This window comes from Chrysemys picta, chromosome 2 (genome assembly GCF_011386835.1).
Source record: "Chrysemys picta bellii isolate R12L10 chromosome 2, ASM1138683v2, whole genome shotgun sequence".
Lineage (NCBI taxonomy): Eukaryota > Metazoa > Chordata > Testudines > Emydidae > Chrysemys > Chrysemys picta.
In genome coordinates, this window is record NC_088792.1 from 247,957,856 (window position 1) to 248,029,944 (window position 72,089).

Here is a 72,089-nt window from a genome sequence, read left to right on the forward strand (position 1 = left end):
CTGCTGCAATGCAATTGCCATTGACATCAGTGGAGCCAGGATTTCACCTGGGGTTTGCCTTTCATCCTCAGTTCTGTAGGATCCATGGTATTCTTAGCTCCTGTGTTAGAGCTTTTCATAGCTGTGGACCAGGGTCTGAGAAAGCTGCTATGAGTGCGAACCATGCTGATGACAGTTCCATTGTCCCTGATGAGTGCAGTTTTGATAGTTCGGATCTTGGAGTGAGAGGCCATCTTTGAGGTAGCTTACAAAGAGGTACTAGAAAACAAGTATAGCAACTCTATGCCACTCCCATCCCTTGCTGCCCGACCCCTGGCATAAGGGGAAAAATGGTGTGTGGGGAAGGGGAATACACACAACCAGTGTGGCATAGTGGTCAGGCAGGGTGCAGCAGGTTGTGTTCCTCCTTGACATCCACCTTTTTTACTATAGATCCATGCTATGGTGGTCTGTCTCTTTTTGGTGAGTCAGCCCACTGGCCAGGTCACCCATTCCAGTCCAGCCCTTTCAAGATACATACAAAAAAAGTCCACAAATGGGGAAGTGTTCAGATCAGCGCTTTCTCCTTAGGCTGGCGACTTGGGATCTGGACCTTTGTGTGTTCAGGGCTTTCCCCAACACGGTTCTGTGCTGAGGGATAGGGTCCTATTGTTGTCCCTCTTTAGGGGCTAGTGTGGGAGCCAGTGCCCCTCCTTCCACTGAGCTATGATGCAAGGCCCAATGGTGGGCACCTAAGTCTTGCATCTTAGGGTGCTATGCAGCTGCCTCCCTGGTCCGCTTCCTACAGAGTTCCCTTTTCCCCCCAGGGTAAATTAAAGAATAAAGTGTCTGCCCTCTGAAACAATCACCAGTCCCTCCTTTGCAGGCGCGGTCAAGTCACTATTGGCGGGCCTCAGGCAACAAGAGCTCCTTCCCCAGAGCTGCAGGTCTACTCCCGTCCACTGTCTGCCCCCTGCTGAGCTGCTCTGCTTCCCTTTTATAGTTCTGCCTCCAACTTATGCAGGGTTTGCAGGTGTGGCAGGGCCACCTGGGCCTAGAGCTGCTCCTTAACTCCTTCTTCTCCAGTGTGGGGTTTGTACACCCAATCATATGTGGTCAGGGTACCCTGGCACTCAAATTATCCTCAGCTCCCCAAGTAGCTCCTTGTGGCCATAAACAGCAGGGTATAACTTAAGGCAGTCCTGAGGCTGCAGTAAATTGCACTGAAATCTGAACTGGTCCTTGACGCGTCCCAGGATTTGCAAGAAACCAAGGTGATTTAATGCCAGCTTTGCCCCTCCTTCTGCCCCAGTTCTGCATGGAGCACAGCTCAGCCCAACCAGAGGATCCAGCCCATTATGGTCTGTTTGCAGTTTTACATCTGATTGCTATGAAAATGGTGCAAAACCACCAACAGAACCTCACAATTTCAAGTCCAGCATATGGGGTACCAGACTGAGGGTCAGGAGCTCTGCAGCTATTGTTGACTGTGCCACTGATTTGCTGTGTGAACCTGGGAAAGACACTTTCCCTCTCAGTGCCTTAGTTTGTAAAAAAGGGATAATGATACTTTTCTCATTGAAGCTGCTGGGCGAAATCCTGCCCTCACTGAAGTCAATAGCAAAACCCCCAATATTTCACCCACTGTTTCTAAATAAAATGCTTTTCTAAATTGTCTATACATTTTCTTTAAAAGCCCATAGTCTATTGAAGCTTTTAGACACTTTCATTTTTCTCCCCAGACTGTGATTGAATGGGGATACGAGTTTGCAAAGCGAACATGCTTTCCTGCCCGTGTCCGTTCCCATGGTAGCACCGTGACAGCAGCACTCACTGGCTGCTGCTACAATGTGGCTCCGTACATTCATGTGCCAACTGGGTCTGTCTGTTTCCAGCTGCCTCCCCAACCTCCACCCTGCAGCTGTCTGCTGTGCTGAGGAGGGAACACCGCATTACACTCTCAACTGCCTGCCAAATTGAGGAGAGACAGGTTCCCCGTTCCATAGCTGCTTCTACAATTGGGGTGAAAATCCCTCATTCCTTTTAGGCGCCAGAATAGTTGAAGGAAGGGAGATGCCTTTCTACACCACCTTCCTGTCTTTTTGGAGGGTGAAAATGCAGCCCCTAACCAGGGCTTGCTAGGTGGGAATGGTCACAGGCATAAAGGGACCGGTCAGCATGCTGGCTGAGTATGACACCAGCTGAACTGCTAGTCTCCTGCCTGGTTCAGTGGTCTTGGTTGACTCTATTTGCAGTAAAGCCATGTTGAGCAGCACCAGCTGCCAACATCTGTTCTCAGAGATGGGTAATTTTGCTAGTGTCAACAGAGCTTTCGAATGTAAGCTCCTCTGGGGCAGGAGCTCTCTTCTTGTCTGTGTTTGTACAGTGCCTAGGAGAACGGGAGCCTCTGGATGCTATTGCATTATAAATGGTAAATACTAATAGCAGCAAGTGATGCTGTCAGAGAACCGCAATGCAAATAGCCACTTCTAACTCTGCTTTTTAAAATGGTAAGTATTAGCAGAGTCAGAAACTGTTCAACACCGATATGGGGAGTCTCAAAAATCTCTGCAGTAAAGGCCTGAGTTTCAAATATATATTTTAAGAAGTGAAGTTAGTGGATGACAATTGCTTACAGTAGCCAACAGATGGCGCTGTGTTGCTGCTAGCTAAGATACCTTCAGCAGGGATTGAAGGCAAATAATTTGCCTTGAAACATCTCCTTTGCAGTCTGCAATCACGTAATACATAACGTGGAACTTTACTCCCTATGGCAAGGCTGTGACGCAAGCCAACGAGCACAGATATTAGTAGTTGGCACTGATATCATAAAGTCGTTCTGCTGCAGCACAAAAAGCATACGTGGTCCTTGGCTGAGCTGAGAATACTGCTATCCAGTCACACAAGGCAAAGTCCTTTCCTCTCCTTCCTTTCAAAGGCTGGTGTGTGTCTGCCAGACAGTTTGAATAACTATTTATTGAAAACAGTTATTTGGCATGGTTGGAAACTGTTTTTCCAGTGAAACCAGTTTTCTCTCCCTCGCTGCTGGCTCATCGCTGGGTTCCTCCCACCAAATAACTTGGAGTTCAGAGATTGGGTCCCAGGTCATCTCAGGAGAGGCACAGAATCTGGTCAATGGTGCTATGTGATCCATACCTACCTCTATACTACGAGCTAGGAGTGTGTTTTCCAGCTCACATACATGTTCTCACGCCGGCTCAATGACAGCTAGCGTGAGTATAACAATAGTGTAGCCACGATGGCAGGGGCAGTGGGGGCATGGCTTACCCATGCTGAGTACAAACCCACCAGCATCCTGTGGGTACATACTCAGCACAGCTAAGGTGTGCCTCTGCGGTCACTGTTCAGTGATACTGCGGCTACACTGCTAGCACAAGGATGTGCAAGATGCGAACCACACCCTTAGCTCATAGTGTAGACATAATGACCAGAACCATCTGCAGCACTCTGGGGATCAGAACAGGGAAAGGCAGACCCAGGGTGGCACATGATCAACCAGCTGGAGGCAGCAGCTGGAACCTACCTGCAGACGACAGGCTAGGGAGCAGGAAAATAGACATTATTTGCTCAGCAGCTGATTTTACTGAAGGAGGTTGTGACACACAGTACCAATAGTGCCAACTGCCAAAGGGGTCCCCACTCTCTGTGTAGGTAACGCCTATCTGACTTGACAAATTCACTACACCTAACACACCACTTCCATGGTATTTATCCCTAAATATTGTCTTGCAAGGTATCGTATGAAAGCCAGGGACACACAGGCCATTAATATAGTTGAGAAATGTATGTACTGACACTATATAAGGAGTTATGTGTATATGTACTGAAAATATACTTGAGAGTCTGTGACCCAGGCAGGGATGACAAATAGGTTTTTCCAAAAAAAGGGAAAAGCAAGTTTCTTCCAGTTAGGAGGCAAGATAATTATCCCTGTCTCTGGTGTAGGTCACGTATCACCAGGGGTGAAAGTAATAATAAATTTTTACTGGTATTGGGGACGGAGCTGCTCCCCCCTCCCCGGAAAGAGTGGGGCCTCAAGCGGAAGGGGTGGGGCTGGAGGGGTCAGTTTGTGTAGAATTCATGGCTAATAGTATTTACAAAGTAATAATGCCGAATATGCTCTGGGCTGGAGTATGAACATAAGAACATAAAAATGGCCCTACTGGGACAGACCAAAGGTCCATCTAGCCCAGTATCCTGTCTTCCACCAGTGGCCAGTGCCAGGTGCCCCAGAGGGAATGAACAGAACAGGTAATCATCAAGTGATCCATCCCCTGTCGCTCATTCCCAGCTTCTGGCAAACACAGGCTAGGGACACCATCCCTGCCCATTCTGGCTAATAGCCATTGATGGACCTATCCTCCATGAATTTATCTAGTTCTTTTTTGAACCCTGTTCTGGTCTTGGCCTTCACAACATCCTCTTGCAAGGAGTTCCACAGGTTGACTGTGTGTTATGTGAAGAAATACTTCCTTTTATTTGTTTTAAACCTGCTGCCTATTAATTTCATTTGGTGACCCTTAGTTCTTGTATTAGAAGTAGTAAACAACACTTCCTTATCTACTTTCTCTACACCAGTCATGATTTTATAGACCTTCAATCATATTTCCCCGTAGCCGTCTCTTTTCCAAGCTGGAAAGTCCCAGTCTTATTAATCTCTCCTCATACGGAAGCCGTTCCATACCCCAATCATTTTTGTTGCCCTTTCCTGAACCTTTTCCAATTCCAATATATCTTTTTTGAGATGGATGACCACATCTGCACACAGTATTCAGGATGTGGGCGTACCATGGATTTATGCATTTGCACTAAGTGCTGGGTAGGTGGCAGTGTGCAGCAGCACTGCCCAAAGTGTGGAAGATTGTGTGGAAGATTGTGTCTGGGGCAGCTTGGTAGCATATGGGGAGGGAGTGCACTGTGCCCCATGGCACTTAGTTTGTAAGCTCTTTGGGGCAGAGATTGTATTTTTTCTTTGTTTGTACAGTGCCTAGCACAAGGGGTTTTGGTGCATGACTAAGGGTCCTAGGTACTCTAGTAGTACAAATAAATAATAAACATGATTAATAGAAGGCTGGGTACTGAAAATAATTTAGAAGGTGAGACAGTAAGTGAAATCTCTGAGCACAGACCTCATGTTCTCATTTGTTATCTGGGTTGCTAATTAAAGGGGTTAGTTAGTAGAAAGGCAGATTACGAAGTACACCACCTTTTGATATTCCTATGAACTTTATTTAATCTTTTTAGGTTATGCAATTCCCTATTTCTTGATGATAGCGAGAGTTAGTTTATATTAGGAGACAAAAAGCTTCAGTTTGCTTTGATAACCCTAATGAGAAATGAGTAGGCTAGTCCAGAATCTTTTTATTCTGATGCTAGTAATTCCAATCTGAAGATTTTTCTTGATAGCATACTAATAAAGTAGGACTCTCTGAAAATCCATACTCTAGGTGGGGATGCATGGTTCATGGCATTGGTAAAAATGGCAGAGTCTTTCATTTTTAGATCGTCAGTCAAATTTAGCCCATGTCAGTAATAAATAATAACTAAATATTATTGCTATCTGTTGGCTGCTTTGTGGAGTAATGCAACATCTGTGAATGTGGGCCTTAGTCCAGTTCTAGTGGACAAGTGCTCCCATGACATTTGCTACCAGTTCACATCTTTGTTAAGGGTCTAGGCAGAGAAGATAATGTTAAATGGGCCTGGACACCAAACTGTCTTCTTACTGCTTCCCACTTACAACAGTTATATCAAAAACATAGTGAGAACTGAATAGGACCCTATGTTAGTTGTGAGCTCATCCTCCGATTCTGTGGTTGCTACTTCTCTAAACTGAACTATTGCTTAAATTGTTTCATCTTTTTTTCTCTTTTCCATCTCTGCACTGTAAAGGGCTTCCAGGTTACTACGAGATGCTATGCAGGATTCCCCTCTCCTGTCTTCCAGAGATAGTTCTCTTCAGGGCCATCCCTACAGTCAACCCTTCTGGGCTGGATTGTCAGGCTCTTCTGCATGATATCTTACTAGCTGCACAGATGAGTAGATCCACCAAAGGAATAGCTTGCAGCTCACTGACTATTCCTTTTTCATAATTTTATTTTATTCTCGATAAGTTCTCATATTGCCCTCATCACCATAGTACTAACTGCTGTCCAGCAGTGCAGTAAGTGATGCAACTAACATCGGTCTCATGCAGTTTGTTCTTTCCCTCATCCTCACCTCAGGAGGAGAATTGTGTGTGCAGTGGAATGTTTTTTATCGGTAGGGCTGGTTTTTTGGTTGATTGGTTGGGTGGCTGGCTTTTTAAAATGTTCATGTTGCTATGTGTTTGTTAGAAAAGGCATGGCTGAAGAAATGTGCCTTGCACTTGGAGTGGAGGGTAGTGAGGTTTCTGATGGTCCTTAGTTCCTGGGGGAGTTCATCCCAGTCTCAGACTGACCCCCAAGAAAGCTCTGTTTCCAGCACAGATGAGCTTTTCCCTTGCAGCAGAGAGTTCTATTGTGCTTGAGGAGCAGAGCTGTTGACCACAGTCTTCATCCTTGCGCTTCAGGTGTTCTTTTAGACAGCCTGAGCCCTGGCCATGGAGTGCTTTGCGGATAAGGACTGAGACCTTGAATGTGACTCAATAGTTCATGGAAAGCCAGTGTAGGGAACAGAGGACAGATCTGATGTGCTTGCAGAAGTCCAGGTTGTTGAGGAGATATTGGAGTTTCCTAAGAGCTAATGGCTTCATGCCCATGAATGGTATCCCCTTCCCTTGTCCCATGCATACTGCATTCTCACACTGATACTCAATGTATAGTAATTCCAATGTATAGTAAATTATTGGCCCCAACATTTTTTTCACATTTACTGCAGTTGGATTCTACCATTAGTGTTCCCCCTCCCATCTCCCACTGAGTCGAGAGCTTTGCCATTAATTAAAAGTGGAGCAAGATTATGCCTTCAGTCATTATTTAAGCTCCCATTACCCTTCCCAGAGACTTCGGTGTATTTATTTTTTACTGGAATTTTTCTGGAAGTCTGTTTTTAAACTGTTTGTTGATTGCAAACACAGTGTCCAGAGTGGCTCGCAGCTGTGGATGCCAATCTCAGGTCAGGCTATCAGAAAATAGGGCAGACATCCCTAACTGGTGGATATTCTATTATTAGATTTAACCAAACCAGCAACAAATGTGCACTCCTGGATCACTACATTAGCTTTACCATGGAGCTGTAGACAGTCCCCCTTAGGCTCTCCAGCCTCTACTTTACCACCCAGACAAACTGGATTTTATGATAAGAGGTTATTAAAACCCAAATCACCACACATTAGGTTCTAACAGTCCCAAAGGACCAGTCACTTATCCTAGGTCAAGGTATACTCCAGATCTCACCAAAGACAATGGGGAAGCCAATTTTTCTAATAAACTAAACTAAAGATTTATTAGCTAAGAAAAAGAAATGAGAGTTATTGAGAGGTTAAAGAAGGCAATATATATAACAGTAGGAGGGAACGTAGACACCAACTTGCCCGGGCACGTCTCCTGAACCCTACATGTGAAAACTAGGGCTGTCGATTAATCACAGTTAATTCACATGATTAACTCGAAAAAATTAATCATGATTTAAATATTAAGTGCAATTAATCGGTTTTAATCGTACTGTTAAGCAATAGAATGCCAATTGAAATTTATTAAATATTTCTGAATGTTTTTCTACATTTTCAAATACATTGATTTCAATTACAACACAGAATACAAAGTGCACAGTGCTCACTTTATATTATTTTTATTAGAAATATTTGCACTGTAAAAATGATAAACACAAGAGACAGTATTTTTCAGTTTACCTCATACAAGTACTGTAGTGCAATCTCTTTATCGTGAAAGTGAAACTTGCAAATGTAGATATTTTTCTGTTTCATAACTGCACTCAAAAACAAAACAATGCAAAACTTTGGAGCCTATAAGTCCACTCAGTCCTACTTCTCGTTCAGCCAATCGCTAAGACAAACAAGTTTGTTTACATTTATGGGAGATAATGCTGCCCACTTCTTATTTACAATGTCACTAGAAAGTGAGAACAGGCATTGACATGGGACTTTTGTAGCCAGCATTGCAAGGTATTTATGTGCCAGATATGCTAAACATTCGTATGCCCCTTCCTGCTTCGGCCACCATTCCAGAGGACATGCTTCCACGATGATGACACTCATTAAAAAAATAATGCATTAATTACATTTGTGATTGAACTCCTTGGGTGAGAATTGTATGTCTTCAGCTCCATTTTACCCACATTCTGCCATATATTTCATGTTATAGTAGTCTCGGATGATGACTCAGCACATGTTGTTCGTTTTAAGAACACTTGCACAGCAGATTTGACAAAACGCAAAGAAGGTACCAATGTGAGATTTCTAAAGATAGCTACAGGACTTTACCCAAGGTTTAAGAATCTGAAGTGCCTTCCAAAATCTGAGAAGGATGAGGTGTGGAGCATGCTTTCAGAAGTCTTAAAAGAGCACCAATCTGATGCGGAAACTACAGAACCCGAATCACCAAAAAAAGAAAATCAGTCCTCTGTTGGTGGCATCTGACTCAGATGACGAAAATGAACATACATTGGTCCGCACTGTTTTGGATCGTTATCGAGCCGAACCTAGGGTGACCAGACAGCAAGTGTGAAAAATCGGGACAGGGCTGGGGGGTAATAGGAGCCTATATAAAAAAAGACCCAAAAATCGTGATTGTCCCTATAAAATCGGGACATCTGGTCACCCTAGCCGAACCTGTCATCAGCATGGATGCATGTCCCCTAGAATGGTGGTTGAAGCATGAAGGGACATATGAATCTTTAGCGCATCTGGCACGTAAATATCTTGCGACGCTGGCTACCACAGTGCCATGAGAACACCTGTTCTCACTTTCAGTTGACATTGTAAACAAGAAGCAGGCAGAATTATCTCCTGAAAATTTAAACAAACTTGTTTGTCTGAGTGATTGGCTGAACAAGAAATAGGACTGAGTGGATCTGTAGGCGCTAAAGTTTTACATTGTTTTATTTTTGAGTGCAGTTATTTTTTGTACATAATTCTACATTTGTAAGTTCAACTTTCATGATAAAGAGATTGCACTACAGTACTTGTATTAGGTGAATTGAAAAATATTATTTCTTTAGTTTTTTACAGTGCAAATATTTGTAATCAGAAATAAATATAAAGTGAGCACTGTACACTTTGTATTCTGTGTTATAATTGAAATCAATATATTTGAAAAATCCAAAAATATTTAACTAAATGGTTTTCTATTATTGTTTAACAGTGCAATTAATTGTGATTAATTTTTTTAATTGCGCGATTAATCACGATAAATTTTTTTTAATCGCATGATTCATTGCAATTAATTTTTTTAATTGCTTGACAGCCCTAGTGGAAACTGATTTCCACTCGTAGTCATATTCAAATACGAGTGACAGACATTATATATAACACGAGTCAAAGTTTGTAAGTCCAAAATGATAGCAGCAATGTTATAATCTGCTAGTTTTCCATAAGTCTCTCAGGGCTTCCCACAATTGGCTTTGGGGACCTCTGTCCAATCACTTAGGGTTCCCCCTGTCAGAATCCAAGCAGTCCAGAGATGTAGGATCATTCCCTTAAACCAGTATTTATAGAACTTGCCCACAGCAAACAAGCTGACAGGTGTCTCCACTCACATGGGTTTTGATGAGCAGCAACTGCCGATTGAGCGGTGAATACCCATTGTTGAACATGAAAAGACCCTTGCTTTGAGGTTAACATTCTACTTCCTATGCATACACAAATAACCCAGTTACAGTGATTTACATAATATAATTATTGGCAATTCATTACAATAGGGATGGATAAGTGGGAACAATACAAGTATCCTTACTTATTGCTCATGAAGTTCTGAACACTAAGTAAATTCTCATCCTCATCCTCATCCTAACATACCCTTTGATCTAGGGTTATTTACCACAGAGCAGACATAATAGCAAATAAACAACAGGATCTAGCCAACCTTAACAATACAGTTACATCTTACATGTGAATTGGTTTGAACACACCCTGACCTTTTAACGTTCCTTTGATTTCTGTTAGCTTGCGAGTGAATTAGCCTGCTGGCAACCTGTGAAACAGTATCACACAAGCCCAGAGTATGACAGGCCCAAGTGTATCACTGAGGTAAGCCAATCAAAGTCAGTGGGCTTGCATCAGGTGTGAACTGGCCTAATATCACCATCCATCCTTTCCTATCATTTCTCTCTAGCTGTCTACCTGTTTATGGTTGCCAGCTATTCTTGCCTGAATCTCACCAAATTGAGTCAAAAGAATAAAATGAAAAAATATTCTGTTCATTTTCAATTATCAAAATACTTAAATACTGCGGTGAAAGACAGCAGTATAAAACCAATAGATAGATGGTCTCATTGAGGGGACTACTTGTATGAGTAAGAATTTGTAGGACTGAGCCTTGTATCATAATTTACTAAAGCAATCAAATTCAAGGAACACCATTCATTTTGTCTGTCTCAAAGGTGCCACAGGACCCTCTGTTGCTTTTTACAGATTCAGACTAACACGGCTACCCCTCTGATACTTGACACCATTCATTTTGGCTATCATCATAGCTTCAACTTCAGCAAACTTCATTTCTTTGATATCATATGGACCATGCTGACAGAAAGCATGAGCTCAGAGACCCCACTGCTATTTTCCTAGCATATTACAAGTATGTTTGTTTTCTCATCCAATTTTAATTACAACAGTCCACTCTGAATGACTTGACCAATTCAGGAACACATTTTAACAAGCTCCCTTTATTTGTTTTTCCATGGAAACTTTCGTTGGTATACTCATGAAAAAAAAAAGTAACATTATACAAACATCCTCCTCAAAAATAAAAGCTGCCTATGTTACTTTGTGAAGCAAACAGAACAATTGGTCTCATTCAGGGAAATGCTGTATTTTCAAAATGGAACACGGGAGTTACAGGTGGAAACCTCCTAACTAGTATGTGTGTAAATTAATAATTGTAGTGCAGTCACTTGTAACAGCTATTTCTGTAGCACAAGAAATAATATCTCCCACAAAATCATACTCTGTGTGTTCAGTGATTTTAGTACAAGAGGAGTATTGTGGCTCCCTGCATCAGGGTGCACAATAGGGAAATACACAATAGGGAAATACACTCCTCCTCAGAGGGAAGTCAGAGTCAAGGGCTGGTACTAGGGGTGCCCACATTGCACTGTATTAAATGGTCTAGCAGGTGCCGCACTTGCATGTATTCTCCCAGGGGAGTTCTGTGTCTATTTCTGCAGGTAGAACGTCATCACCCACTGCCCAACATAGCAGTGGTTTTAAAAGCCAGAACTTTCATCCATCTGCCCTTCTAAAGTGCCCATAACTGATATATATAGATGCTTTCCAGTTGGTTTAAAATAGTGGGAATTGCTCAGATGTGACCATGCTATTAGGGGTAGTCATTGGCATCTATTTCAAAGTGTGCTATCAGATAGTCTTCTGCTTTCATTCTTTGGGGAATGCTTTTTTGCAGAGAAAGCTTTTACATCATGATCTGAAGGGGGTGAAGATAGGACTCTTCCTGGTCTCCTTTGGGAGCATATATGACCCAGAAATGGGATGATTGAATTCCACATGACTGGACCACAGGCCTGTTTCATATTGCTTTGAGATGGCATCCTTTGCTATTATTAATTAATGCAGCAAAGTTCTGCTCCAGAACAATTTCCCCCTGGTGTGTCTGTCATGCCTCTCCCTAGTTAATTCTCATGCTAGACTGGTTCAATACACCAATGTCTTTCATCTCCAAATCATTCTTATTCTCCAAAAACTATCCCATGTGCACTCCCTCGATGCTGGCTGCTGAAATGAAGCATTGTGCTGCAAGCTCACTTCCTAGTTGGTGGTTGTTGTTTTGCTATTGTGGAATTGTTAGAGTGCCTTCAGCTTCCAAGCGTGACTGCTGCAGAAATGTCCACTTGGCAGATTTTTGGAGAAAGGGAGAAAACTCACCTTTTGCCCAGTGCAGGTGTGTGAACTCTGAGGTAAGCAAAAAGAGTATGATAGCAAAATCTATTTAATTTTTATGATTTTGCTGCAAGCCCTACCCGTGTGACACTAGGCCTAACTGACTTCCCAGCAAAGTTGCAGACTTTGTCCAAGTTTGTAGAATATTGTTAACTCTTGCACTACGTGAATCATAATTTAGGAAGTACACACACACAGCTCCTCCTGTTGTGTTATGAGATTGTACATTTCACCAAATTTATCCCGTGTTTACAATTGGTACACATCTAATACAGAAATGCTTTTCTTTAGACTACGTATCAACCTCTGAAACACGTTTGAGAGGGATTCCTCTTCTGTGTCATAAGGTTGCCAAGTATCCAGCGTGGAACCTTTAACTGTGTTACATTTTGGTCTCAAGGGAATTTTGGAGGGGCAGATTGTGATCCAAAAGACTCACATTGAGTCAAAGGACTTTGGATCAGACCCTGTGTGAAGGTATTTTATAGATCCCACCTACCCCTTAGCACCCTAATAATGCCCACAGATCTTCTGACTCACTAGGGTATGTTGTGACATTCACAGTAGAGTCCTTTTTGCTACTTCAGGTCTTCTGCAATGACTCGGATGAAATATAACACTCTGCCTCCCTGTGAGTATGAAGCAGGAAGAAAGGTAGGAAGGACTGGTTCAGGTACCATCATCCATCTCCTGACTGAAGAAGTTTTGCTTGCATGTTTATAATTTCTCTGGAATGTTTTGTAATTGATTTTTTAAAGTGAGAGAAGTTTGTAACTGTATGATGTGGAATACGATGCCTTTAGAATTTGCATGAGTTTTAATTTGTCACAGATGGATCTTTTTGCACCTTTGAATGGCACAGGGCCCAATTTTGTGAGAGGCTGGACGGTGGTAGGTTCCCTTGCTTCCCTCTGAAGTTAGTAGGAGTTGAGGGAGCTCCTCATCAGCAGAATTGGGTCCTTACTTTTCAAGCATGAGAGCAATTAATATTTCTCTTTCAGAAAGATCTGTTTCTATAATTAGAGCAAATAGAAGTTTTATACTTTATGTAAGGACTGAATTTAACTGTCAGTTACACATGTAAATCCTACATTGACTTCAATAGAGTTACTCCAGATTTACATCAGTGTGTCTGAAAGCACAGTTTGGCCCTTAATGTTATATATTCTTTAGATAAAATATTGGGGGTATTTTCCCTTTTATTCTTTGGGTTGCCTTGTCTGAAGTAGCACTGGGCTGCTTGAAGTTGTGTTTGTTGAACACTCATGTTTAATTTTTCTACAAATATCAGACCACAAATGCATCAGATATATTTTAATTTTGTTTAGTAACTTCAAAAAGAGGCCATCTCAATGCTGCTAAAGAGGGCACAATGCTCCATTGCATGCTGGGTTCAGTTTTCCATTATGCTATGGGCAGCAGCCTCTTAGTGTTGTTCTGGTCACTCTATCAACAGGGTGTTCTCCAGCCTGTCCAGAGCTGATGTCATGGCTCTATGCAGTCCATTTTGTCCCCAGATAAGGGGTGGACTAGGGGAGGAAAAGGGCAGGTTAGGGCATGGCTGGAGCAGTGTGTCTGGCTATTTTGTTCCAGTGTGATGGCTCAGAGAAGGCTATTAAAGCTACATAATTTAGAGCAAACCTGAGGTGCAAGAATTAGGAAGGAACAAGAAGAATGGAAGATCTTGGCCCAGTGTCTACTTCAAAGGTGCTGGAATGTTGTCCTTGTACATGCTTTGAGTAGTCAAATATTTCTCAAGGAGGCAAATTGGGAGTCATTAACTGGTGTTACAGAAACTACTCTAGTATGTTGGCAGGATTTTCTCCTATCAAAGCTCCATAAGGTAGGCGAAAAGGACTCTTTAGAAAGAAGTCCTCACCCTCCAAGAACTACTTGGCATCAACAAATGAATTCAAAGTGTGTTTACATTGACCTGTCACAAGGGAAATTTGGATGTGTTACCATTGCTTATCCTGCTGAAGTATGGGTTTGATTTGTGAATGCTTAGTGTTTACAGCAGGGAAAGTAATCTGTGTTAAACAAAAGGAGGGAGTTATTCTTTGTCAGCTAAGTATCTCTAAAAAGAAAGATAATATGCAAGTCTTAGTAAGGCAGCTTGGGTAATAGCCTAATTTAGAGGATCTGTTGTTTTCATTGTAATGATAGATTATATTTTTCTGCACAATGGGAGCATTTTATTATAACATTTCAAATATAAACTAAAGCCAAAGTAGCAATTGGTTTTTTCCATGCTGATGTAAAGGCGGGTTTGGTATTTTATAGAATGAGAGCGTGGGGGCACAGTGGGGTGGTCCATTATGTGGATGCACTGATCTCTACTCCTCAGTAGTGATGGTGCAAGGCCTCAGGTGACACTGCAGCCTCAAAGGCTGTAGAAATAGCAGCAGAGCAAGTGCACAGTTGCTCTGCACTTAGTTGCTGGGCTGACTGGGAGGATTCTTTCCCTCAACTCCTCTGAGATCCATTGTGCATACCCATCTACTCTGGCTTTGTGCGCAGTGGGAGGCAGGCATTATCTGGCAGTTAGGCAATAGGAGTGAAATGCACTTTTTAAAATTTAAAACTTTTGCAACATCTCTCTCCATTTTGGAATGTTGATTTTTTCCCCCCCTCACGTTCTGCAAACACATACAGCATCCCGAGCAACCAGCAGAAAACTACATATGAGATTAGTCGAAGCACATGGGGCCTTTTGTAGTGCAGAGATCGATATACCGGTACATTGAAAAGGAAAAAACAGGTGCACTGTGCCCATCACTAAATTAAAAATGGAGTGCCATGAGTGTTTACAGCTTGTAAAAGAAAAACCATGTTGAATATGCTTGAAGTTCTCGGAACAACCTAAACAATTGCTGTAAAACAAACACATGGCATGCAGCCAGAAACCTGCCAAATCAAAACACCCAAATGAGTGCTCTGCTCTCTTCTTGCAGGGGGTTCTGTGCATGAGGAACACATAACAGCAACAGATGGACTATTGCATAAGACAGCCAGCCCTGTTCAGATTTCCAGTTTATAGCACTAAGTAAGCCAAACACTATAAGTAAATTTCTCTCCAGTGCATGCCATTTTACCCAGGTTTCTCTGTTTCCCCTTTAACATGTGGTTCCATTTATTTCTTATGTATTAAAATGGTTGGTAGGGATAGGGAAAGATGAGAACATACACAATTATAAGAACAGAAAAAAGCCATCTGGCCCAGCATTTATGGTCAATCTTAATCTCACCATGATGGTTTTTTTCATGCTCCTTAACCCTTTCCTTCTCCAGAAACAATCTATGTGATCCTGTATCGCCTTCCCAGTAACTTATTCCAGATGGTCAGATTTGTGCAAAATAGTTCTCTTTTAGCTTTCTATTTATTCCTAGTTTCCTCATTTTTACATTATGTCCCCTAGTTTTTGAACCCCTCTTCCCTATCATCTTTCTTACTCTCTGAAACTATTTGTGTCACAAAGAAAACTCTTTCAAATCCGCAATTCCAGCCATACAAAGCTAACGAGGCTTCCTCTTTTTTAAATAGAAATAGGAGATATAGGTTGGGGTGGGGGTTCAGAGACAGTTTGATGTGTGGCCAATGGGTGTGAATTCAGCATTATTGCTAACAGAAGTTCTCAGGATGCTGTTTTTATTGTTAGCGACAAAAGAGAAAATAGAATGTTTGAAGTAAAATGTTTCAGGTATCCCATATGTGGATTCATTTTTCACTAACCTCCTAGAATGTTCTGGACCTTTGTAGAATCTCGTGGAACCTTCCAGACTTTCAGAGAACTACATTTTCCTCGAACCTCCTAGAACGTTGTCAGCCATTCCCTCACAAATATATGAGAGGTGTCACAATACAGTCAATGAGATATAAGAATGAAGTGAAGTAAAGTGAGAGCCCAACTGCGATATTGTGAGCCTTATTTGGATTGACCTTATGGCAAGGAAGGCTTGGCAAAGCTAAGTACTGTGCTGTGATAATGGACTGCACTCCCGACATTAGTTACAGTGTAAAGAAGTCATTTACAGTAAGATTTGTTTAGATATAGCCATACTCAGATATATCTAAGTAAAGGAACACTTTACCTGTTTCTGGTCTGTGTATGACTACTGGAAAAGGCCTAACAGAACTGCTTATGAACACTTTTAATCAGAATAAAATAAAACTTCAGGACTATCGTGGCCACAACTATGACAACGGGGTGAACATGAAGGGAAGAAACAGTGGTGTCCAAGCAAGGATCCTTGCACTGAATCCAGGCACTGAATTTGTGCCTTGTGGCTGCCATTCCCTCAACCTGGTTGTGTCAGATGTAGTATCATCTTCTTTAGATTCAGTATCTCTCTTCGGAGTACTGCAAAGGATATATGTCCTGTTTTCAGCATCAACTATCAGGTGGAAGATCCTCACGGACAATGTTACAAATCTGACTGTGAAGCCACTAAGTGACGCTCACTGGGAGAGCCGCATTGACAGCATAAGGCCAGTGAGTTACCAAGTGACTGAGGTTTCCGACGCCCTGATGGAACAGGTGTAGTTGAATAAAGCTGAGGCTGGAATCTGACATGCGGCACAAATCCTAGAAAACCAGATCACTGACTTCAAATTTCTGGTCTCAATTGCGGTTTGGCACAATATCCTGTTCCAAGCAAATGTTGTAAGCAAGATATTACAAACTCAGTCAATGGACATCGCGACCGCTATTACTTTGATTAGAAGCTGCCTTGATTTCGTTGTGGCCTAGAGAGACAACAGATTTGAAGGTGCCATCACTGCTGCCAAAGAAATGGCAGAAAACTTAGGAGTTAAGCCTCTTTTCAAGGAAATTCATATTCATCGCAAGAAGATGCAGTTTGGTTACAAGGCCAGAGATGAGGTGATGGAAAGCTCGGAAGAAAAATTCAAGAGGGAGTTTATTTGCTCACTCATTGATATTGCTCAAGTGTCCTTCAAATAAAGGCTTGGACAAATGAAGCGCCACGAAAAGATCTGGGGCTTTTGTATGACCTTGGTAAACTGCCAGCAGACAGGAAAACATTCTTGAATAATTGTATGGACCTTTACTGACACACGGGGAATGTTCAGATGTCAATGATAAAGACCTCTGTCAAATTGGACAATATCTGTCACATTTTGCCACATGGGAAGCACTCTCCACTCCAAGTTCTCCAGTTCATTAATGAGGCAGAGCTGAAGGACATTCTTCCTAATGTGTGGATAGTTTTGAGGATTCTGCTCATGCTGCCAGTCACAGTTGTGAGTGGAGAGCACAGCTTTTTGAAGCTCAGACTCATTAAAACATATTTTCGATCAACGATGGCCGATGAGAGATGGCCAATGAGAGATTTTATCGCTTGAAAATGCCATTGGCCAGTCTTTGGATCTTTCTGATGTTGTGCTTCAGTTCATGACAGCAAAGATGAGAAAAGCAACCTTTTGAACTAAAGGACTAGGGTTAACATTCTAAGGCTGTGACTTACTGTAACACCATTTAACGTGGGTCCAGCCAATGTCTGTGCACAGTTCAATTTCTTGATGTTAGTACATTTCAGTTATTCTTAAAATTAAAAAGTTTATAGAAGCTTAGAGGAAACATTTTTTTTAAATGTGCTTATACATGGCATGAATAGGATTTACAGATCCTAATGTGGAAATTTATCATCTTATATGACAGGGATAAATCATTCATGCAAATTGTGCATCAAAGTCATGAAATGGGATACAAATGCAATACAAAAATAAAATATTCAAAAGTTTAACAAATGGAGGGGTGGAGGCACTGAAGACGCTCCTTTCCTGGGGTGCCATTTGCTCTAGGGCAGGGGTCGGCAACCTACGGCACGCGTGCCAAACATGGCACGCAAGCTGATTTTAAGTGGCACGCAGCTCCTTGCCGCGGTCCCGGCCCCCAGCCCCACTCAGCGCCCCTGCCCACCGCTCTCCCCTGTGGGGGCAGGAGGCAGAAGCTTGGTTCTGTGGCAGCCAAGCTTCCCCCCTCCCGCACTTCTTCCCCCAGTGTGGTGCTTTCCTGCCCCTTCTCCTCTCCTTCCCTGCGCCAATCAGCTGATGGCCCTAATGAGGGGGAGGGAGAAGAGCGGCAGCGTGCACACAGCTCCGTAGAGGACGCAGAGAGAAGTAGGGACGGAGCCTGGGGGAAGGGGGTGGAACAGGGCATATCCCTTCCAGCCCCCTGCCATGAGCCGCTCAGGGCAGAGGGCTGAGAGCACCCCCATGAGCTGAGCACCCCAGCCTTCTTCCCTGCACCCCCCACCCCTCTGCCCTGAACCCCCCCACCCTAACACACACCCATCCCTCTGCCCTGCACCCCCACAGCCCCATCCCTCTGCCCTGAACCCCCCCCACACACTCAGCTTTCTGCCCTGCACCCCCACTCCCCCAGCTTTTTCCCTGACCCCCCACACCCCAACACACACCCAGCCTTATGCCCTGCACCCCCCACAGCCCCAACCCTCTACCCTGATCTCTGAACCCCCCCCCACACACCCCAGCCTTCTGCCCTGAACCACCTGCCCCAGACCTCTGCCCTGACCCCTGAAACACCCCCCCCCCAGGTCTGGGGTCCCAGCCGCAGGCCCTGATCAGCCCTCTGCCGGCCTAGGTGAACAGAACCCCAGGCTGGCAGCGAGCTGAGCAGGCTGATGGCGTAAGATCAGCATTTTAATTTAATTTTAAATGACGCTTCTTAGACATTTTGAAAACCTTGTTTACTTTACATACAATAGTTTAGTTATATAACATAGACTTATAGAAAGAGACCTAAAAACGTTAAAATGTATTACCGGCACGCAAAACTTTAAATTAGAGTGAATAAATGAAGACTCAGCACACTACTTCTGAAAGGTTGCCGACCCCTGCTCTAGGGCCAGTCCTGGCAAAATGTATTTACAAAGGAATGTTAAGGTTTTTAAGTAAAGATTAAATATGATTCTTTAATTTTAAGATTAAATCTCTCCTCCCACACATTATTTTATATAAATTAAAAATGATTTATAGTAAAATGTTGGATAGTATACTGCATGCTATGTACAGTTCAAAATGAATAAGCTCTTTAAAAAGGGAAAACATATTAACCACAACAGTGCATTTTGCAAACCTCTTATCTTTTAGGGCTATTTTAGAAATTGGATTTTATTTTTCCAGTCTGTTTTCCCCTTATCTCTCTATTTACATTGCCCATAGTTTATGGCTACATTACTGCTTTCTGTCCCTATACCGAGCAGATCATGCTGATAACAATTTAAGCAAAAGGTATGCTTGGAATTTCAGGGATCATACGACTTAGAGTAACTCTTAGATTTTAAACACCCAGTGTTTGAAACATATGCTGTTGGGTCTGACAAGCTCAAATTCTAAGAGATACTATTAATGAGGCCACAAATGTCCCTGGTTTGACTTAGCAAAATATCCCTTTCAGATGTGGGAGAGTTTTTTATGCACTGAAGGATACAATGGGGATGATGAAAGCTGAGCAGTAGGACGTTTACTTTTTGAACACTTCACTAGCCAGTCAGAATGCTCTCTTAGTTCTAGTGTTTTTAACATATACATTAAACTGATGTGGAGTTTGTGACAGTCAGTGCCCCACATAAGGCTTTATGGAAATATGCTTATGTATGGGTATATATATATATATATATATATATATATATATATATATATATATATATATATATAACATAACTAGAGTGTGTTTTATGCTACATATGCCATGTAACATATCTCTGTAAAGGTTATGATCTACTGAATCTATTAATCCTATTTGTATGCATGCATCATTTTTGTATTCGGTGTTATGAATATTGGCTGCATACTTGTTTGATTCTAAGTAGGCTGTAGTGAAGCAGTTGGTCAGCTTCCTGAGAAAAGACTATTCTCAGTAAGTGCCCAGTAAAGAAACACTTAAGCCAACAATGAACTTGGAGACACCAATCCACATCTGGACTTTCCCAGGAATGTGGCTTGGCTGGTAAGGAACTCAGTCATGCATGGACTTGTGACTTGCCTAGGTGACTCCAAAACTCCATTTTGTAGCTGGACTTTACATAGGAGAGAGGAGGGGGTCTCCACCCACAAGAGAAAGTCTATTTAAGCCCGTGGGAGACCCCTCCATTTTGTCTTCAACTGGTTATAGAGAGGGCCTCTCCACTCCCAAAGATACCTGAAAGAAACTGGAACAATGGACAGTGACTGCAAGGGGTGTGAGTGATTGCTGGACCCAGACTAAAAGGAGATTAGTCTGTAAAAGGAAGCATTCTGGAACTGGTGAGGATCTTATCTGTATTCAGTTTCTTACTGTATTAGACATAGACTTGCGTGTTCTATTTTATTTTACTTGATAGTTCACTTTGTTCTGTCTGTTACTACTTGTAACCACTTAAATCCTACTTTCTGTATTTAATAAAATCACTTTTTACTTATTAATTAACCCAGAGTATGTATTCATACCTGGGGAGGGGGGCAAACAGCTGTGCATATCTCTCTATCAGTGTTATAGAGGGCGAACAATTTATGAGTTTACCCTGTATAAGCTTTTTACAGGTAAATCTGAATGTTAGAGACAAGAACACTTCTGTAAGCTGCTTTCAGTTAAGTCTGCAGCTGTGGGGCACGTGGTTCAGACCCTAGGTCTGAGTTGGAGCAGACAGGCATGTCTGACTCAGCAAGACAGGGTGCTGGAGTCCCGAGCTGGCAGGGGAAGCAGGGGCAGAAGTAGTCTTGGCACATCACTTGGCAGTTCCCAAAGGGGTTTCTGTGATCCAACCCATCACAACAGACAAAGCGGTTATTGGTTTGTTATTTTCTGTTTGCTTATTTCGGAAAAGGGAAGTAGGGACAGAAAAGGAAGCAAAATAAATAAGATTGAAGATCAGAAGAAGCTAGAACTATACAAATTGCCCAGAAAAGCTGAACATCCAACCCGTCACAGAGTTGTAACAGTTACTTCTGTATATCTTTTCCTAAGGAAAAAATATATATTTTTCTTTTTTATCTGCCAGCCAGGTTGAAGAGGTATAAATATTTGCTAGCTGTTCAAGCAGGGCCGGCTCCTGCCACCCCAAGCAAAAAAAAAAAAAAAAAAAAAAAAGCAACGATCGGCGGCGGCAGTTCAGCGGCAGGTCCTTCGCTCCTACAGGGAGTGAGGGACCTGCCGCCCCCGAATTGCCGCAGGTGCCACTCCTCTCCCTTGGTCCCCCCAAGCACCTGCCTGTTAAGCTGGTGCCTGGAGCCGGCCCTGTGTTCAAGACTCGGAATTTCAATTCTGGAGGTCAATGACAATGCAGCAATTAAGTAAAATGGCTAAGAAACTGTTACGTAAGTCTTCTGGCAGTAACACTTGGTGGAAAAAAACAAAACTTGAACTGAATCTTGTTTAGATTATGTGTTAAGAATCCCAAGAAAAATAGGAAAACATCCTCTGCAAGTGTTTGAGTGTTGTTATTACATTGTTTTATCATCTTTTCTATTGTTTTAGCTCACAGTGGTTTTAAGGAATTCACAAATGCAGACTCTGGAGAAGAGAACCTTATGAAAGCCAGCTAGTTTCTGTGAAAATTTCATGGTTTGATGAAACTGTGACACTGAAGGTAGTTCATTTTTCCTCTAACTTCTTTTATACATTCCCTTTTCAGTTTCTCCTCCATTCCTTCTATACCACTTTTCCTCTTTTCCCTTTCCCTTCCTGCCTTCTGTTCTTTCTCACCAAATCCCTCCTCTTCTCCCTCACACTCCCCTTTTTTAGGACTTGCCTTCTCAGAAGGCTATAGACTGGTGGTATTAGAAAGCAACATAATCAACTCACTTGTGCATGTTTGAATTTCCATGCTTTAGAAGGCAGTGTTTATAAGCTTACACACAAATGCGTGCAAGCAAGTCATTATATCAGAGCTGTGTGTGATGGCCAGTATTTTTCCACAATGTTTTTCATGGATATTTTTACCATTTCTGGTGAGTTCATGTCTGTCAAATTTAATTTATCCCCAAAACTTAATGAAATGGTCATTTTGCTTATCACACGAAATTTTGAACTTCAAATACTGAAGCCACTCTTCAATCAAAAATGTCCTCTTTTTCAGTAGAAAATGAGCTATTTACTGACTGAAAGAGGACTTAGACATTTGAAGCTAAAAATGTCATATGTGTACATATATAATATGTGGGGGCGGGGACACGAAGATAAAATAAGTGGCATTTCGCCCAGTGTTATCTTTTATAGAGAACAATTAGGAGCATTTTATAAACACTCCAGCAAAGGGATAGATTTTTCAGTAAAGCATGGATTACCTTAAAGAAGAAGGATGTTATTTAAAATCCATAGGATTTCAGATGGCAATAATTTTAAGGTAGATCAAACACTAAACCTACAGAAAATTACTTGACAGTGTCCTTAGAAGTTTATTCTATGTTTCAAGATCTTATGCTTTATGTCATTGGGTGTTATGAGATACATTTAAATGCGTAAGTCATGTATCAGAGGATTATTGAATATATGCAACATCTATATCTAACTCAGTCATTTTTTTAAGCAAATGCTTTCATTTAAAGGAAGATAAGGTTGTTGCTCTATTTGAAAATAATGGAAAATTTCAGAAAATCACGTTTTTTCCTTCTTTGCTTTTAAAATGTTTGTTTAAAATCAGCAAGGATTTCACTGTTAAGCCAAGTGGGTCGCCTGCCATATTTACTATTCTTTCTACACATTGGGATGGTTTGTTCCTGCAACCTCAATAAGGATTCTTTAAAATACAGCCAGCTCTCATGGACTCCTTTCCCCCCTCATGTTATTCTCCCAGGGGATCCTACCCATCAGTTCCCAGAGGGAGTCAAAGTCTGCTTTTCTAAAGTTCAGGGTCCGTATTCTGCTGCTCTCCTTTCTTCCTTGTGTCAGGATCCTGAACTCGACCATCTCATGGTCACTGCCTCCCAGGTTCCCATCCACTTTTGCTTCCCCTACTAATTCTTCCCGGTTTGTGAGCAGCACATCAAGAAGAGCTCTGCCCAGTTGGTTCCTCCAGCACTTGCACCAGGAAATTGTCCCCTACACTTTCCAAAAACTTCCTGGATAGTCTGTGTACTGCTGTATTGCTCTCCCAGCAGATATTGGGATGATTGAAGTCCCCCATGAGAACCAGGGCCGGTGATCTAGTAACTTCTGTTAGTTGCCTGAAGAAAGCCTCATCCACCTCATCCCCCTGGTCTGGTGGTCTATAGCAGACTCCCACCACGATATCACCCTTGTTGCTCAGATTTCTAAATTTAATCCAGAGACTCTCAAGTTTTTCTGCAGTTTCATACTGGAGCTCTGAGCAGTCATACTGCTCTCTTACATACAATGCAACTCCCCCATCTTTTCTGCCCTGTCTGTCCTTCCTGAACAGTTTATATCCATCCATGACAGTACTCCAGTTATGTGAGTTATCCCACTAAGTTTCTGTTATTCCAATCACATTATAATTCCTTGACTGTGCCAGGACTTGGGTTCCTCAGGCTCCAATTCTTTTCCATGGGCCAGACTTCCTGGCTAGACTACAATCTCCTAATATTAAGGGTGACCATACATCCCCCTCCCCAAACCCCCAAATACCATCCCAGTACACACACACACCTTCAGCTCCTCCACCAAATAGCCCCTCACAGTACACCCACACCCCTCCAGCACTTCCCAAAATAAATACCTCTTCCAACAGCCCCCAACTGTACCCCCTTACAGATTCCCTCCCCCCAGCAGTGTCCTCTATTTGGAAACTTGAAATATGGTAACTCTATCCATGATGCAGCATGGTCTCCCCTTTTGCTGAGCCACTGTAGTGTGTCATTGGAGTCCCTGGCCATAAAGCATCATGAGAGATGTAGTCTGAGAGAGGAACCAAGCCCAAAGAAGAAAATGAGGGCACGGTGCAGCTGAACTACAATCCCCATGAGGCATTGTGGCAGTATTTACAAACCAAAAGTTTTTGGTTTTCAGTCAAAACATTAAGTTTTCAGGTTTTGGTTCTTTGTTTGTTTGGGGGGAGGGGAGTTTACAAAAAGAGAAAATCTTCCACAGAAAGCAAGCTCTTTTGTGAAAAAGTTTGTTTAGTCTAAAACCCAATTTTTTATCTAAAAACAGTTTTGATGGAAAATTCCCAGCCAGCCTCCATAAGCATGTTATACTTGTCTATAGTCCATATTAGCTGCCCATTGATTTCTGGGTGAAGTTAAGGGTGCAGTGGCATAACAAGGTCCCAGAGGGTCTTGGTGCAAGAATAGATAGGGGGCCCTGTCACGATTCCAAAATCCTCCCCCCTCTCACTCCCTGACAGCCCCAATCCAGCCTCCCTGTCTCCTAGTTCCTCTCCGGCCCCCTCACAGAATACATCTGGGCAGTTGTTCATCAGGGAAAAAAATCCATCCTGGCCCTTGCAGGTGACCTGCTGCAGCCCTAAAGTATGGAATTTGATTATAGTCATTGTCATAATGCAGAGCTCAGGTATTATGAGCCTGTTGAGAGCAATGCAGAGCTGCAGGTATTATGAGCCTGTTGAGAGCAATGCAGAGCTTCTTGTTCTCTCTGTGGCCCATGAAGGAAGGGAATTAAGAGGGAAATTCAGAAATTTACATATTCACAGAAAGAAGGGACTACCATAACTATCCATCCTGACCCCACATACACACAGGCCAGGGAATTTCTCCCAGAAGCCGGATTAAAGCCTATTCTTTAGAACGCTGTGATATCTTATCTTGGTGTGCAACGGCATTTTATCTCATTTTAAAGACTCCCAGCAATGGTGAGTCCATCACTTTGCCTGGTAAGCTGTTCTGATGTTTAATTACCCTGACTGTAATGCTCACATTCTGGGCACTAATATGCACTGGCGACTCTATGGAGTTCTCCCCAAGCTTGGGGAATGAACGTATCATGAGTTCTGTCAATAAACTAGAGGGATTATGCAGCATTCCACTACAATAAACCCTTTTTATTTCCCTGATATCAAGCATTAAAAATGACTAATAGTCTTAATATTAAATGGAATAAGCAGTGGTTCTGCCCCACACATACAAAAAAGTTTATCTTACTGTTTGAATTCACATTTTAGGTGGGCTGGCAACTATTTTACTTTTGTTTGTCTGAAGTTTTCAGTAGAATATTTGTACAAGTAGAAGTTATTGGCCCTGGAAACCAAAGTTCACTCACTGCTCATCCACAGGTATAAGCAGGGTCTCAATGAGCTCTCCCCTGACATATAGTGATGAACAGGGGGGGAAAGACTTTAGGAGCAGATTATATTTGCATAGACACACCTACTCTGCCTAGAGGATCAGCAAATGGAACTGCTTTGCCAAAGTGAAGCAATTTTGGCTGGTTTTGGGTTACAATTCCCTCTAGTATTGAATGCAAGGGTAATGAACTGTTGTTGTCCTTATTGTATGAGTAAAGGGCAGCAGAACTGTACTTAGCCTGCCCTGATTCAGGGTGTCAATCTAAACTGAAAGGTAATGCAGAAGTTGTGCTAGGAGTGAGGTTGCCTAGTTAAATTGCTGAGAGCTGGGCTAAATGGTGGAGCCTCAGGATGTGGCAGTGCAGAAGTAACAGCAAGCAGTAGTGGCAGAGAAGCAGTGGTAGGCAGCAGCAATAAGCTAGTCACAGGGATGTATGGCGGCAGCAAAGATATTGCTTGATGCCCCCTCTCAGGGATGGAATGTGAATGCACCTCTGAACTCTGGGTCTTTGCTGCTAAAAAAAACCAAATGGGAGTGGGGTGGAGTGAAGGGAAAGGTGTGTTAAAGGGATGTTCATTTCTTGGACTATCGCACTGCAAGGTGGGAAACCAAGGCAAAGGACACTGACCAATGTACTGTGGGGTGGTTGTTTGCTTATGGCTATGTGCTTTTGAATCATGGTTGTGGTGTTTTTCCAAATTAATGACGGGTTCCCTTTCCCTTTCAATAAGTTTTCTTTTGTTATACATAGCCTCAGTGCTGCAAGTGAGGAAGTCTTGCCTCTAAGAGCCTAGATGCGGGCTCTGTTTTGTATTGTTGCTGCTGACACCACCAGGAAGAAGGGTTACACATGCAATCTATTATGAATAACCAGACGTAACCATCTTTATCAAATTCCTGTAGACATCAAGAGTGTTTCCATTGCTGAGGGACTAGACAGAGGCAGTCATGCTCCATAAAGTTTAGTCTGGTAATCTGTACTGTCTAGCTAGGTACTTATATGGCCCCGATTATGTGACTCCAAGCATCCCACAGTCTTTAACATATTTCTCCTCACAATACTCTTGTGAGATGGGAGAGTCCTATTAACACACTTTTACACATGGAGAACTACAGCACAGAGAGAATACTGCCTGCTGAGTGCCAGCCACCAAAGTTTGTGGACTACCTCGCCTTCCTATTTTAACCACTGCTCAGTAAGTGCAATTAGGATTGAACTTTGGAAATTCACACTCGGAGATTAAGCTGGAACTCCTTTTCCCTCCCTAGATTTTGGCGTGGGAAATGGTTTTATGGTCTAGGGTTTATGTTTGGCTCCTTAGAGAGACAATGGCTCATCTTCCTAGTTGAAATTTGGATCCAGAATGGGATTCTGCAACATCCTCTGCAAAATTTAAGGATGTTTAAATCAAGAGTTTTAGTTTGTGTTTATCCGTGTTTTTTAAATAGTGTAAATAGCTGTGATTATTGAAACAGAAATTTGACATACACGGAGTTAACACCACATAAGTAAGTGACACGAGAAAGCTCCCCTAATTATATGCCTTCAGATTGCTTCTAAATAACACTCGTCTTTGCCAGAATGATTCTAGGAATTTTGCTAGCACAGCAAAATATATGACCTTTTTACATCACATATTAGCATTTCTAAGAAATGAAATCCTTTCTCTTTTAAAAAATGATTTCATTTTTTAGATTTAGTTATGTACTTATCTTGGTAAAATCTAGGGTTCATTAAAGTGATAAACTACTTTGGTAAAGTTTCATAACATTCAGTCTTGTCTTGCCACTGCAATTGTAAGAGGAAAATATATTGGCCTTTTCTTCTTAGAAAAGACTCTTAGTTATAATTGAAAATGGATCTGTTGGTAAAATGTCATTGAAGATGTAGCTTTTATCATTACAGGAAAAGCACAGCTCCTGTGAGTTTGTTTTTTCAAATCTACTTACAGTAATCCAAAAATGGTCTGTTTGTTATGGCCTTATCTGAAACATATTGCTCTGAGGTCAAACGAGGAATTGAAACTACATTCCATTGCCTTATATTTTCTCCTGTGGGATGTTGCCTTTTGATGCAGCACCCTAGGGCATTTGAGCAGCTGAGTGAATTTATGCTTTCCAGCTTTTATGCATGCATCCATCAAAAGTTATCCAGTTCATGCTTTTTATCTAAATTTGCATGGGCATAATGGAAACTGCACATACATTTTACTTTTAAAATTGTGACTACACAATTGACACTTAAACCATTTTTCATGGTGCAGAAGTAGCCATGTATACAAATGTATACTTGTTTGTAACCAGTTTTAAAATGTCATCATGTATATTAACTTCTAATGTGCAGCCTGTATGCTTGCTTCTCAGCTTTCACAGATGTATCCATCAATACGGTTTTGAAATTTAGCAAACATAGGAATAAGAATTTTGCTAATATAACTTTTTCTCTATTTGTTAAACAAAATACAGCTGTGTGAAACTGGTGATTTTTTTTACAGTAATTAGCCCCAATTTTTTCAGCAGTTTGTTTTGCATGATTTTGTACCCTGAACACTTCCATATTTCCAAAATTCAAACACTCCAAAATCTTTCAAAGTGAAGCATGTGGTAGCTTGGAAAGCCACTGTGTGTGAAAATTTGGCAAAGTTTATTAGGCTTGGTCTACACTAAACCCCCAAATCGAAGTAAGGTACGCAACTTCAGCTACGTGAATAACGTAGCTGAAGTCGACGTACCTTAGTTCGAACTTACCGCGGTCCACACCCGGCAGGCAGGCTCCCCCGTCGACTCCGCGTACTCCTCGCGGCGAGCAGGATTACCGGAGTCGACGGGGAGCACTTCTGAGTTCGATTTATCGCGTCCAGACAAGACGCGATAAATCGAACCCAGAAGTTCGATTGCCTGCCGCCGAACCAGCGCGGTAAGTATAGACAAGTCCTTAGTGTGAATTAACAAGGGGAAGTGCAAAAATCTGAGAGAGTCCCCTAGAAGCCACATGGTCTAGAGAAATGCATACAGGGTGGGGAGACAGACTTCTGTTCCCCCTCTTCCACTAGTGGGCCTTAGCACAATGCCTTTTTTACAGCTATTATTATGAAGGGTTATACACTCCATAGTGAAGGATGCAATCAGGTATCATTATAAGACCTATTTGTAGGCTCCCTATAACTAATGTAATTGGTTTGGCTTGAAAAATGCTCTTTCTACTCAGATGGTTATGGGGATTTCTTGTTGCAAGGTGTCAATAAAATTGATCAAACTCTTTTTGAGGTACAGGAACTTAAAACAAATTTACTAACATTTGAAATTGTGGCTTGTGTCTAAAGTTTTTCTGTTCCTCTAGTTCAATACAGCTTGTAACTTCCCTTTAAAACTTTCCTTGTAGTTACATCTCCTTATGTCATATAATGCTTAGGTATTACAGTAATGAGTGTCGAAGGAATATCTCAGAATCAGGGCCGGCTCCAGGGTTTTGGCCGCCCCAAGCAACCAAACCAAACAAAACAAAACAAAAAGCCGCGATCGCGATCTGTGGCGGCAATTCAGTAGGAGGTCCTTCGCTCCGAGCAGGAGTGAGGGACCGTCCGCTGAATTGCTGCCGAACAGCTGGACGTGCCGCCCCTCTCTGAAGTGGCCGCCCCAAGCACCTGCTTGGTAAGCTGGTGCCTGGAGCTGGCCCTGCTCAGAATGATATGGACATTTTCTATCAAGAGGAGAATTAGGCCTGTAACATTCAGGAGCCTGCTGGGATGAAATCTGTGGCTTAAAAAATCTCTCTTTTTTTCAGTTTTGCCTTTGTTCTTTATCATAGCAGCATTTGAAATCAAGATTCATGGCTCCCTGCCAACTCTACAGGGATACAGCATGCATAAATGTAAGATTTCTCACCTTCTGAGGTATCTCATTAAATTTTTGTCTGCAGCACTTTCTTTAGGCTAGCCATTATCAGCAGCTAAGCTATGCCGTTTATCAATAATCAGATCCAGATTTAGAGCAGTTGAAATAAGGGCCGTATTTGTCAGATGTGGGAGTTAGGGAGAGAATCGTTCATATGACCCAAAATCAGTGAAACTCAAATTTAATCAGAAACCACAAGATACTTGGCCTGATTCTCATTTACATTAAGGACCCTTACACTGATATCAATGGGAGTTATGCGTGATCATAGACTGCAGGATTTGGCCTAACTAAATTGGCTTTAGTAAATACTTGTGAAGGAAATAACCTAATCAAGCCTATGTTTCTTGGACACCAATGGGTAAATTCAGTTGATCAAATGAAGAAATAACCTTGTCCTGTGTTAGTATCTATCACCTGGGCTAAACATCAGACCAAAACCAAATACTGTAGTACACTCTCATACCCTAATACATGTATTAACAGATTTTTTTAAACACTGGCAACATTCAGGGATGGGTATATAAAGCTCGGTATTATTATTAATAAAATATATACTCATGTGCACATGAGGAGAACACTGATATGGAAGGATCCTAACAAACAAAATACAATCCATTTATAAAAAATCAGCACAGTTTGATTTGTAGGAGTAGGTTGTGCCTTGTCCCGAGGGAAGGGAGGACTTGTGCTTTCTTACAGGAGAAGAGCACCATCGGTGCACTTCCTGGAGGAGACAGACTGTATGAGGCTAACAGTGCTACCTGCTGAAATGGGGTACAGAGGAGGGTGGGGCCTTATCCACTTTTCATAAAGGAACACATACACACAGCACCCTCTGGAGGGGTAACTAAGGCCCAGATTTGTAAAGGTATTGCAACCATACTGCATTATGAAGACCTTCTGACTCAGGTCTGTGGCTTGACCTCCATCCACACTGCAAAACGACAGGGCTTGGACCTGATTCACACTAGGAGTCGGGTTCTGATTCTCTTGCCTAGTAGGGTCCAAGGACCTGATTGCTTGCTGACCCAAGTTAGACTGATTTGTGTGCAGACGGAAGAGGGGCTTGGGCTCAAAACTGAGTCAGAGCCGGGCTTAGTATGCAGTGCAGACATACGCTTTGTGATTTGGTGACATATCACTGAAGATAAAGAGTGGTGCCCCAAGTAGCAAGACAATATGAGTATACTTTGACTTTTTCAGGGCAGTGATTTTCTCCCTAACAAGGGTATTCCATACTTCACAACAACAGATACTTGAGGGAACATGAGGATTATGTCAAGAAGCAGCAATAGAGAGCCTTGCAACAATCAACTCCCACGGAACTGTGGACATCTTTAGTTTTATGGGAAAATCACCAGAAGCATTTTTGAACAGCATGGTTAATGTGTTTCACGGGTTTCCAAGTGACAAGATAACAATATTTATTTGTAGTCTGTTTATAAGAAAAACAAGGGTGAGAAACATCAGCTGCCTTCGCTCTATCTCCTTCTGTGTCTCATGTCAGCAAATTCAGGGAAGCTTTATGTATATGTGTAAGTTCACATTTATAATTCAGTGTAACTGTACAAACAATGCTCTGCATGTGTGGAATGGAGTTTTTCCCCTAAGAGTGTTCCTTTTACATAGACTTTAACTAAAAATTGAATGAATACAATATAAATGGTTTTACACTAGCATAGTTTTGCTAGACAGACAACCTGCCCATTGCATTTTCCATGTGACAAGACCCCTCATAGTTCATATACTGTAAACATTCATAAGGTGATCTTTTAGATTAGTCAAGCAATAGAGACTGAACATCTATTGGTATATAAAACACTTGCTTTAGTTATTATGTTTTTCCAGCAGACAATACAAAATGGTGGTTAGAAAAAAAAATGTACAAGGATTAGATTTAATGCTGGTGTCTACCAATGTTGTGGTTTTCATCTGAAACGCATGTCTCAACATTGGAGTACATCTGGTATTTTTAAGTTTTAATGTCAAATTAACTTGCCTGAGGTTGAAGGCAGGCTCTTGTGGTAACTAGGCAACAGTTCCAAAACAGTGGTTAACAAGAGATTCAGATGTGTGAAACTGGGTCCAAAGGGCTAAGGCTCGATAAAACCCCCCTTTTTTACTCCCTCTCTGTTTGAATAAGGTCATTAGTGCACATGCACCTGAGGGATTGCGTGACCATCTTTGGACTGGATGCAATTTACTGCTTACTGTTGGGGTTTCTTGTAATTTCCCGCAAGATCCTTTTAGTAAGAAGGCAGATATTAAAGATTGTTCCTTAACATATAACAGGCCACTGCCTCCAGGAGCCAAGAACTGGGGAGTGAGTTCCTGGTATGCCAACCCCTACCCGGCTACCCCCTTTCCACACACACTTTCCCATCCAGATGTTGCAGCAATCACTCCAAGACACTCCTGAACCAAAAGAGCCCCAATGTTGCCTATTAAAAGTCTCTGATCCAGAAAGATAGCTATTGCCTCAGTATTCATAAGGACCAGAAGTCAGGAGCTCACCTTCACAACACTGAAGAACTGACATCAGATACAGCAAACATTTTGGATTCTCATTTTGGCTTCCTAACTTTAACTTCATGACTTCCCACAGCCCCAACCCCTGCTGATCTAGTCAGCACTGAATACCACTCCATCCTACACATCGTCCATCACTCCCGCTGCCTCCCTGCCTCCCGCCTATAAATGAATACCTCACTCCTAAAGATATATAAACAAATATTTTTGCTGACTTTGGCTCACAGGCATTGAATTAGAAATGGGGCTTAAGTAGGGAGATGAATGAGGAGAAGGTAGTGACCTGACCTTATCCAGGTTTTAATGCCAAAATGAAATTGCACATGTGTTTGGTTCAAGCAGTCTATGTTTATAAACAATGCATAACTGCAAAGTGTTATGATATTGGACAAAATAAATGTGGACTGTAGACCATGACATCTCATGTGGAGTGATAAGCCACTAAGAGATCAGACTAAAAGAATGGAATAGCCTACATCACTAAAGACTTTCAGAATCATCTAGGAAGGGAGCAGCAGTGGGAGTTGTTGGCTGTATTGGGTTTGTTGGGTTTTTTTGGTAGCTCACCAGCAACTTTTTCAACCCACCTGAGTAGTTGCTACCATCATCAAGGATCACTGCTATACCTTTGTCCATTCTGAACATTGTTTACATGATAGGGAGGGCTTGTCTACAATTACCAGAAGATTGATGCTGCGGGGATCGATGCATCAGCGGTCGATTTAGCGGGTCTAGTGAAGACCCGCTAAATCAACTGCCGATTGCTCTCCCGTCGACTCCTGTACTCCACCTGATCGAGAAGACTAAGGGGAGTTGACGGGAGAGCATCTCCCATAGATGTCGCGTAGTGTGGACCCAGCGGTTAGTAGATCTAAGCTACATCGATTTGAGTTACGCTATTCACGTAACTCAAATTGCGTAGCTTAGATTGACTTTTCTCTTTAGTGTAGACAAGGCCTAAGACAGATATTGTAGGCAAGCTGTGGAGTAGTCTTGACCCAAAAGAGCTGAGTAGCACTGTGATGTACATACACATTTACACTGACTGTAAAATACTATGACACGTACATTATATACACTGTGCAGAACATTAAACAATTTCATTATCATTTTGACATAGGATTTAACATACATTTATAAATTTTAGAATATAAGAATGGCCATACTGGGTTAGACCAATGGTCCCTCTAGCCCAGTATCCTGTCTTCCAACAGTGCCAGATGCTCCACAAGAGGGCAATTATTGAGTGATTCATTCCCTGTCATCCAGTCCCAACTTCTGGCAGTCAGAGATTTAGGGACACCCAGAGAATGGGGTTGCATTCCTGACCATCTTTGCTAATAGCCATTGTTGGACCCATCCTTCATGACTTTATCTAATTCTTTCTTGAACCCAGTTATACTTTTGGCCTTCACAACATTCCCTGGCAACAAATTCCACAGGTTGACTATATTCCACAGGTTGTGTGAAGTATTTCCTTATGTTTGTTTTAAACCTGCTACCTATTAATTTAATTGGGTGACCCCTGGTTCTTGTGTTATGTGAAAGGGTAAATAACACTTCCCTATTCACTTTCCCCACACCATTCACAATTTTATAAACCTTGATCATATCCCCCATTAGTCATCTCTTTTTTTAAGCTGAACAGTCCCTGTCTTTTTAATCTTTCCTCATATAGAAGCTGTTCCATATCCCTAATAATTTTTGTTGCCCTTGTCTATTTCCAATTCTAATACATATATCTTTTTGGGGATGAGGTAACCTGAAATGCAGGCAGTATTTAAGGTGTGAGCATACTATGAATTTCCCTCTTATCCCATGACTGCCTGCTTTGTTTAAGAGCCATTGGTGAGGGACCTTATGAAAGGCTTTTTAAAGTCCACTATATCAGATGAATCACCCTTGTCCACATGGTTGTCCCCTTTGAAGAATTCTAATAGATTGGTAAGGCATGATTTCCCTTTACAAAAGCCGTGTTGACTCTTCTCCCACATATTATGTTCATCTATGTGTCTGATTATTCTGTTCTTTACTATCGTTTCAACCAGGATGTTAGGCTTCCTGGCCTGTAATTGCCAGAATCACCTCTGGAACCTTTGTTAAAAATCAGTGTTACATTAGCTATCTGCCTGTCATCTGGTACAGAGGCTGATTTAAGTGATAGGTTACATAGCACAGTTAGTAGTTCTGCAATTTGACATTTGAGTTCCTTCAGAATTCTTGGGTAAATACCATCTGGTCCTAGTAACTTATTGATGTTTAGTTTATCAATTTGTTCCAAAATCTCCTCTATTGACATCTTAATCTGGGACAGTCCCTCAGATTTGTCACCTAAAAAGAATGGCTCAGGTGTGGGAATCTCCCTCACGTCCTTTACAGTGAAGACCTATGCAAAGAATTAATTTAGCTTCTCTGCAATGGCCTTATCTTCCTTGAGTGCTCCTTTAGCACCTCTATCTACTAGTGGCCCGACTGATTGTTTGGCAGTCTTTCTGTTTCTGATCTACTTTTAAAAAAATCCTATTATTTTCTGTGTCTTTTGCTAGTTGCTCTTCAAATTATTTTTTGTCCTGCCTAATTATACTTTTACACCTGACTTGCTAGAGTTTGTGCTCATTTCTATTTTCCTCAGTAGGATTTGGCTTCCAATTTTTAAAAGATATCTTTTTGCCGCTAACCACATCTTTTACTCTGTTGTTTAGATATGGTGGCATTTTTGTTTTTTGTTTTTTTTATTTGGGGTATATATTTAATATGTGCCTCTATTGTGATGTTTTAAAAAGTTTCCATGCAGCTAGCAGGCATTTCACTCTTTTGACTGTTACTTTTAATTTCCGTTTAACTAACTTCCTCATTTTTGTGCAGTTTCACTTTTTGAAGTTAAATGCTACTGTGATGGGTTTCTTTGGTATTTCCCCCACTACAAGAATGTTAAATTTAATGACATTATGGTCACTATTACCAAGCTGTTCGGCTATATTCCCCTTTTGGACCAGTTCCTGTGCACCACTCAGGACTAAATGAAGAATTGCCTCTCCCCTTGTGGGTTCCAGGGCAAGCTACTCCATGAAGTTATCATTAATAGTGTATAGAAATTTTATCTCTGCATCCTGCCTTGAGCTGACATGTCCCCGGTCAATATGGGGATAGTTGAAATCACTCATTATTATTGAGTTTTTTATTTTTATAGCTGATTTAATCTCATTGAGCATTTCATAATCACCATTGCCATCCTGCTCAGGTGGTCAATAGTATATTCCTGCTGCTATACTCTTATTATTCAACCATGGGATTTCTATCCATAGAGATTCTATGATACTGTTTGATTTTTTAAGGTTTTTACTATATCTGACTTTATGCTTTCTTTCATATATAGTGCCACTCCCCCATCAGTGTGACTTACTGTCATGCCTATATATTTTGTACCCTGGTATTATCACATCCCATTGATTATAATGGTTCCAATTTTCTGTGATGCCTATTATAACAATATCCTTATTTAATACCTGGTGTTCAAGTTCACCCATCTTAGTATTTAAACTTCTTGCATTTGTATACAAGCACTTATAAAAGTTGACAATATTTAATTGTTTGCCTTCATGTGATGTAATTGAATGGGACTCTTTTTCATTTGATTTTTTCTCTTCAGCTCCTACCTGTACTTTATCAACTTCTATCCTCTTCTCTTTACTAGGATATAGAGTATCCCCTTTAATACATCCTCCCTTAAGTGAGGTCTCTGTCCGAACGGTGTGTTCCTCCACATTTGTCGGCTTTCTCCCAACCCTTAATTTAAAAACTCCTCTAGACCTTTTTAATATTACATGCCAGAAATCTGGTTCCATTTTGGTTTAGGTGGAGCCAATGCTTCCTCTATAGGCCCCTCCTTTCCCAAAAGGTTCCCTAGTTCCTAATAAACCTAAATCCCTCCTCTGAACATCATTAACTCTTCCATGGATGCTACCGTGGCAGTACCATGCTACAGTGAAGTTACCATGGTGGTACCATGCAAGTACCATGGAAGGCCTGGACTTTAATCTCTTATCTAGCAATTTACATTTGGGCTCCAGGACCTCTCTCCTATCTTTGCCTATGTCATTGGTACCTACATGCACAAGGGGGGGGAGGCAAGCAGGGACACCGCCCCAACCTTCCCCCACCCCCCCCAAATCTCTGCCAGAGCAGGGAGGAAGAGGCACGGCAACTGGCTGCTGGCTGAGCTGCTCCTCTCCCCACCCTTATAGCCACAGCCTGCTGCTTCTTCCCTGCTATTGGAGTCCAATGTGTTGCCTCTGACTCCAGCCCTTGACTCACCCCAGTGGGTGTCAACAAAGCAGGCAGCCGCCCTGGGACTCCAGCAGCAGAGGCAGAGAAGCAGCAGGCTGTAAGGGTGGGGGGAGGACCCTGTAGCCAGCCGCCTTGCTGCTTCCTCCCTGCTCTGGCTTCAGGGATACGGAGAGTGCCACTGCCAGGGGGAGCTGCTGCCTCCTCGCTGCTGGGTGTCCCTGCCAGTGGCATCCTGAGATATGGGAGAGGGGGGTCATGCAAACCTTTCATTTGTGTGTGTTTAGTGCCCCTCCAAAACTATTCACATTTAAATTCCTGCACACACCCCTGCATGTACAATGACCACCAGCTCTTCCCCAGCACTGCACATAAGTCTGTCTGGATGTCTCAAGAGGTCCATACCCTTCGTACCCAGCCAGCAATTCACCATGTGGTTCTCCCAGTCATCACAAACCCAACTATTCATATTTCTAATAATTGAACCCCCATTACTATTACCTGTCTCTTCCTAATAACAAGGGTCCCCTACTCTGGAGGGGTATCCCTAGTGCGAGAGGATATCATGACATCAGCTGAAAGGAGGGTCCCAACTATGGGATCATTTCCTTCCACTCCAGCTTAATGTTCTCCTTCCCCAAGACTTTCATCCTCCTCAACAGCACAGTCACTGTCAGACTGGGGCTGGGACCACTCTACGGTATCCCAGAAAGTCTCATTTATGTACCTCTCTATCTCCCTTAGCTCCTCCAGTTCAGCCACTCTGGTCTCAAGAGCCTGTACTCGGTCTCTGAAGACCATGAGTTGCCTGCACCAAATGCACACATATGGCCACAAGGCAAGTAATCATACATGCGGCATTCAGTGCAATAAACTTGATAGTCCCCACTCTGCTACTGGACTTCTGTCTGAATTATTTTTTACTCTTGCTAGATCTTTCTATGGGGGGGTTGCTTTTTTTGTTTTTTTGGTGTGGGGGACAGAAGGAAGGGAACATTATTGGCTTAAGTTTAGAGAATGTTTATTAGGTGTATCTGACTCTCATGGCTACCTCTCTAAACTCCCTCACAAAACTCCCCTGTTCACTAGCTCTTCTGGTCACTTAGGAGATGGCTTTTTAACCCCCTTGTCTCCCTGAGTTAGCCACACCCCCTTGTCAAGGGATCCTAAAGGGATTAGGGATCAAAGAATGGCAGGCTAGAGCTTTGTTAGGAAGCTCTCAGTCTCATCTCACAGGCCACTAGGCTCAGTGCACAGTCCCCCAAACAGCCCACACTCTGAAGTTCAGTCAAGCAGGCACACGGCAAGCGACCAAGCACACAACAACAAACTAACAGACAACAAACTCACCTAAAGGGCAAGGCCGTCCCTAGGGGCCGTGTGGAGCCCGGGGAATAGGCACTGAGTTTCTAATCCGCTGGGAGGAGCTTTCTCCCACCCAGGCCTGCCCCCACTCCACCCCTTCCCCCAAGGCCCCACCCCGCCCTGCTTCTTCCCACCCCGCCTCTTCCTGCCCCATTCCGCCCCCCTCTTCCCCATCAATTCCACCCCTCCCCCGAGCGCATTGCACCCTCGCTTCTCTCCCCCAGCGCCTCCTGACGCCGCCAAACTTCTCCTCCGTCGCAGGTGGTAGGCGCTGAGACGGAGGGGGTGGCACTGATTAGTGGGGACCGCTGGTGGTCAGGAGGCGCTGCAGGAGAGGGGGAGGTTTTGGTGGGGAGCTCCTCCTCGTCCCCTTACTCGCCTGCCACTCGCCTCCCCATTCACCTCCTCACCCCACTCGCTCGCCCTCCCGCCTCACCTCACCGCCCGAAGCATGGGGCCCCCCAGAGCGCGGGGCCCAAGGTGGTCACCCTGATTCGCCATACCTAAGGGATGGCTCTGCCAAAGAGTCATGTAGTTTCTCCTCCTTCACCTGGAGACCTCCTGCGCAAAACTCCCCTGTTAGCTGCTAATTTTAAAATGAATGTACAGTGTATCTGTTATTTTTGTCATCTTCTCTCTTACCATTAACAATCTGTCCATCCTTTTCTTCCCTTTGACCATGGCGTGGTGTCCCCCTGACTGTGGCACTGCTTCTCATTCCCTCTATCTGCAGCCTGCCTCATTCCACCCTCCCTGACTCCTATACTTCTACCTCCTTTTTCAGACTCAGCACTATTCTGCCACCAGATCTCTACTACTGCAGCTCCTATCACACCATCCTTCCTAGCTCCTGCACTGTTCCTCATCTGCTCCCACTCTTTGTGTCCTGACTCATACCATCTACTTCCAACCCCAGAACTGCTACACCTTCCACTGTGGCCTGTCACTTGCCACCATCTCCATTTCCAGCACTGCTCCCTCACCTGCTCTTTCCTGTTGCAACCTTGCCTTCCATTACTCCTCTGCTGTCATAGAGAGGTTGTTCTTTTCTTCCTTTCTTCTGATTTAAGTTATTCTTCTTTTCTCAATCTGCTCCTCTTTTTCCTCTCTATTTCTCCGCTTTGGTATTTTCTCCTTTCTTTCTCCTTCTGTCCTGCTCCTCCTTCCCTCCTCGCTCTCTTCCCTCCAGTCTCCACTAAGCCCCTCACCCTCCTCTATCTCCTTCCCAAACCCCTCTCTCTTCTCTTTCAACGTGCAATACTTCTCCTTCTGCCCCCCTGGAGCATCTTGGAAGGATTGTGCCCTCCGATTTTGTCCCGTTTATGTTGTTCTGGCAGCACACAGCAGTATTGCCAACTTGAAGAGATCAAAAACCATGAGAATGGCCTAAAAATCTTACAGAGCTAATTTTTACTCTATTAGGAGTCTTGTTACATGCTGCAGAGCTGAAATCACTGATACCTAGGACTAAGCATTAGACCTACTTTGGGCCAGCACTGAGGCTCCCCTAATAACAGCTGAAATCACTGAGAGCTATGTTAAGTCGGGGGGGGGGGGGGGGGGGGGCTGAAGACACATTGGTGAGCGGCTAGCAGGACAGCTGGCGGAGAGGCACGGCTAGCAGGACAGCTGGTGGAGAGGCACGGCTAGCAGGACGGCTGGCGGAGAGGCGCAGCTAGCAGGACGACTGGCGGAGAGGCGCGGCTAGCAGTGAAGACTGCAGCAGAACCCCACGGAGAGGCGTGGCAATTGGCCGTCAACCCGAGCAGCGCAGCATGTAAGGTGCCCCCATACCTCCCCACACTTCCACCCAGGCTGGGAGGTAAACTCGACAGATGAACTTCTGAACTCTGGGGCTGCACTGACCAAGGATAGAAACTGTGGGAGGGGTGACTTTTGAATTGCTGGCAGGGCCGGCTCCAGCTTTTTTGCCGCCCCAAGCGGCGAATCGGGAAAAAAGAAAAGATAAAGCTGCGATCGGTGGCACTTCGGCGACAGCTCTACTGCACCGCTTCATTCTTCGGCGGCAATTTGGCGGTGGGTCCTTCACTCTGAGAGGGACTGAGGGACCTGCCACCGAATTGCTGCCGAAGACCCAGACGTGTCGCCCCTTTCCATTTGCCGTCCCAAGCACCTGCTTCCTTCGCTGGTGCCTGGAGCTGGCCCTGGTTGCTGGACTTAAGACCCTGAGGGGAAAAGGACACAGCCAAACTTACTTGAGGGTGGGTCTTTGCTCATGGTTTGTCTTATAAATCCTGTTTGTGGTGTTTCCCCAACATAATGCCGCATTGTTTTCCCCCTTTATTAAAAGGCTTTTGCTAAACTCAGACTCTGTGTGTGCGAGAGGGGAAGTATTGCCTCTTAGAGGCACCCGGGGGGGTGGTATGTAATTGTCTCAGGTCACTGGGTGGGGGCTTGAGCCGGTTTTGCATTGTGTTATTGAAAAGGAACCCCTAGATCCTGAACCCGGCCCTTGTTGCTGCCAACTCTGACGAGCAGAGGGGTTACATATCATTGAGAACTACTGCTCTTTCTGACTCACACTAGAGTTCAAACTTTGTTCATGGACATGTTCACCCAGGTTAGTTACACGTGCTATAAATCCTAGGCTTGTTTTTCTTGTGTATTCTAAAGGCTGCTTAGTTATTCCCTTTTATAGAGCTGCCCTGTAGTGAGCCACTGGGTTCCCTCTTCCCCTACTGAACAACTTTTTTGCAGAGGAGGTGGGGAGAAAGATGATTCATAGGCACTCTCCAGTTTAATTGCAAAAACATTGTCCTAACTGCTTTACTAGAGGTGCTTGAGAGCAAACGTGACACCTGATTTAAAGTGCTTTTGAAATGTTGTTCTCCCACTTGTTATAGTTTATGACCTGCCTTATAATTCCTGTTCTGAGTTGAAACAGTTATCAGAATGTAAATCGAACTGTTGGTGATTCCCTTCATAAACTATCTGCAACACTGAATTTGTTTTTTGAGCCTGTTTTGCTTATGAAACTTACAACAAAATACCATATTTTCAAAGTACTTAAAAAAAAATAGCAGCCAGGCTAGGAATCTATGATAATATAATATAAACTGTAATAAATCCCCTGATCTACTGCATGTTAGCATCATATTCACGTCTTTCTTGCTTTCTTTATCAATATTTTATAATTAAGGCCACAAGACTGCAAACACTTATGCATCTGCTTAACTTTAAGCACGAGTCATCTGATTGAAGTTGTGCTTTTAAAATTAGCCTGCAAGTCCTCAGCCCTGAGTAATAGATTATTTTTATCTGTCTGAACTTTGTGAAAAAAATCTCTTCAGTGATCTTTGTTTAAAATCAGACAGTATTTATTATTTATTTGTTGAGCTCTGACAACATGCTGGTGTAACAACCTTTAGCATAGGTTATCATCAGAGTTGGGACCAGGGCCTTAATCATCACAGTTTAGAGTTCAACTACTCAAGCTGATAGTAGCAGACTGTTATCCTCTAGTCCAGTGGTTCTCAAACTAGGGCTGTCGCTTGTTCAGGGAAAGCCCCTGGCGGGCTGGGCCGGTTTGTTTACCTGCTGCGTCCGCAGGTTCGACCGTTCGCAGCTCCAACTGGCTGCTGTTCGCCACTCCAGGCCAATGGGGGCTGCAGGAAGCGGCGCAGGCCGAGGGACGTACTGGCCGCCCTTCCTGCAGCCCCCATTGGCCTGGAGCAGCGAACCGCAGCCAGTGGGAGCCGCGATTGGCCAAACCTGCGGACGCGGCAGGTAAACAAACTGGCCCGGCCCGCCAGGAGCTTTCCCTGAACAAGCAGCAACCCTAGTTTGAGAACCACTGCTCTAGTCAAATAGAAGATGATGTGACACGTGCTGTGTTAGAGTGGGTTATGCCTGATACTCTAAAAGCATTAAGGAAGACACCATCCCTACTCAAAAGATTCACAAGCGATAGTGTTTGTTTGTTTCCTCTGCTAATTTAAAATTTACTTTAGTTTTCATAAATTATGTTCTTTTAGTATATATAGTTATTAGTTTTCTAAAATGAAAGACAATGATCATACATGCATGAGTGATTTTTTCTTCTTGTTGAAAATGTTGTGAATCTATATTTACAAGTGGACTTACAGTGCTTAGTAAATGGCTAGCATCATCTTTGCTCATCAGACTTGTCTCTTGTGTAGGGTCTAGGCTTTTCCTGTGCTTTGGGCCAGTCATAATCAGAACATGGACACATCATATATAAGAACATAAGAACGGCCGTACCGCGTCAGGCCAAAGGTCCATCTAGCCTAGTATCCTGTCTACCGACAGTGGCCAATGCCAGGTGCCCCAGAGGGAGTGGACCAACAGGCAATGATCAAGTGATCTCTCTCCTGCCATCCATCTCCACCCTCTGACAAACAGAGGCTAGGGACACCATTCCTTACCCATCCTGGCTAATAGCCATTAATGGACTTAACCACCATGAATTTATCCAGTTCTCTTTTAAACACTGTTATAGTCCTAGCCTTCACAACCTCCTCAGGTAAGGAGTTCCACAAGTTGACTGTGCACTGCATGAAGAAGAACTTCCTTGTATTAGTTTTAAAACTGCTGCCTATTAATTTCATTTGATGACCCCTAGTTCTTGTATTATGGGAATAAGTAAATAACTTTTCCTTATCCACTTTCTCCACATCACTCATGATTTTATATACCTCTATCATATCCCCCCTTAGTCTCCCCTTTTCCAAGCTGAAAATTCCTAGCCTCTTTAATCTCTCCTCATATGGGACCCGTTCCAAACCCCTAATCATTTTAGTTGCCCTTTTCTGAACCTTTTCTAGTGCCAATATATCTTTTTTTAGATGAGGAGACCACATCTGTATGCAGTATTCGAGATGTGGGCGTACCATCGATTTATATAAGGGCAATAATATATTCTCAGTCTTATTCTCTATCCCCTTTTTAATGATCCCTATCATCCTGTTTGCTTTTTTGACCGCCTCTGCACACTGCGCGGACATCTTCAGAGAACTATCCACGATGACTCCAAGATCTTTTTCCTGACTTCTTGTAGCTAAATTAACCCCCATCATATTGTATGTATAGTTGGGGTTATTTTTTCCAATGTGCATTACTTTACATTTATCCACATTAAATTTCATTTGCCATTTTGTTGCCCAATCACTTAGTTTTGTGAGATCTTTTTGAAGTTCATCACAGTCTGCTTTGGTCTTAACTATCTTGAGCAGTTTAGTATCATCTGCAAACTTTGCCATCTCACTGTTTACCCATTTCTCCAGATCATTTATAAATAAGTTGAATAGGATTGGTCCGAGGACTGACCCTTGGGGAAGACCACTAGTTACCACTCTCCATTCTGAGAATTTACCTTTAATTCCTACCCTTTGTTCCCGGTCTTTTAACCAGTTCTCAATCCATGAAAGGACCTTCCCTTTTATCCCATGACAACTTACTTTACTTAAGAGCCTTTGGTGAGGGACCTTGTCAAAGGCTTTCTGGAAATCTAAGTACACTATGTCCACTGGATCCCCCTTGTCCACATGTTTGTTGACCCCTTCAAAGAAATCTAATAGATTAGTAAGACACGATTTCCCTTTACAGAAACCATGTTGACTATTGCTCAACAGTTTATGTTTTTCTATGTGTCTGACAATTTTATTCTTAACTATTGTTTCGACTAATTTGCCCGGTACCGACGTTAGACTTGTAATTAGTTAGTCTGTTAGTCTGTAATTGCCGGGATCACCTCTAGAGCCCTTTTAAAATATAAGACTAAAGTTCCTGGTCTGTGCCTTTGACTGAGCACCCAAGATGGACTTCAGTTCAGATTCCCTTTTCCCTTTCCACAGAAACCAAAAAAATGGGGGCATATCACAATAAATCATGCCAAGAACAGTCTAAAACCAAAATATCTTTAAAACCCCTTTAAAAAGTGAACGACAAAGGTAAAAAACCACACCTAGGTGTAAGACTGCACCAGTGCTTTCCTAGGTGTGGTCAACAACTTTCATGTTACAGTAGAGAAAGTCAGATGATAAAATGCGCTCACTTTCAGATGCCATAGGCTGTGTTTGTTTCTCCAGACTTTTTAAAGTCTGCCTGTTATTCTCTGTCTGGCAAGCTGAGTTTCTTTCACTGAGGTCAGCATGCCCCTTGTACTAATGTTCTAGTCCTGATGTTATTTTTCCTTAGAATATTGACAATGCAGTTTGCTATAGTAACATTACTGTGTCAGGACCTCAGCCCCCTGGCACAGTATCCATTTTATGTTCCCATTTTATTTTCTATCAAATGGAGCTGGGTTTTTTGTTTTTTTCTGAGTAGACAGGTTGTTCCCATCTCATGTGCCTTAAGATTATTTCAAAAACTCTTTTACTGTCATAGATGTTAGTTTCTCTTTGCTGTGGTCAGAATACAAATTAATTTGTGAGTTAATACCCATCTCCCCCTAGGGAATTGGCTCCCTTTCCCATCAGTGTCACATACAAAACTATTCTATCATTTTTGCAATTTATTAGTTACAGGCACAGTGCAAAAACCAGCACTTCCCTTGATGATTTTTTTGGTCCCTAATAATTTTCTCTAGTATAAGGTTAACATCTTGTAGGAATATTTTTCCCAGCATTCCTTTCTGGGGCTGGCTCTTTAAATATGACGAAGCTAAGCAGCTGCAGCCCTAAAGTGGCCATATTGCAACGAGCAACTATATTGTTCTCTGTTTTAGTTATTAAATACCTGTTCACCCCAACCCCAGTTTTCATATTCTTATTGTTGAGGAGGTCTCAAGGTAACACTACAAGCCTTTGTAAATTATTCCTTATTTCTGAGGGTTTCTTCTGGAGACAGACATGCACCAGCAGACGTCAGTCCTAATCTCTTCATTTCTGCTTAAATCTGAAAAAAATAACTAAGATTTTTTACATACTGACATTTCATGTCGTATTCTAAGGGAGACAAGACACCTTACTGCAAACAAAGCAAGAGAGTCTGCCTTCCAATGATTTGCGTTTTGTGTGGTCATTTGCACCTGTGCAGAACTGGAGGTAAACTGCTACCATTCTAACCTGGTAGTATTTAACATCCAGATTGCACAGGTGTAAGTGACTACACAAGATGTAAAGCAGTGGAAAGCTAAGCCCGGAGAACAATGGGTGCTGCTTGCAGAGATTTGTGCTGAAAATCACGTGCGTTTTTGTTAAAAACTTTAGATTTTATTGCACTAGAAAAATATACTCTAGAAGTGGCTGAGACTGAGGAGAGAATCTCCGCTGCAGAAGATTTTAAGACCTCTGCCAACAGATTTTCAAGGGCTTCAGAAAGGATACAGTATTTTGATTATGAAAATGAAGTCCTGGAAGAGTGGGTACAATAGCAAAACCTAAGGTTAGGTGTTATGCTATACAAAGCACACTAGATCTTTTATAGGGGAGAAGGCAAAACACCGCATTTATTGAGAATACAGCAGTTAGCATAAGCTTTTTAGTTACATACACACACCATACACACAGTCCCACCAGTCGATGTTTATAGTTACCAGTTTAGAGTCTGGATCAATCTAGTGGCCAACCAGATTGGTCACAGAGTGGAGACGGGCTTTGTTGCTCACAATTCGATGCTCTTGGAGTAGTGGCAAGATGAACTCAAAGTCCCATGGCAAAGCACTTTGTTCTTATAGTCTTTTTTTGTGTTGAAGTTTATGGATTTTACTGTGTTAGTTTATGACCGGTTACTTCTTAATTGGTGTTATTTTTTGATGTTAACATTTTAAAACACCTCCGAGAGGGTTATTCTGTCCCGGATTTGATTTAATTAATCCTATCCCTACATAAGTATTACAGGGAAATCTTAAGGCAAAGACATGATTTGGATTTGTAACCAAACTCATAACCAAAACCAATTGGGGAAAAAATGCCTGCATAAAGACAGCACAGATATCTTCAGCAGAACTCCAAAAAGGGACAATGCCATGTGTATCCATAGTGAATGCTGAGATTTCAGAACAAGGAGAAACATTTAAGCTTGTGCTAAGAAGCCTGGGAAACAGCATTCCCTCTGTATATTTACAGACATGTTTGAACTCAGTAAAGGAATTCAGCGAGAAAATACATTTCTGGAAGGGGGTACAAACTGCTGTCTTGTTCCCAGCATAGCTCAGAATTCACCATAACACTACAACAATGCACTTTCAAGCTGTGGAAGAGGCTGAGCACTGTTTGCTTACTCTGGATAATGAATCCTGAAAATAACAAAAGAGAATTTATGGAATACCCATATGTTGCCCATGATCATTTATGAGCACCCAGGGAGAATGGCTGTCTGTTTGTTGTCTGATGTTAACATTCTTCATATGGGTTACATACCTCTCTCAGCTCCTTTGCTGGGAAAAAGTAGAGAGCACAAGACTCTAATTTAGACTTCCTGAGTCTTCCGGGAATATATCTTCCACATAACCAATATCTTATTTTAGGAAAGCTAGCACATTAATGCACATAAGGTTGGCAAGATGCTAAAATAACTCTTACGATGGAAACTATTTCATATCTCCCACTTACATCCTAAAAGAGAGGCCCAGTGTGGTGCCATACATGTAATTATTTAGGTGTCAGTCCTCCAAAGACTTTGTGTACTGTGAGTCGTCCTGATGGAGAGTGGGAAAGTCTATTGGGACTTCCCACCATGTGTAAAATTAAACATATTCATAAATCTTTTTTGGATTGAGGCCTACATTTGTTTTTTGATGGACATTTATAACTCAAGGTTAAAATGTTGATCATTATACTATAGTTCTCAATTTTCCAGTAAATCCTAGCTATGCCACATTGACAGACATGCATAAATAGTGATGTGATTTTGTGTATATACACTGTTCTCTTCTGCTATCTATCCAATTGGATTTTCCCCCCTTAGTGTGTCTTAGTCTTTATTCAGATTATTATTTATTCTTATTTGTATTGTTGTAGTGCCTACGAGCCACTGTCATGGTCCAGGACCCTGTTGAGCTAGGTACGCTACAAACACAAAAGAAAAAGACAACCCCTGCCCGCCAAAGAGTTTATGATCTAAGTGTAAGACAAGAGACACAGATGAGGGAGTACAAGGAAACAATGAGGCAATGTTGGTCAGCATGATCGGCAGTGGTCTCAGCACACCAGCATCCTAACTGCTGTCAAGATTCCTTGGAGAAGGGAGACTATCTCCTGTATGTTTGTACAGTGGTTTAGCACATTTTGGGTGCTGTTGTAACATAACAACAAATAAGGCTTTTCTTGTATTTACTATCTCATGATCAGTTCTAGCTAAGGATAAATGATATGTATTGAACCTAAGTGCATATTAAATGCACAAATCTCCATCAATGCAGTAGCATTTAGGTGATGGAGGCCTTATAAATGCACAGCTATATACAGTGGCCTATTGAGCTACACGGTTAGGAAGAAAAATAGGAATAGAAAATGCAACACGTGCAACCTGTTCAATATGACATCTACGTGGGTACCCTAATAGTTCCATTTCCTGATCTTTTGTGATTTTAATCGTGCAACATTCACATTGTATTAACAGGGAGTCTACTTCTTGTAACTATTCCTATGGCTATGGAAATTGGCTCTGAATTTAACCCACTTTGCTTATCCAGATTCTGTCCTGCTTCCAAGTGATCATTACTTTATTAATTTCTAACAATTTTTTTTCACTGTAGGAGTCCGTTCTGCTTTCCTTGCACACTCACAATGCCCACTTGGAGTCAATAGGAGTTCCATACATGGGCCCTAATTCAGCAGAACATTTAATTGTGTGGTTAACATTAAGCACATGCTTAAGTACATTCCTATTCAGCACAGCACTTAAGCACCTGCCCAGCACAGTTGCCAACTTTCACGTGGTAAAATAAGCACCCCGGCCTACACAATAAGCCAAAAATCAAGCTAATCCCATTTCAAAACAAGGCCAAAACAAGCCAATCTCTAAGAACCCCAACACTCTATGTGACTAGATCCCCCCAGCGTGCAGTCTGGGACTGTGGTTGGCCTGCTGTGCACCCCTTCTGCTCTCCCGCCCCCTGCCCCTGCTTGCCCCTGCTTGCCAGGAGCCAATCAAAAAAAAAGAAGCAACAAGCTACAAGCCAAAAACTAGCCAACAAGCAACTAACAAGCCAATTAAGCCAAAAACAAGTCCAATTTCTGCGGGGGGGTTTTGTGGGTTTGGCCTGTCTGCTGCCTAGGCAATGTGCTAAGTGGTTTTGCTGAATCAGGGTCATAGAAAAAAGTGCAGTGTCTGATCATAAATGTTAAAACATTATGTAGGAAGTTAGCCAAGTTAGGAACATTTGAAAATTGTTTACTGGCGACATAGAGTAGAAAATTAGCTCTAAGCTCTGGGCGTTTGCTCTGTGAATGTGTGTCTCTTTTCAGAAATGCACACTTTGCAATGGTATCTAGTAGCAGAGTGGGGTGAGAAACAGTGAGAGCATGAGATTTCAAAAAAATGTCCCATCCCAAATCAGGATAAAAAGTCAAAATCTCAAAAATTCTCGCAAATTGATTTTTAAAAAAATCAGATCCAGTCAATCAAAATGTTTCAGTTCAATAATTTCAAAACATTTGATTTCTAATAGGGCTGTCAAGCGATTAAAAACATTAATCACAATTAATCACGCAATTAAAAACATTAATTGCGATTAATTGTGCTTTTAAACAATAATAGAATACCATTTATATAAATATTTTGGATGTTTTCCACATTTTCAAATATATTGATTTCAATTACAGCACAGAATAGAAAGTGTACAGTGATCATTTTATATTTATTTTTATTATAAATATTTGCACTGTAAAAATAAATAGTATTTTTCAATTCACTTAATACAAATATTGTAGAGCAATCTCTTTATCATGAAAGTTGAATTTACAAACGTAGTTATGTACAAAAAATAACTGCATTCAAAAATAAAACAATGTAAAACTTTAGAGCCTTTCTGTCCACTCAGTCCTACTTCTTGTTCAGCCAATCGCTCAGACAAACAAGTTTGTTTACATTTGCAGGAGATAATGCTGCCCACTTCTTGTTTACAATGTCACCTGAAAGTGAGAACAGGCGTTCGCATGGCACTGTTGTAGCCAGCATTGCAAGATATTTACATGCCAGAAGCGCTAAAGATTCATATGTCCCTTCATGCTTCAACCACCATTCCAGAGGACATGTGTCCATACTGATGATGGGTTCTGCTCAATAACAATCCAAAGCAGTGCAGACCAATGCATGTTCATTTTCATCATCTGAGTCAGATGTCACCAGCAGAAGGCTGATTTTCTATTTTGGTGGTTCAGGTTCTGTAGTTTCCGCATTGGAGTGTTGCTCTTTTACGACTTCTGAAAGCATGTGCCACACCTCGACCCTCTCAGATTTTGGAAAGCACTTCAGATTCTTAAACCTTGGGTTGAGTGCTGTAGCTATCTTTAGAAATCTCACATTGATATCTTCTTTGCGTTTTGTCAAATCTGAAGTGAAAGTGTTCTTAAAACAAACAACATGCTGGGTCATTATCCAAGACTGCTATACCATGAAATATATGGCAGAATGTGGGTAAAACTCAGAGCAGGAGACATACAATTCTCCCCCAAGGAGTTCAGTCACAAATTTAATTAACACATTATATTTTTAACGAGCATCATCAGTGTGGAAGCATGTCCTCTGGAATGGTGGCCAAAGCGTGAAGGGGCATATGAATGTTTAGCATATCTGACACATAAATACCTTGCCATGCCAGCTACAACAGTGCCATGCGAACGCCTGTTCTCACTTTCAGGTGACATTGTAAATAAGAAGCAGGAAACATTATCTCCCATAAATATAAATGTAGCGGTGCAAGACTCATAACCATGTGCCTCCTGCTGGCCATTCTGGAATTAGCTCAGATCCTTCCACAGGGCACCCTCCTCCGATGGTGTCTCACTCGCTGTTACTCCCACTTTGCTGTCTCCACATCTGTGACCCGCATCGCTCTCCGGACCACGGCGTCCTTTTCTTGGCACAGCACTCTGGCTGTGCCCCGCTCCGCTGTCTCCCTACCTTTTGGGGGAACTGGCAATCTATAGTCCAGCCACTCGCCTCGATGGCCTGCTGCAGTCATTAGTCTAATCCCTTAGTCCAGGGGAAAACTGCAGTCTGTGTTGGCCACTTCGCTCAGGGCAAGTCGGGGCAGCTCTAGCACCTTATTTGTCCTTCCTCCAGGGCCTCAGTATGGCAGCAGTCAGCCAGAAGCTCCGTCTGCTTTGCTATCCCGCCCAGAACTGATCTAGCAATGGTGCTTGTAGGCAGACAGTCCTTCTCCCTAGCAGGCCAAGGAGTGACTTCCTTCTGCTCTGTTGAACAGCCCTTTATATATGGCCCCTGCTGGCCCTCATTGGCTGCTGTAACAAGCCACCTCCCAACTGGCTCACTTAGTGAGCACTCCTCTAATTGGAGAGTTCTGTGCAGGCTCCCTCTGGCCTGTTTTAACCCTTCCTCCCTGTGTGGGGAAGTCACCCCACCACAATAAACAAACTTGTTTCTCTTAGCGATTGGCTGCACAAGACGTAGGACTAAGTGGACTTGTAGGCTCTAAAGTTTTACATTGTTTTGTTTTTGAGTGCAGTTATGTAACAAAAAAAATTGACATTTGTAAGTTCCGCTTTCACGATAAAGAGATTGCATGACGGTACTTGTATGAGGTGAATTAAAAAATACTATTTCTTTAGTCATTTTTACAGTTCAATATTTATAATAAAAATAATATAAGGTGAGCACTGTATACTTTGTATTCTGTGTTGTAATTTTGAAATCAATATATTTGAAAATGCAGAAAAACATCAAAAATATTTAATAAATTTCAATTGGTATTCTATTGTTTAACAGTGTGATTAAAACTGCGATTAATCGCAATTAATTTTTTTAATCACAATTAGTTTTTTTTACTTAACCCGAGAGTTAACTGCAATTAATCGACAGCCCTAATTTCTAACTTCTTTTTTAAAAAATTACTTTAAATTAAGTAAAACTTGTAAACGAAAAGTCATTTCAAACCAGAAAACAAAACTTTTCATTTTGAAAATATTTTGACAATTTCAAATCTTTTTTTCATTTTTTTTAAATTGGGGGATTTGTCAAAATGGCCATTTTCCCACATATCAATTCAGCAAAACCAAACTATATTTTCCAACAAAAAATATGTAGCTGGAAAATACCTAACCAGTTTTTTCTGGTAGTCAGTTAGTTAGATTGTATACACCCTGCTAAGGAGACATGGAGGATAGGTCCATCAATGGCTATTAGCCAGAATGGGCAGGGATCGTGTCCCTAGCTTCTGTTTGTCAGAATCTGGGAATGGGTGACAAGGGATGGATCTCTTGTTGATTACCTCTTCTGTTCATTCCCTCTGGGGCACCTGGCACTGGCCACTGTCAGAAGACAGGATACTGGGCTTGATGGACCTTTGGTCTGACCCAGTATGGCCATTCTTATGTTCTTCTTATGTACTCCTAACTCTGCTGGTGACTTATGCACTTTTTTACTGTTTTAAAAAAATCTAAAAATTGATTTAACACTAAAATAATAAGTATGAATATATGCTTAAGTTAATGTTATCTGTTCAACTCTTTGAACTAATGGAAATCAATATTTTATCTCTTTCTGTTATCTATTTTTAATAGAAATAATAATGGGATTGAATGCTTAGTCTTTTTAAATTCTGATGATCTGAGTACCTATCTTGTATGTGAAGTGAATAACCCCGAAAAATCTCACAATTTGGCAATTTCTTTTCACAGGAGAGAGCCAGGTCTGCAACATCAGAAGAATGTTAAGTTATGGATTGGTTATGCTACGTCTGAGAAGTAAGCATACAGCACAGTCTCTCTGCACCATTGCTGGCTCTATCTTGTGCTATTTAGGGCCCAGTGCAGCAAAGAACTGAAGCATATATATATGCTTCAAAGTATTTACGCACAAAGTATTTCCATTGACTTCAGTGGAATTACTGCTTACTTGAAGATGCATATTTGCATCTCTGCTTTGCTGAATTGGAGCCATAATGAGCCCCATGACTTTCCATCCTGAACTCACACCATCATGGAAATAAATACATGTTTTAAAAAGCATGCAAGCAAGAGCAAAAGACATTTTTTAACCTTTTGTGATTTTCTGTTGGTTTGTGTCACAGCTCACAACCTTGATGTTCATTGGGAGCATCAGCCGTGAGGATCTGGCAGTAACTTTGATCTCATTTATGTGAGTTTTACATCGACATGCCGACTTCAGGGGAGTTATTACAGGTTTACACCAGTGTGAGAGAGATTAGAATTAGGCGCCATATGTCTTACCCTTCTGTGTACAGAAAAAAATGCAAGCCATGGAAAATAAGTGTTTTTTTTTAAGTAAAATAAATATCCAAAGCAGTGTTTGCATGGTTGCTGGCTTGAAATTTAGTTAAAATTAATAATAGACCAACTATGGCATGTCAGTAGTTTCCACTGAGGTTTCATTGTTGATTAGTGAATGTACTAAGAAGCCATTATTTCTCCTTATTTAATCAGATGGAAATGTTGAAACCATTTCAACATTTACACAGCTGCTGTTGCAGTTTGTTTAAATAGGTTAATTACAAACCATCATTATAAAAAAAAATCCTTTCAAATGTTATCTTTTCACTCTTCTATAGTCTTGTGACTGCTCAGAAGTGTTTTCCCCACTATGTTTTGACACTTGAATGTTAAATAGTGCATAGATCAGTTTGTTTTAAAGGTTTTGACTAGTGCTGTTTTTCAAGGGCAGCAATTCAATAGTTACAAGCCCAGTGTAGAGACAAAGTGAAAGGAGAAGTGGACCAGTCCTACTCTCATTGAAATCTGTGACAAAACGTCCATTGATTTCGGCTGATCACTCCTGTGATCTTTTATTTTTACTAAATGCCGTCAGTACGTACTAGGAATCACATCATGCAATGCAATGAAAGTATAACTTTTGCAGGCGGTATAATAGAGTGAAACCAGATGTCGTATGACTGGATCCATTCTGAAGTTGATCTGCAACATTATTATTATTTGTTTTTATTATGGTGGTGCCTAAAAGCTCCATTCATGGATTAGGTACCTACTGGGCTAGGCTCTGCACAGACACATAACTAAGAGATAGTACCTACTCTGAGGAACTTAGTTGAAAATGTCATCTATTAGTATTTATTTTTTGTATTGTGGTAGTACCTACAGGCCCCAACTGAGTCTGGGACCCCATTGTGCTAAGCATAGTAAGAGATAATGTAAGCTTTTTAGACAGAGAATTACAGAAACAAGGCAAACAAAAAGTGGGAAGTGAAACAGAAGCATAGAGAGGTGAAGTGATTTGCCCAAGGCCACACAGCAGATCAGTGGCAGAGCTAGGAATAGAATCCAAGTGTGCTGCGTCCCAGGCCCAGTCTCTATCCACTGGACCATGGCACCTCTCAACATCTTTGTTTAAAATCACGAACTATTCATCAACTAATGTGTAATCTTATAATTACTAATAATATAATTAGAGATCCAGAACCCATCGTCTAGTCTAGGTATCGCTGGTCCTCAGGGACATTCAGCTAGTGGGTATAACATGAGGATCTGATGCTGGGTCTCCCAAATAAAAGAAGCTAAAACAAAGAACAGCTTTATTCCAGTGAGAAGTTTACACAGTGAAAGTTCAGGTTTCAGAGTAGCAGCCGTGTTAGTCTGTATCTGCAAAAAGAACAGGAGTACTTGTGGCACCTTATTTCTTACTATATGTTCCATTCTATGTATCTGATGAAGTGGGCTGTAGCCCATGAAAGCTTATGCTCAAATAAATTTGTTAGTCTCTAAGGTGCCACAAGTACTCCTGTTCTTTTTAGAGAAAGTTCAAGCATTCAGATCTACAAATCAGTGCTGGAGAATTTATATATGGCTCACTAACACCTTCCCTCATAATTGTTTGTGCAGCCTGAATTCCCTACTGTAACTGTCTGGCAACAAGAAGGTGTAGGTGCCAGATGCCGCAAAATGCTGAGGGCCCTCCAACACCAGTAGATTTTAAGGAGAGGTAAGGAGAGACAGTAGTAAAACAAATTGAACTGTTTTCAGTGAGCAAATTATTTGTGGAATTTAGCCCTTTCTCTGCAGCTACAAACAGACAGTGAGTTTTGTGGCTTTTTTCAGTGTTCACAACTGTTTGATATATGCTTTAGGTGAACACACTTCAGCCTGTGGATTGTTTGTGTGCTATTCATTATCTGAGCTGTGTGATTGGTCACCTAAGTAAAAAGATATTGTTTCTACTCTCTGATTGGATGACCATATTTTTTGCAGTTTCTGGAGCTGATCCTCATTCCTACATAACTATTGATATTTGCTCAAGAACAAACATATTCATGGGAATAAGTGTTTCCCCTGCACCAACTGTGTAAACAAAACAGAGCCCTCCAAGTCTCTGCAAACAATGGCTAAAAGGGTGCTGTGAATATTGTCACATTGCATTCACTGGTTTTATTTATACTAATGCTTGTGGGTAGATGTTTTACAGGATTTGCCAAGCTCGGCACCTTACAGCAGGCACACAGAACCCTGGAAAATCAGATCCTAAGTCATTACAATAATGCTGCTTCTGTTGAAATCATTCTGAGTTTTGCCATTGATTTTAATAGGATCAGGCCCAATCTCTCTGGGTGAAACAGGAGTGCCCAGTAGTCATTTTAAAACAGATCTACACTGAACAAAATCTAAACTGGGAGCGGTTAGTGCCTCTGACTCACCTGTTCAGTACCTGGGAAAACTCAGCAAATTCTGTATTCCAAACTATCCATTTGTTTTTGTCTTCTTGCAGCTTTTAGTAGCACTCCACCTGTTCTTGGAACCCTGTTATGTATGCCGTAACGTGTGCCTTGGTTATCCTTATACACAATTTGATTGCCTTAGATAAGCCAGCCAGGTTGTCTAGTCATAACTAGGAAAAACTAGATGCTCGAGATACTGGGGATCATGAACTTTTGGCTCTCAGCGTCTTTGGGACTCCTGTGGGTCAGGAGTTGTTGCTGCAATCAAGGAGCCAGATGATGGCCTTCCCGGCACAGTGCTTCACAGTAGCAGGCTTTTTTGGGTACAGGGAGACTGGTAAAAGGTTGGTGTAGCCCATTCATTTGTGACTTCTTGCTCCAGGGGTAATCAGTCTCTGGGTGCTGGAATGTCAGTGTTCCCTCCACCCCCCAATGGCTTATTGATCTGAAAGGCAAAGGCCCTTGGCCTTACCCTTGATTCTTCTGGCTTGTGGTCCCGGCTTACTCTGCCAAGGCCTACAGGCAAATCCGGTATAAAATGTGTCTGGAATAACGTATTTGATCTAACAACAGCTAGGCTGCTGGTGGGCTGAGACCACTGACTATCGTGTTGAGCAATATCGACTCATTCTTTCCCTGTAACTCCCCCATCTATCTGTCTACATCCATTTGTTGTCTCTTGTCTTATACTTAAATTGTAAGCTCTGTTGGCAGGGACTATCTTTTTGTTCTGTTTGTACAGTGCCTACCACAATGGGGTCCTGGTCCATGACTAGGGTGCCTAGGTGCCATGATAATACAAATAAATAATATTGATAATTCTGACAACAAGGCCCAATTGGAGTTAGGTAATCCTTAGGCTAGCATCAGTTTGGAAAAGTCCCACTTACGCCATCACTCCCCCCTACCCCCATATATTTGGGGTTGAATGCTACATGCACAAAAAAATTGTGATACCCCAAAAAATATCAGAAATGAAGAACACAAAATCAGATATTAGGAAGCTGACAGGGGGGAAATTCTTGAGCTAACACCTGTCCCCAACTTACTGAAAGCAGAGCCTCAAATTCTATAAAAATAGCTGGTTGCAAAAACCCTAGCAAAAAACACCAGCCACTCAACATTCATCCATGAGCAACATTAAAAATTTCAGTAAAGTATCATACTAACCTCTATAGGTAGGCCAATGAAACTGTGAAAATCCAGCAATGTTCTTAAAGTTAAATGATTCTAGCAGCTGAAATCACTGTCACTCGTACACCGACATTTCAGTCTGCTAACAGCTACTCAGATAATTCTCAGTAAATGTAAATTGTTGATAATGTGCCAGTTAGTTTCTAGGGATTTCTGTTGTGAAATGAAATTTCTGAATTGTGCAGACAGATCTGAAATGAATTTTTGGCATCTTATCTCAAGGACTGTGAGGCGCAACATCTTAGCATCACAAATGCTTATCAGACATACAAATCTTTGGCTATATGGCCATGTTTCATGAAATTAAATGTAGCCAGTTAAATCTGGCAGCCAGTTAAAACTTGGGATTGTTCCCAGAATCATCTGAGGTTGGAACAATGCTAAGGAGAAATGAGACTGATCTTAAAATGACCCAAGGAAGAACTAAATGAGAACTCTTGAATAAACCCACCTGCTGAGTAAACTCTCTCCGTTTGACCTGCAAATAAAATACCAGAACACCAGCCACTTCCCCAACAACAATGAAACAATCAGCACACATTGTCAAGGCTGATGAAAGTGTGGTAGTTTATTTGCATTTCTCTTTGCTAAAAGTGGGGTTTCTTACATGCACAGCATCCGTGCTTTATTTCATTTAACACTTACACTGCAGAAGTGCCTATAAACTCCAGTCAGGATCTTGGCCCCGTAACCTTAGACACATATAAACGCATAGGTTTCAGAGTGGTAGCCATGTTAGTCTATCAGCAAAAACAACGAGGAGTCCTTGTGGCATCTTAGAGACTAACCTACTTCATCAGATGCATGGAGTGAAAAACACAGAAAGCAGTATAAATATTACAGCACATGAAAAGATGGGAGTTGCCTTACCAAGTTGGGGGTGAGGGGTCAGTGCTAATGAGGCTAATTCAATTAAGGTGGAAGTGGCCTATTCTCAACAATTGACAAGAAGGGGTGAATATCAAAGGAGGAAAATTACTTTTGTAGTGCTAACAAGGCCAATGCAATCAAGGTGGGTGTCGCCCATTTCCAACAGTTGACAAGAAGGTGTGAGTATCAGCATAGGGGAAAATTACTTTTTGTAATGACCCATCCACTCCCAGTCTTTATTCAGGCCTAATTTGATGGTGTTCAGTTTGCAAATTAATTCCAGTTCTGCAGTTTCTCGTTGGAGTCTTTTTTTGAATTTTTGTTGTTGAAGAATGGCAACTTTTAAGTCTGTTATTGAGTGTCCAGGGAGATTGAAGTGTTCTCCTACTGGTTTTTGAATGTTTACAATTCTTGTGTCCATTTATTCTTTCGCATAGAGACTGTCCGGTTTGGCCAATATACATGGCAGAGGGGCATTGCTGGTACATGATGGCATGTATCACATTGGTAGATGTGCAGGTGAACGAGCCCCTGATGGTGTGGCTAATGTGGTTAGGTCTTATGATGTTGTCCCCTGAATAGATATGCTGACAGAGTTGGCAATAGGGTCTGTTGAAGGAATTGGTTCCTGGGTTAGTGTTTTTGTTGTGTGGTGTGTAGTTGCTGGTGAGTATTTGCTTCAGGTTGGGGGGGCTGTCTATAAGCGAGGACTGGCCTGTCTCCAAAGGTCTGTGAGAGTGTGGGATTGTCCTTCAGGATAGGTTGTAGATCCTTAATGATGCGCTGGAGAGGTTTTAGTTGGAGGCAGTAGGTGACGGCTAGTGGTGTCTGTTACTTTCTTTGTTGGGCCTGTCCTGTAGTAGGTGACTTCTGGGTACCCTTCTGGCTCTGTCAATCTGTTTCTTCACTTCACCAGGTGGGTATTGTAGTTTTAAGAATGCTTAATAGAGATCCTGTAGGTGTTTGTCTCTGTCTGAGGGATTGGAGCAAATGTGGTTGTATCTTAGAGCTTGGCTGTAAACAATGGATCATGTGATGTGGTCTGGATGAAAGCTGGAGGCATGTAGATAAGTATAGCTGTCAGTAGGTTTCCGGTATAGGGTGGTGTTTATGTGACCATCAGTTATTTGCACTGTAGTGTCCCGTAATAAACGCATAGTAAGACACAGTCTCTGCCCTAAGGAGTTTACAGTCTAAGACCTTGTCAACACTAGAAAGTTGTACCAGTATCACTATAATGGTATAATGAAACTTGTAAAACCCCTCCCCCTGGTGTGGATGTAGTTATACAGTGCAGGAAGGGGAATAACTATACCAGTATAAGGCAACTTTATACAGGGATAACTGCATCCATGCTAGAACTTGTATTGGTATAATTAGATGGATAAAAAAACCACACCCCTAATGAACATAGTTATAACTGTACAACTTTCAAGTATAGACCAGGCTTAAGAATCTACTACCTTATGTTGTGAGCCTCTGAAATCTCAAACTAAACAGGGATAGATTACCTCAGTCCTTGTATGGGAAACCCTCAAAGAATATTTAAGTGCTGCAAGAAGTGATATTGGTGAGTCAGAAGGTGGCACTCTTTCCTCTGAAGCAACACTCCAGCCTTAAAACCCACGTTTTAAGGGCCATTGTCCTGCAGTTCTTATTCAGCCAAGATGTAAAGACAAAACCTGACCACTTTTGATGATAATATATCTTCTGGCACTTTTAATGTCTGTTTTGACCCAATTTTATCTTTGATAATTCCATTCTGCTTCCCTACATTTTCACTATAATTTCCATCAGAGTATAGTAGTCTTTACTTTGCATACTAAATTATTGTATAATGTTGCTGTATTCTATTAAACAGCTACTGCATTGCAGGTCATGGTGATTCCAATTTCATTGTTATGGGAAGGGATCTCTTCCTGTGTATCACTTCCATACAGGTGTGTTGGGAAACTAAATCAGTAACTTTTTGTAAAGTACTCTGAACTCATGAGATGGAAGGCACTCTACACATGCAAAATGTTATTATCAATCTAGCGTATTGTAGAAAAAAGCTTAGCACTCGCTTTTGTCCAAACCGCATGGTTTGCCCCTAAGTTTGCACTTAGCATTGCTATGAATCTGCAGTGAGTCAGAAGAGTACTCTGGTTACTGACATGCAAATGAGCACAAGGATCTCACTTGTTCATTAGGTACAAACATTGGGCCAAATCTTGATGTCTTTACTTCTAATTTGCTACTCGTTCTGTGTGACCGGTCACATCGTCTTGTTTCTGCTCCCTGACTGGATGGCTCTGAAAACCACAGAGACTGATTCTGTCACCTTTATCCACATTGAGTAACACTTCATTCTGCATAGAGTCCCACTGACTTTCAGGGGACTACTTCTGGATTAAGGTGCTACTCTACATGCCTTGTCTAGATTTGAGACTGGTGGCCAGGAACCAGCATGTCACTGTTCCAGTGCTAACTTAATTATATATTGGTTGAGTTTAACCAATTTTGAAACAAGAATTAACTGCACTGGTGCAAATTACAGTTATCCTTGTCTACAGGTGGCATTTACACTAGTGCAGATATTTAAATTGCTGGCCACTTGGGGCTGGAGAGAGGCTAATCCCAAGTATAGAGCAGGCATGATGGTGTCGATATCAAACTCAAAGAGTTTAAAGATACCCACTGTGATGGGGTGTATACCTCGCACATGTGACAAATAGATTAATTTCGGCCCGAGAGGCCAATTAACATACTGGGCTGCACCTGGAGAGTGGGCCAGGCTTAATTAAAGATGAGAGCAGATGGGTGGTTAGTTTAAAGGCAGAGAATCTGGAGCAGAAAGGGAGCTGCAGGGAGAAAAATTCTTCAGTCACTCTCTGAGACTAGAGAGTAGAGAGACCAAGAGGGGCAACGAGGAAGCCTAGGAAGAGAGTTGTCCCTGTGATCCTCTCTGGAACAGAAAGTCTGGCAAGGGGCCAGGAATGATATAGAGAGCACCCACCAGAATGGAGCAGGCTTTGATGGGAAGCCCTGATAAAAGGGCAGGAACTGGATTTCCAGGTAGAAAGCCCTAGGAAGCATTTAAATGGGAGATAGATCAGGGGATACTTGAGAGGGTGGAAGTTGGTTTGAGTTTATACTTCTTGTTTTGAGATTTTGTTCGGGGGATTCCAGGGAACAGCCCTGAGGGTTCTGGCTGTGAAAGGGGGATGAATTTAGAGAGGTTGTGGGGAAGAAGGCCTGATGAGCAAGGCGGGGCAGGAAGAAGTCCAGGGAAGCAGCAGCAAGAAATTTTGTTGAGCAGATGTTGGTTGCTGGTTATAGGGTCCCTAGGCTGGAACCTGGTGTAGAGGGAGGGCCCAGGATCCCCTGCTAGCCACTGATGAGGTGGCTTGAGGCTGGAGAAAGGGAAAAGGATAATGGAGAGCCCTGAGAGAAGGGTGTGAGGGCCACAAGGCCCAGAGATGGGTCCAAAAACCTTGTTGTAAGGACATTTTGACTTTTATTTCTGGGACTCTGTTACTCCAGAAAGGGTGGACTTATATCATGACCTGGCAGGAGGGCTGACTTACGGGAAGAGAGACCACCACAGGCCTGGAATGGCGGTTTGTAAGAGGCACCATATTGTTGGGAAGGAGCCTGCCATATCATGCCAAGCTAAGGGGGGTTGCTGTAGTGGTCAGTTCACTCTCCCACATCCACCTAAACATCTCTGATGATGCTTTGCCAAAGTTTTCACATCCAAATGCATATTTGCCAAATATTTGCAACATTGTCTTTTTACAAACATTCTGGTGAGCTATCACTCTGATGTTCCTGAAAATCAATAAAAGGATTGTAAAAGCTGTTGAAATAAATTCACAGTTTTTATCCAAAAAAATGTTTGTTTACAGTAGTCACCCAGCCCTAAGTGTAATAGTGAGATGAACCTGCAAAATCCAAGCTATCAGGAGAAAACTTCCTCATGCAGCAAACTTTCTGCTTGTGGGATAGTCCACATTGCTTGGGACTTCTGAAACTTTTTGGTTAAAACACTAATTACTCCAGGAAACAGTTCTGCATTGGCAGGTAGATGATCTAAATAATAATACCTAACTCTTTTCAGCAGTAGATCTCAATGACCAAAGAACCAAAGAGCTACTTTCATTCTCTAATGTCTGTGGTCCATATCCTGAAGTCATTTCTGAAAGCTCCCATTGTTTTCAGTTTTTGTCTAGGAATTTCAGAGTTTGGGCCAGTGGGAGTTCTGTTGTGTAGGGACTGAGTAAAAGCTGAGTCAAGTCTGTAGAAGTGGACCCTATGGTTTGAGGTATTAGCTTGTATGATACTACATTTTTACTCCTGGGGTAATTCTGTGCCACTGTGCATGCGCAGAATTCATGTGCCCCACAGATTTGTTTCCCTGCAGAGAAATGACTTTCTGATAGGAAAGCAAAGGGAAGCTGCAAGAGCAGTCATGCACCACTCCCCAGCACCACAGGCACATTGTTTCAGGCCCCTGGAGCAGCCAGTGGAGAGGTAAATCACTGGGTGGGGAGCAAGGCTTGGGATGCCCTAGCTGGTAAACCCCCCTGCTAACCCCCTCCCTTGCACCCAGGAACCCCTGGCGAGCCCCCCAGCCACTCAAACCCCCACCTTCCCAATCACCACTGCCTCAGCACCCAGACCCCACCCACCCCCAAACCCCAACCACCTTCACCTGTACTCTCCTGGAGTCTTATTGCCCCTGCAGCCAGAATCTCAAAAGAGCCCCTGTGCATCCAGATCTCCCTACACCCAAACCCCCCACTGAGCCACCCACACCCAGATTGCCCCACACTGAACCATCTCACCTCACACCTAGATCCCCCCCACACTAAGCCCTTCCACACTTGGATCCTGCCAGGCCTGAGCCTGCCTGCCCATACCTGGTGCACCTGGCGCAGAGGGGCAGAGGTGTTTCTGGGGCAGGCCCGGCCCTTGTGCTGTGTCGGGGTCGGGTGTAGCCTCACTGTCAAGTCCGTGTCTCATGGGGCGGTCTGTAGGGTCATCTCCTACCTCCGTGCAGCCAGTACTCCCCACTGTCATGTTGGGGCCTCAATATTTATTTATTGACAAATAAAAATTTGCAGAATTTTGAAGAATTTGAAAATATTGTGTGCAGAATTTTTATTTATTTATTTTGGTGCAGAATTCCAACATGAAGTAACATTTTGAATCAATTATCTTTATCAATCTAACAGGACCTTTAAAAACAGATGCATTCCAATTAAGTTCAGTAGCTGCCCTGCACAACTGCATACAACAGTTATAGTTTAATGTCTTCAACTACTCTGCCAATTATGTAATGCACAAGGCAAAGCACATTCATACAGAAGCGCAGTCTGATCAAGACTTGACACAATGACCTCTTCAGTCTTGACACAAGCTTTTTATTTTTTAAAAATGCTTTGGATTATCCTGCCCTTTCATGACATTTAATTTATCCAAGTAGTCAAATATTTATTGCAAGTTTTTATTGGTGTTATAAGCATTTTGTCTTTAATTTTATTATGATTTTCTTTTTCTTTTTTATATAACTAGTTCTGTCACATGTTACAACTCCTGCTGGAGAGATCCCTGTTCTTTGTCACCATAATAAGATAAATAAAATATATAATGGTAAATGTACAACCTACAGACATTCATGCAGCTGATAACCTGAGAATATCCTTACTAAATTAATGTAACATAGGTTCAAAATTATAGTTCCAAAAATAGAGCTCTCAGAAAAGTATAAATCATCTGAAAATCTTTGTCTATATTTTAATATATCTAATGTCAATTTACTGCTGGAATTTTTCCATAAACAATTCTGAGTTAGCCGTATGTCTCACACAGTGATAGTATGCTCAGTGCATTCCTCCTGTTGGGTGTGGGGGAAGGTTACTAGGACCATGTAATTCAAAGACATCACCTTCGTTGATGCTGCATTCTAGAGCTCGGTGAAGGAGAAGAGATGAACGTACTGAACGAAGGTTTCTCCTTTTCTCCCTTTACCACCTCCAGTTTCCAAACCAGATACTGACCGCAGTCATGAGGGATTTCCCACCTTTAACAATTAGGGGAGCCCCCTTCCTCAGTAACTGGGGCACACTAACTCCTTTCCAACATTCAAAAAGTAGAAGAGGCTCGCTCTATGTCTGGAGCTGTGAGAATTATGGTGACAGCATGTGGTCACTGCACATTTAAGATCTGAAATATTCTGTACTGGCAGAATTCCAAAGACTTACATAAGAACAGCCAAAGGTCCATCAAGCCCCGTATCCTGTCCTCTGACAGTGGCCAATGGCAGGTGCCCCAAAGGGAATGAACAGAACAGGTAATCATCAAGTGATCCATCCCCTGTCGCTCATTCCCAGATTCTGGCAAACACAGGGTAGGGACACCATTCCTGCCCATTCTGGCTAATAGCCATTGATGGACCTATCTTCCATGAATCTATCTAGCTCCCTTTTGAACCCCGTTATAGTATTGGCCTTCACAAAACCCTCTGGCAAGGAGTTCCAGAGGTTGACAGTGCATTGCGTGAAAAATACTTTCTTGTGTTTGTTTTAAACCTGCTACCTATTAATTTCATTTGGTGGCCCCTTGTTCTTGTATTATGAGGAGGAGTAAATAACACTTCCTTATTTACTTTCTCTATACCACTCATGATTTTATAGACCTCTATCATATCCCACCTTAGTCGCCTCTTTTTCAAGCTGAAAAGTCCCAGTCTTATTAATCTCTCCTCATATGGAAGCCATTCTATACCCCTAATCATTTTTTGTTGCCCTTTTCTGAACCTTTTCAAATTCCAATATATCTTTTTTGAGATGGGGTGACCACATCTGCACGCAGTATTCAAGGTGTGGGCATACCATGGATTTATATAGAGGCAATATGATATTTTTTGTGTTATTATCTATCCCTTTCTTCATGATTCCCAACATTCTGTTCACTTTTTTGACTGCTGCTGCACACTGAGTGGATGATTTCAGAGAAGTATCCACAATGACTCCAAGATCTCTTTCTGAGTGGTAACAACTAATTTAAACCCCATCATTGTATATGTATAGTTAGGATTATGTTTTCCAATGTGTATTACTTTGCATTTACCAACATTAAATTTTATCTGCCATTTTGTTACCCAGTCACCCAATTTTGTGAGATCCTTTTCATAGAATCATAGAATCATAGAATATCAGAGTTGGAAGGGACCTCAAGAGGTCATCTAGTCCAACCCCCTGCTCAAAGCAGGACCAATTCCCAGCTAAATCATCCCAGCCAGGGCTTTGTCAAGCCGGGCCTTAAAAACCTCCAAGGAGGGAGACTCCACCACCTCCCTAGGTAACGCATTCCAGTGTTTCACCACCCTCCTAGTGAAATAGTTTTTCCTGATATCCAACCTGGACCTCCCCCACTGCAACTTGAGACCATTGCTCCTTGTTCTGTCATCTGCCACCACTGAGAACAGCCGAGCTCCATCCTCTTTGGAACCCCCCTTCAGGTAGTTGAAGGCTGCTATCAAATCCCCCCTCATTCTTCTCTTCTGGAGACTAAACAATCCCAGTTCCCTCAGCCTCTCCTCATAAGTCATGTGCTCCAGACCCCTAATCATTTTTGTTGCCCTCCGCTGGACTCTTTCCAATTTTTCCACATCCTTCTTGTAGTGTGGGGCCCAAAACTGGACACAGTATTCCAGATGAGGCCTCACCAATGTCGAATAAAGGGGAACGATCACGTTCCTCGATCTGCTGGCAATGCCCCTACTTATACAGCCCAAAATGCCGTTAGCCTTCTTGGCAACAAAAGCACACTGTTGACTCATATCCAGCTTCTCATCCACTGTGACCCCTAGGTCCTTTTCTGCAGAACTGCTACCTAGCCATTCGGTCCCTAGTCTGTAGCAGTGCATGGGATTCTTCTGTCCTAAGTGCAGGACTCTGCACTTGTCCTTGTTGAACCTCATCAGGTTTTTTTCGGCCCAATCCTCTAATTTGTCTAGGTCCCTCTGTATCCGATCCCTACCCTCTAGTGTATCTACCACGCCTCCTAGTTTAGTGTCATCTGCAAACTTGCTGAGAGTGCAGTCCACACCATCCTCCAGATCATTAATAAAGATATTAAACAAAACCGGCCCCAGGACCGACCCTTGGGGCACTCCGCTTGAAACCGGCTGCCAACTAGACATGGAGCCATTGATCACTACCTGTTGAGCCCGACGATCTAGCCAGCTTTCTATCCACCTTACAGTCCATTCATCCAGCCCATACTTCTTTAACTTGGCGGCAAGAATACTGTGGGAGACCGTATCAAAAGCTTTGCTAAAGTCAAGGAATAACACATCCACTGCTTTCCCCTCATCCACAGAGCCAGTTATCTCATCATAGAAGGCAATTAGGTTAGTCAGGCACGACTTCCCCTTCGTGAATCCATGCTGACTGTTCCTGATCACTTTCCTCTCCTCTAACTGTTTCATAATTGATTCCTTGAGGACCTGCTCCATGATTTTTCCAGGGACTGAGGTGAGGCTGACTGGCCTGTAGTTCCCCGGATCCTCCTTCTTCCCTTTTTTAAAGATGGGCACTACGTTAGCCTTTTTCCAGTCATCTGGGACCTCCCCCGATCGCCATGAGTTTTCAAAAATAATGGCTAATGGCTCTGCAATCTCACCCGCCAACTCCTTTAGCACCCTCAGATGCAGCGCATCCGGCCCCATGGACTTGTGCACGTCCAGTTTTTCTAAATAGTCCCGAACCACTTCTTTCTCCACAGAGGGTTGGTCACCTTCTCCCCATGCTGTACTGCCCAGTGCAGCAATCTGGGAGCTGACCTTGTGCGTGAAGACAGAGGCAAAAAAATCATTGAGTACATTAGCTTTTTCCACATCCTCGGTCACTAGGTTGCCTCCCTCATTCAGAAAGGGGCCCACACTTTCCTTGATTTTCTTCTTGTTGCTAACATACCTGAAGAAACCCTTCTTGTTACTCTTAACATCTCTTGCTAACTGCAACTCCAAGTGCGATTTGGCCTTCCTGATTTCACTCCTGCACGCCTGAGCAATATTTTTATACTCCTCCCTGGTCATTTGTCCAATCTTCCACTTCTTGTAAGCTTCTTTTTTGCGTTTAAGATCACCAAGGATTTCACTGTTTAGCCAAGCTGGTCGCCTGCCATATTTACTATTCTTTCTACACATTGGGATGGTTTGTTCCTGCAACCTCAATAAGGATTCTTTAAAATACAGCCAGGTCTCCTGGACCCCTTTGCCCTTCATGTTATTCTCCCAGGGGATCCTGCCCATCTGTTCCCTGAGGGAGTCAAAGTCTGCTTTTCTGAAGTCCAGGGTCCGTATTCTGCTGCTCTCCTTTCTTCCTTGTGTCAGGATCCTGAACTCGACCATCTCATGGTCACTGCCTCCCAGGTTCCCATCCACTTTTGCTTCCCCTACTAGTTCTTCCCTGTTTGTGAGTAGCAGGTCAAGAAAAGCTTTGCCCCTAGTTGGTTCCTCCAGCACTTGCACCAGGAAATTGTCCCCTACACTATCCAAAAATTTCCTGGATTGCCTGTGCACCGCTGTATTGCTCTCCCAGGAGATATCAGGGTGATTAAAGTCTCCCATGAGAACCAGGGCCTGCGATCTAGCAACTTCTGCTAGTTGCCAGAAGAAAGCCTCGTCCACCTCATCCCCCTGGTCTGGTGGTCTATAGCAGACTCCAACCACGACATCACCCTTGTTGCTCACACTTCTCAACTTTATCCAGAGACTCTCAGGTTTTTCTGCAGTTTCATACCGGAGCTCTGAGCAGTCATACTCCTCTCTTACATACAACGCAACTCCCCCACCTTTTCTGCCCTGCCTGTCCTTCCTGAACAGTTTATATCCATCCATGACAGTACTCCAGTCATGTGAGTTATCCCACCAAGTCTCTGTTATTCCAATCACATCATAGTTCCCTGACTGTGCCAGGACTTCCAGTTCTCCCTGCTTGTTTCCCAGGCTTCTTGCATTTGTGTATAGGCACTTAAGATAACTCATCGATCATCCCTCTTTCTCAGCATGAGACAGGAGTCCTCCTCTCTTGCGCTCTCCTGCTTGTGCTTCCTCCCAGGATCCCATTTCCCCACTTACCTCAGGGCTTTGGTCTCCTTCCCCCGGTGAACCTAGTTTAAAGCCCTCCTCACTAGGTTAGCCAGCCTGCTGGCGAAGATGCTCTTCCCTCTCTTCGTTAGGTGGAGCCCGTCTCTGCCTAGCACTCCTTCTTGGAACACCATCCCATGGTCGAAGAATCCAAAGCCTTCTCTCCGACACCACCTGCGTAGCCATTCGTTAACTTCCACGATTCGACGGTCTCTACCCCGGCCTTTTCCTTGCACAGGGAGGATGGACGAGAACACCACTTGCGCCTCAAACTCCTTTATCTTTCTTCCCAGAGCCACGTAGTCTGCAGTGATCCGCTCAAGGTCATTCTTGGCAGTATCATTGGTGCCCACGTGGAGAAGCAGGAAGGGGTAGCGATCCGAGGGCTTGATGAGTCTCGGCAGTCTCTCCGTCACATCGTGTATCCTAGCTCCTGGCAAGCAGCAGACCTCTCGGTTTTCCCGGTCGGAGCGGCAGATAGATGACTCAGTCCCCCTGAGGAGGGAGTCCCCGACCACCACCACCCTCCTCCTCCTCTTGGGAGTGGTGGTCGTGGAACCCCCATCCCTAGGACAGTGCATCTTTTGCCTTCCAATTGGTGGAGTCTCCTTCTGCTCCCTTCCCTCAGATGGGTCATCTAGTCCACTCTCCGCATTAGTACCTGTAGAGAGAACATGGAAACGATTGCTCACCTGTATCTCCATTGCTGGTGCATGGACGCTCCTCTTTCTCCTTCTGGAGGTCACATGCTGCCAAACCTCCTCACAATCCTTCTGTCCCTGCTGCGCCTGCTCTGAATCTTCAGAACATTGTGGCCGTAGAAGCATCTCCTGACGTCTGTCCAGGAAATCTTCATTTTCCCTTATGCAACGCAGAGTCGACACTCGTTTCTCCAGCCCTCGAACCTTCTCTTCCAACATGGAGACCAGCTTGCACTTTGTACAGACAAAGTCGCTTCTGTCCTGTGGAAGAAAGACAAACATGGCACAACCTGTGCAGGTTACAACAGCTGATCGCTCACCTTCCATATCACCGTCCTCTTAAGAGCTTCCTCAACTGTTGCAGGAACTACTCAGAGAAACCTGCAGATGAAAGCCTCAGTGCGCTCTCCCCACGTGAACTCCCAGGCAAACTCCCGCTGTTAGCCTCTGCTGTTCGCCGCTCAGCTGGTTCGCTGCTGACTGCCCTTATATACCAGTCAGGCCCACTCAAGGCCCACCTGGAACAAAGCACTCCCAATTCACACTTTTCAAACAAACAAGCAAGCAATCAAGCACACGGTCAAACTGACCAACTGTCCCAGCAGCAGGCACTCAGATACTCACCAACACAGCCCCCCTCTTAGCAATTTCAGCTCATAGTAGGGGAGCTCTAGTGCTAGTGCGCCATCGGCCCAAAGTGAATTCAGCTCAGCAGCCTATAACTAGACTCCTAATGGAATCAAAGTTAGCTCTGATATTCAACAGTGGAGAGAGGCAGTAGTGCAATTGGTGTTTCAAACCCTCAGAGGGGTCCCATACTATCAGGTACAAATACCTGTCCCCATCCTCTCTCTATTCACTGTGTTTTGTAACCCATGCCCCTTGTCAAGCAAGTGCTACTTAGGTAATGGTGAAGGACTCACTCAGTCCTTTTGTCATACAACAGTTCCACTGGCCTTGATTCACAGAATCAGGGTAACAAAACTTTATTCTTCCTGCCCCAATAACAGAGAAAACTGAGGATCCCACACCAGCCAAAGTAACCACTTTGAGTTGCTGTTGTTTCATGCAAGGCGAGTGGGTGTACCTATGCAAACAAGATCAGCCCCTGGAGTTCTTTTCCACACTCGCCATAATTCACCACCAGATGATAGGATAGAGCTCATCCTGACTCTGCTTACATCCCATGACTGCTTATTTTGCTTAAGAGCCTTTGGTGAGGGATCTTGTCAAAGGCTTTCTGAAAATCTAAATACACTATATCCACTGGATCGCCTTTGTCTGCTTGCTTGTTGACCCCCTCCAAGAATTCTAGTAGATTGGTGAGGCATGATTTCCCTTTACAAAAACCATGTTGACTATTTCCCAACAAATTATGTTCATCTATGTGTCTGACAATTTTGTTCTTTATGATAGTTTCAACCAATTTGCCCAGTATTGAAGTGAGGCTTATTGGCCTGTAGTTGCCTTGGTCACCTCTGGAGCCCTTTTTAAAAATTGGCGTCACATTAGCTATCCTCCAGTCATTTGGTACAGAAGCTGATTTAAATGATAGGTTAAAGATGACAGTTAGTAGTCCTGCAATTTCACATTTAAGTTCCTTCAGAACTCTTGGGTGAATACCATCAGGTCCTGGAGACTTATTACTGTTTAGTTTATCAGTTTGTTCCAAAACCTCCTCTAATGACACCTCAATTTGGGACAGTTCCTCAGATTTGCCACCCCAAAAGAATGGCTCAGGTTTGGGAATTTCCCTCAAATCCTCAACAGTGAAGACCGATGCAAAGAATTCATTTAGTTTCTCCACAATGGCCTTTATCGTCTTTGAGTGCTCCTTTTAGCATCTCCATCGTCCAGTGGCTGCACTGGTTGTTTAGCAGGCTTTCTGCTTCTGATGTATTTATAAAAAAAATTGCTATTACTTTTGGAGTCTTTGGCTAGCTATTCTTCAAATTCTTTTTTGGTCTTTCTAATTATATCTTTACACTTCATTTGCTAGAGTTTATGCTCTTTTCTATTTTCCTCATTAGGATTTATCTTCCACTTTTTAAAGAATGCCTCTTTGCCTCCCACTGCTTCTTTTACTTTGTTGTTTAACCACGGTGGCTCTTTTTCGGTTCTCTTACTATGTTTTTTAAATTGGGGTATACGTTTAAGTTGAGCTTCTATTATGGTGTCTTTAAAAATTTTCCACACAGCTTGCAGCTGGTGGCAATTACAGCTGGGAATTGGTTGGAGATGAAGAATGTAGTGACGCTTGATGGAGGTTGTTAACAAGGTACTCTCTCACTGTGCTATATTGAGGCATTTTTGTGTCACTATTTTCTTATTGTTCTGATCCAGCTGAAGTCCCAGTTAAAGTATATTTGGCTTATAGGATTTTGGGTGATCAAAAGGACACAACCTATCCCAAAGACTTTATAATCTATTTTATATTTATTTGGGGTTATACATACTGAAAAAGGGTGCTGATTAATCATAACCAGCGAACACGTTTTCATGACTTGCCCTTGTCTACATCAAGGGCTAAGTCACATTTTAAATTATATTAATTAAAACATGTTAATACTCTTTCTAATATGATACTTTTTCCAGTGTAGACATGGCCAATGGCAAGGAAGGGATGGGAAGAGGAAGGATAAAGCAGTGGTTCTCAACCAGGGTTACGCGTACCCCTGGGAGTACGCAGAGGTCTTTCTGGGGATACGTCAACTCATCTAGATAAATGTTTCTCAACCTGGGGGTCACGATCAGGACAGGTTTAAGGGGGATCACAAGTTGGCAAGTAGGGCAATTGACTGGGGCCTCACACCACAGGGGGCCCAGCAAAGCTAAGTTACAGGCTTCAGCCCCAGGTTGCAGGGCTCAGGCTTGAGCCCCAAGTGGGGGACCCAGGCTTCAGACTCCTGAAAGGGGTACAGTAGTCAGGAAAGTTTGAAAACCACTGGGATAAAGGTTACAGCATACGATCAGGTAGTTATTCAGTAAAGGCATGTGTGTATCTTGGTGATTTTCTAAATCAAAACATAGGCATATTATAAATATGATGCAATAATAACACTCACCTCCAGGGGGGAGAGGGTAGTTTACTTTCCATGCCCATTCAATCATTGGTGTTTCTGTTGAGACTGCTACCAAAGATGTCAGTTCTGGTGGTGGTAGTGGTATGGTGATGAAGGCATGTGTTTACTATGTACTGGATTGAGAACCACCAGACTCAGTTCACACATTTTGATAAATAACAATCAGATAGTAAGAACTTTTGTTCGATAGCCTATCTGAGCTGCATTTGAACCAGTGACCTAGAGGTTAGAAACTCTGCATCTCACTGCCATTCTCTTGAGCCACCCAGCATCTTCTAAATAAGTTTTAAAACTTACTTTTTAAATTGTTTGAAATATACACTTTACAGAAAACTCATATGCAGGAATTAATGGCGGCGGAGGGAAAGAGTACCATGCCAAAGTCTCTTTCTAATTCTGCAGCACTTTCTCCATCTTTCTGGCAGTCAAGGATGACATTGTAATGCCAGTTCCAGCACCATGGGGCCACTTCCCACAGGGATTGATACACACTACGCATCTTAACTGCCATATTGAAGGAATCAAGGCTCACAGGAACAACATTTCAGAGGAGATGTCTCCTGCTGGTATCTAGTTCTTCCCTGTTTGGCCAAACACATAAGAACGGCCATGCTGTGTCAGACCAAGGTTCATTTAGCCCAGTATCCTGTCTTCAGACAGTGGCCAGTGCCAGGTGCCCCAGAGGGAATGAACAGACCAGTAATCATCAAGTGATTCATCCCCTGTCGCCCATTCCCAGCTTCTGGCAAATGCTTTAAGTGTGCATGGCTATTGTACTCTACTGACAATTAGGGCTTATGGTTTGGGGGAATTATAAAGTTTTGGGGGGGGGGAATTTTTAGCAATTTTGGGGGGGTTGGGGGTGTCAGTTTGGAGCAACTACGCCTGCATTTTCCTGCTGTGGTCCCTTGAGGGCACCCACTCTAGGCTCCCAACTCCTCAGCCATCACCTCTCTTGGCTGCACCCAAGTCTCTCTCCCTCCTGACTGGGTTTTTTCCAGGTTGCATCGTTCCCTGCCTACACAAGGATGTTCCCAGCAAGCCAGACTGCCTAAACAGGGCAGCATTTGCACTTTTCTTCCTCTTTGAAGGATTAGGAACAGCGTAATTGCAAGTTATATAGGTTACCACACAGCTCTGTATGAGCAAACACATTTATTCTTAAGGCAAAAGCACTACAGAGAAAACATAAAAGCGTGAAGGTCTCTATATGCTGAAAGCTTACCTGAGGTCACTCATCAGTCTTATGGGGCCTCAGTAAGCAAAAGTTCTTCCAACCCTTCCCAGGAAGGATTGGGCCTTCCCTTGGACAGACAGCCCTGTCTGTGTGCTGGGTCAGAAAGAAGGCCCCGAGTCAGTTTAAACTCAGGCTATTTATACCAAAAATCATTTTTGGGGTGGTGGGAGGGTCTGTTGGTCTCTGGAGAACCCAGTTTGAACTAGTATATGAGAGCATCTCCAGGTTGTGATACCTCTCGAGAGAAATTACAACCTGAGTGAATTTGCCTGGCTACCCCCCTTCTCCCGCACCCCAATCCACCGCTATTTTAGTTCCTGGAGGAACTGTGGCCATCTTCCCACATGGGATTACATACAATCTCTGTCCCGCAATGATACCTAAATTAACACAGTCACATCTCTCAAAAATACTGCAGGAAATTGCTATATATGTCACATGTGGCTTTCTCTTTGTATATACTGTAATGAGTAATCTCTTTGTAAAGCTCCCCAGTGCACTTTAACTGTAGTATTGTTTCAAATAGTACTATGTTAAAGCACAGGAGGGAATCTTTAAGTGTGCACCGCAGCTGCTACATGGACCAATTAACATGCAACACATTAGTGCAGTTTTCCAGTGTTTAGTGGATAAACATTTTTTTAAATTGGGGGTGAATTTATTTGTGTTCCAGTTAAAACCAAAAATCAGAAACCCGACTGATAATGGATGAGCACTGC

The 72,089-nt window shown here is 42.7% G+C and overlaps 1 long non-coding RNA gene across 1 annotated transcript; it reads left to right on the top strand.

The window, feature by feature from the left end:
• Nucleotides 1–19,925: 19,925 nt before the first annotated feature.
• Nucleotides 19,926–51,640, top strand: LOC122172663 (uncharacterized). Its single transcript, XR_006173170.2, has 3 exons — nucleotides 19,926–20,342; nucleotides 21,553–21,664; nucleotides 51,140–51,640. It is a non-coding gene; the product is annotated as an uncharacterized LOC122172663 (long non-coding RNA).
• Nucleotides 51,641–72,089: the final 20,449 nt, after the last annotated feature.